This window comes from Benincasa hispida, chromosome 12 (genome assembly GCF_027475165.1).
Source record: "Benincasa hispida cultivar pf3 chromosome 12, pf3_genome.v1.1, whole genome shotgun sequence".
NCBI classification, from domain to species: Eukaryota; Viridiplantae; Streptophyta; class Magnoliopsida; order Cucurbitales; family Cucurbitaceae; genus Benincasa; species Benincasa hispida.
The window spans coordinates 70,061,184-70,133,272 of record NC_143489.1 but is presented as its reverse complement, the minus strand read 5'-3'; the positions used below and the strand labels follow the sequence as shown (position 1 = coordinate 70,133,272).

At 32.3% G+C, this 72,089-nt stretch overlaps 2 protein-coding genes and 1 pseudogene across 4 annotated transcripts; 1 reads left to right on the top strand and 2 right to left on the bottom strand.

Annotated features, from left to right (window-relative positions):
- Positions 1 to 7,125: 7,125 nt before the first annotated feature.
- On the bottom strand, positions 7,126 to 11,331 carry EMB2799 (NAD(P)-binding Rossmann-fold superfamily protein). The gene is made up of 8 exons (XM_039019958.2): positions 10,902 to 11,331; positions 10,706 to 10,818; positions 10,374 to 10,546; positions 9,532 to 9,625; positions 9,221 to 9,421; positions 8,188 to 8,273; positions 7,998 to 8,062; positions 7,126 to 7,521 (listed from the first exon to the last, which is right to left on the bottom strand). Exons 1-8 carry the CDS (start codon positions 11,092 to 11,094, stop codon positions 7,415 to 7,417), a joined length of 1,032 nt encoding a protein of 343 aa, XP_038875886.1. The 5' UTR covers positions 11,095 to 11,331; the 3' UTR covers positions 7,126 to 7,414.
- A 34,288-nt stretch (positions 11,332 to 45,619) lies between these two features.
- On the top strand, positions 45,620 to 53,591 carry LOC120067300 (ISWI chromatin-remodeling complex ATPase CHR17). 2 transcript variants are annotated; one of them, XM_039018841.2, is made up of 25 exons: positions 45,620 to 46,019; positions 46,321 to 46,461; positions 46,554 to 46,660; positions 47,144 to 47,256; positions 47,349 to 47,446; positions 47,638 to 47,817; positions 47,910 to 48,131; positions 48,583 to 48,717; positions 48,815 to 49,097; positions 49,178 to 49,251; positions 49,507 to 49,727; positions 49,808 to 49,895; positions 49,978 to 50,071; positions 50,221 to 50,409; positions 50,527 to 50,558; positions 50,658 to 50,734; positions 50,834 to 50,923; positions 51,078 to 51,147; positions 51,274 to 51,328; positions 51,413 to 51,471; positions 51,539 to 51,704; positions 52,429 to 52,607; positions 52,702 to 52,917; positions 53,012 to 53,110; positions 53,203 to 53,591. In XM_039018841.2, the coding sequence occupies exons 1-25, from the start codon at positions 45,687 to 45,689 to the stop codon at positions 53,218 to 53,220; spliced, it is 3,339 nt and encodes a 1,112-aa protein (XP_038874769.2). In that variant the 5' UTR covers positions 45,620 to 45,686; the 3' UTR covers positions 53,221 to 53,591. The 2 variants fall into 2 exon arrangements, with proteins under 2 accessions (XP_038874769.2, XP_038874770.1); XM_039018842.2 differs by having other exon boundaries at positions 45,713 to 46,019; positions 51,416 to 51,471.
- An 8,799-nt stretch (positions 53,592 to 62,390) lies between these two features.
- Positions 62,391 to 62,941, bottom strand: LOC120068186 (monothiol glutaredoxin-S10 pseudogene; annotated as a pseudogene). Its single transcript, XR_016525373.1, has one exon. The product of XR_016525373.1 is annotated as a monothiol glutaredoxin-S10 pseudogene (transcript).
- Positions 62,942 to 72,089: the final 9,148 nt, after the last annotated feature.

The following is a 72,089-nucleotide window of genomic DNA, read 5'->3' as shown; positions in this document are numbered from 1 at the left end:
GCCATGCTTAAGTCGATTAGAAAACTCTCATCCATTGCCACCTTTTATGACTATGAAATTTGGCAGATGGATGTCAAGACAGCCTTTCTAAACGGTGATCTTAAGGAGAGTATCTATATGGCTCAGCCAGAGGTTTATTGCACAGGGTCAAGAACAAAAGGTTTGTAAGCTTCAAAAATCTATTTATGGGTTGAAACAAGCTTCTATATCTTGGAATATAAGATTTGATACTGCGAACAAATCTTATGGCTTTGTACAGAATGTTGACGAGCCTTGTGTTTACAAGAAGATCGTCAATTCTACTATAGCGTTCTTAGTTTTATATGTTGACAATATTCTATTCATTGGGAATGAAGTAGGTTACCTAACTGACATCAAGAAATGGCTAGCAATGCATTCCAAATGAAAGATTTGGGAAATGCGCAGTATGTTCTCGGGATTTAGATTATTCGGAACTGCAAGAACGAAACACTGGCCATGTCTCAAGCAACTTATATAGACAAAATGTTGTCTAGGTATAAGATGCAGAATTCCAAAAGAGGTATGTTACCTTACAGATATGGAATTCATTTGTCAAAGGATCAATGTCTTAAGACACCTCAAGAGGTTGATGATATGAGACGCATTCCCTATGCTTCCGCAGTAAGGAGCCTGATGTATGCAATGTTATGTACTAGACCTGACATATGCTACGCAATAGGGATAGTCAGTAGGTATCAGTCCAATCCTGGATATGATCATTGGACTGTCGTTAAGAATATCCTCAAGTATCTTAGGAGAACGAGGAACTACATGCTCGTGTATGGTACTTAGGATTTGATCCTTAATGGATACATTGACTCTGATTTTCAAACTGATAAAGATGCTAGAAAGTCTACATCTAGATCAGTGTTCACTCTTAATGGAGGAGCAGTAGTGTGGAGAAGCATAAAACAAACCTGTATAGCTGACTCCACAATGGAAGCTAAATACGTAGCTGCTTGCGAAGCAGCAAAGGAAGCAGTATGGTTGAGGAAATTCTTGACAGATTTGGAAGTCATTCCAAATATGCATCTGCCTATCACCCTATATTGTTATAATAGTAATGTAGTTGCAAATTCAAGAGAACCAAGAAGCCACAAGCGCGGCAAGCATATTGAGTGCAAATACCATCTGATTCGAGAGATTGTACATCGTGGAGACGTTATAGTAACCCAAATATCTTCTGAGCAAAACATTGTTGATCCTTTTACAAAGGCCCTCACGGTTAAAGTGTTTGAAGGTCATCTACAGAGTCTAGGTCTACGAAGTTTGTAAACTAGGACAAGTGGGAGAACTTTTGGGTATATGCTCTAGTTTGTTATATTCATATGTTTATTGTACTCATATGTTTCTCATTTAAATTCAACATTGTGATACTCCACTAGGAGTTTTAGTCCAAGTGGGAGTTTGTTAGATTTTATGTCCTAAAATTCGTAGTTTGTAAATTAATAAACATATTCTGTTTTGTTTTTCGATAAAGTTGTTATTAAAATTGTAATCTTGAATCCAGTAAACTAAGGTCCTGAGGCTATTTAATGTAGTTTGAACTTTATGTAGTGACATAAATGTGGATCAAGTTCAAATATATAGCCAAAATGGTCTATAGTATATGAATAAGGTTGGGAGTCTTATTCTGGGGACACTATGGATGCGACCCACTTTGTAGTTAGTATAAACAATGTGATCCTAAATCGTTCATATAGAGATATGTGAGTGGGGGCATCCTATGCAATGAGTTTGCATAAGACTGAACTATGAAACAGTCACTTTTTATGTATATGACTGACATTTCACCTAGATGACCTTGGTAACTCGATCTTAATCCTGAGCTAACTATGAATTCCTATTTATTCAGGATTGCCCTTAGATTTGCATAGGTAAGGGTTGACTCAACAGCGTCGCTCAATAAGACTCCCATTTCAGGGGTAAGACCGGATAGATGGCTGGGGATATAGGGTGCAAGACGGAGTTCACGCCAACAGATATTTAACCCAACCATTATTATGAACAACCTTAGAAGAGTTGACTTGCTAATTATGGTTAAATCATGTGGACATAATATATCTACAGTGAGGGGAGTGCAACTATGGGCTTTAGTGGAATGACCCATTAGTTAACGAATGGGAATTAATCTGGTTTAATGAGTTTAACCAATTAATCTCGGATCGTTAGAGCACATGATCTGTAGGTCCGCGAGGTTCCCCTACTAGCTCGTAACGGACTAGCTCTAGAATAGCGTGATAAGTTAATTTGAATCATTCAAATTGGAATTAAGGAAATTAATAATTATATGAGATATAATCACATGTTTAACTTGAGAATTAAACAAAATAGGAGAATTTATATATTTAAATATGATTTAAATATATAAAGATGGATATGTGTTAAAATTAATTTAATATTTGATATTAAATTAATTAAGTTTTATTTAATAATTAATTTATGAAATTAATTAAATTTTTTTCATTTTTAAAATCAAAATATATTTAATAAAATCAAAATTTGATTTTTGAGATAAAATTGAAAAGGAAAAAACAAAACACACAAAATGGAAAAACAAGATTTTCTATTATCCATCTCCTTAGTTGCTCACTCAAAATGCATCTTCTTTGCCTTGTCTTCTCCAAGCATGAGCTGCAACTCATGCAAGTCTCTCCTTTGCATGTTGATCTGCAATATAATGAAGAGATTGGAGTAAAAATTGTGCATGCAATCTATAGAAAATTTGAGAGAAAATTCAGTTTGAAGAAAGAGTTCTTCAACTAGATTTTTGTAGTGAGCATTTCTCCTTCATCTTGATTCAAGCTTTTTTTTAGTCCCAAAACTCAATCTAGAGCACCAAGAGAATAGTGGGGAAGATCTTGAGGTGGTCTGCAATAAGATTTGGAGAAGATAGCAGCTGGAGAAGGAGCTTTGAAGAAGTTCTACAAGAAGTGTGTCTTGAAACTTGTTTATAGCAAGAGCATGCTTTATATTTTGCCAAAATTAGTGAATTTGAGTGCTTAGATGATCCTTGTGCTTCTGCTATTGCTGATACAATCCTACATGGAGTAAGGCAGTAAATGTATTAAAGTGCGTCAAGGATCAACACGCTGACCACGATGTACCTTGGAGCAATGTTGATGTTGTGTATATGCCTTTCAACCTTTCTAGGATTCACTGGATGCTTGCTTTGTGTGGATTTCTAGGTTAGAGAATTAATCATGTTCGACTAATTGATTACAATACATTTGAATACAAACTTGGAACGTGAAATGAGATTAGTGTGTAAATATTTTCTTCGTTTGCTCCTTGCTAGTGCAGTAATGGACTTAATCTTTTAGTGGATCGATAGAGTGTACGTCAAGATGCTTTCATGCCTCAACAGCAAGAGAGTGATGATTGTGGTATGTTCGCATGTAAATTTTTCGAATACAATGTAATCTGATCCAAAATGGACACCATAACACAAGATAGGATGGCATATTTTCATAGACAATATGCCATTCAAATTTGGGCAAATATAGCATTGTTTTAGAAGTTTGTAAACTTTTATGTAATTAATGGTTCAAGTGATGAAACTCTATAGTTGGTTTGATATGTTTGTTTTGTTAAGTAGTTTGTGTTATGTAAAGTATGCAAAATACACTCAATTCCCAGTCGAGTTCACGTATATAGGCGTCAATCCTAGCTGGGTTCATGCAAAACATAAAAAAAAATGCACACAATTTCTAGTTGGGTTCATGCATGTAGACACCAATTCTCGGTCATGTTCATGCATGCATGTAGCATGTGGTGCCAAATCCCGTACCTCAGTTGGGTCTAGGGTTATCTCTACCAGGCCTCAAACTAGGCTATGTTCCCAACACATGGCCCGGTCGGGTCGCCCCATACCCTCATAACCCAGGCTAGGCCCATACTATGTCCCTTCTCTAACCCAGTCAAATAGCACCCCCATTTTTTTACCCGGTTCTTATCCCATGAAACCCGTCTGAGTAATTTCAACTCATTTCCATTGTACCCAGTGAAGACCCGTGAAGCTTGGCTAGGTATCTTAAAAAAAAGTTAAGTTTTTCTGTCTTTTCTTTTTTCACCTTTTTTTTTAATTTCTAAATACACTTCTTTGAAATTAAACAAAAAAAAAATTAAATGGTCGACCCATATCTCCATACCCCTATACCCCCAGCCGGGCCCACACCATGTCCCTCCTCTAATCAATCAAACAACAACTTCATTCATCTACCTAGTACCTATCCCATGAAGCCTGTCCTGGGAATTAGAAAGAAGAAACAAGCAAGCAAGCATCAATACAAGCAAATGAATTCTAATATGAAAGAAATGATCAAACTATTCAATACAAAATGAAATACATACTTTCTTACAGAGTATACAAAATCACAACTTCGTGAAGTACAAGATTTGGTTGAAGAGAAACTTTTGGTTTTCGAGATAATTTAGTGAAGATAATTTTTTGTGAATATAATTTGTTAGTTGTGTGTTGTAAAACAATTAATTTGGTAGAAAATTTTTGTGAATAAAATCTTTTTGTTGTGGGTTGTATAACAATTAATTTGGTAGGTTGGTTGTTGAATTTAAAAGTGAAAATTTAATGAATGAGGGTATAAGAGTAATTGTACAATAAAAGAATTTCATCATCAAGGGGTAAAAAAAACTTGTTTTTTTAAAAAAGGTAAATACAAAGTCAAGCCCCCACATGGTCGTTTTTTTCAATTTTCCATAAATTAAAAATAGTTTTTAAAAATATAATGACAAATACAGTAGAACACCACTATTGAGTTTGTGTTTTAGTACTCCAGTTTTTTCTAGTTCTGGTAGGATCGGTATGGCAACCCTAAACAGTGGGTGAATAGGATTTATTAAATTTAATGAAAACTTTTTCCTAAGTGGTCCAATTGAACAAATTAATACATTTTTGTTAATTAGTAATTTAAACAAGAATTTTTATGCAAATACCTTCACTTAAAAAAGATCAACAAATTGGCATAAATTGTAGCAATTAATTATATGCAATGAAATCTATTAATAAATTAATTGCAAAATTTAATAAAAGGAGGATATAGAAATTGACATCGGTAATTTTATAGTGGTTCGGCGCAACCGGCCTATATCCATTTTTATAGTGGTTCCATCAAACTTGATCTATATCCACTTCCCAAGCTTCTTTGGTTACTTCACTAGAAGTCTTTGACTCTTTCCATCGAACTGTTATAACATTATTTTTTGCGGGCGCAAGAACAAACTCGATCATTTTCACAGTTGAAGATCAAACCGTTACAATGATTACTTTTTCGGAATCAAGAGTAACTCTTACAATAGTTTGAAAAAATAAGAAGCGTACTTAACAAACTCTCTACAATAATGGATTTACAAATTTTAGCTCACAACCAATTAATCCTCACAATACATAAAATATCTTTCAAGAATTAGATGAAAAGAAAAAATTGAAGCTTAGAGAGAAAATAACAAGGGTGGTTTTGGAGTTACGGAGGACTGAAAAATAATGTAAATTTGTTGTTAAAATTTAGGAAAGAAGATGGGTTGAAATAGCCTTTAAGTTTAGCCATTGGATCTTGTAAATAAAAAATTAAACGGTTGAGATTTGAAAAGAAATCAAATAAAAAAATTAAAATATATGTGTGCGAGGCTGCTACAACGGTCATTGCACACTGCCAGATTTTTTTTTTTTTTCTTTACCGCTACTGCGCATACACACACATATATAACAATTTTTTTTTTGGGAAAAATACCTTTTTAGTCCCTATGTTTTGCGTCTAGTTTCTATTTGGTCCTTAAGTTTCAAAATATTATACATTTATTCTTTAAATTTTGAATTTGATTTCAATTTAATCTTTAGATTTCAAAATGTTACAATTTTACCTTTGATATTTGAGTTTTGCTTCAATTTGGTCCATAGATTTTAAGACTTTCACTTTCAACCTCGATTTTTTACTAAATATTTACTTTTTGTCTTTAATGTTAATGTATGTTAATAAATTTTAAATAATTAATATGATTCTAAATTTTTTGTCTTTAGTGTTAATGTACAAATTTAAAATAACTAATATGATAATAATTAATTAAGTTTCACTATTTTCCATCACGTTTAAAACTAAATTTAAAATTTCACCTTATAATTATTTTAAATTAACTAATAACCATTGATATTCATGAGTATTTAATGAAAAATTGGAGTTTAAAATGTAAAATCTTGAAACTTAAGAATCAAATTAAATAAAATTCAAATCTCGAGGGATGGTAAGATTTTGAAACTTAGGGACTAAATTTAAACCAAACTCAAAACTTAATGACTAAATGCGTAACATTTTGAAACTTAAATACCAAATAAAAACTAGATCCAAAATCTAGAGATAAAAAAATAATTTTCCTTTTTTTCTTTTTAGATTCATTTTCATTTTCTCAAATTAAAACAAACCAAAACTAAATTCATTTTGTTTTCTATTTCTTTTCCTTTAAAAAAAATATAACCAAACAAAATCAAAATTCATTTTCTTGTCAAATTCAACAAAAAAAAAAAAAAAAAATCACCATTTGTCACTTCTCCATTGCTCCACATATCATTCATAAATTGAGTCCATTTTGATAAATAAACTTGTCATGTCATCACCCGAGTATTTTTTCGTTAACCTTATTTTGGCTATAACTTTTTTATTTGAACTTCTATATGGACGATTTTGGATGAATTCGAGCTCTACACAATGAACTCATCCAAACACTAAAATTGTTAGTAAATAAAATCGGATTTATTACCATCAAAATATTAATTAATTAATTAATTAAAATGAATTAATTTGAGATTAAGGACCAAAAAATCAACCATTTAAGTAATGAGAAATTCGAACTCCTGGTTTCTTGGTGGATAAATATGATTCATGTAGTCCTCCCGAGTTTATTTGCTAAAGAAATTAAGATAATATGTCAAATGCATTTTCTAAGCAAGAGGACGAACTTTGTAAGTCATCTTTTTTCTTTAAAAGATGTTGATCACATCTGGCCAGTGCTCACAAGTAATTGAAAAGGATTGATGGCAATATTGTTTAGTTGTTCGCACAAAAGAAGAAAATGAGGAAGTAGAAGCGTACACCATAACAAAATAACTTCAGGTTGAGCTTTATCCGCCAGAATGCATGCTCTTCAGTGATCAATTCTCTTTACAAATACTCAATATACTCTATCAAATGTCTAAATACAGTCATCAGAAGCTTCAATCAACTCATATTTACGAATATAACCGATCCGTTTGCAACTTCGATAATAAGTTACGGAGGTCAGGAAGATGCAGAAACTCGAGGCTAGATGTGTTGTCTTCCTCTACTGGATTCTTAAGCTAGTCTTTTAGTTCATAGCTGTCAATCAAAGCACAAACAGCATTTGGTTAAATGGTTTCAAGGAACTGACCAAAACTCGGATACTTTGGTTCCCAGCCTATTTCTGCTCGAGTTTTCAAGTTGTTCAATCTCTTTCCTAAAGGATCCTTGGTTCCTGCAAATACATGCCATTCATCTAAATTAGTAATCATGGATTTCAGAGCATCACAAGATGAAGTGCAGCTACGGTGCAAAGAAATGACCATAAACCATATGAATATTATTGGTTGCAACATTAAATAAGTTGTTAGATCGCTGATTGAGTCAAAAGCTTAATCTGATGGGTGAAAGAAAATCTAATATTATATCATCCAACACTCCCCCTCACTTGTGGGCTTCAAATATGAAAGACTCTACAAGTGAAAATGAATACTAATTGGGGAGGAAATAACATTGCAAGGGTTTGAATGCAGACCTTCCTGGACCACCTGCTCTGATACTATGTTAATCACCGGTTGACCCAAAAGATTAAGCTGATGGGTGAAGTTAAATTTAATATTATATCATCCAACATACATGAAGGGTAAATAATGGATAAGATAAGTAGTCTTTTTTCTGAGACATATAAGCATTTGACCCAGAAAGGATTACCAGTAAAGCCTTCGAACTTTTTACTGAATTTCCCACTCTTCATCATCAAGTCCATGATTTCTTGCCTGGAATCAAGAGGCAGTTCTAATCAAATTTCTATGATTCCACTGCTTTCACTTTAAGTCTAAAGTTTGTACGTATTAGGAATAGGGATATTTATCTTCAACTAGCAGGAGAAGAAGGCATTAACCTGGACAAAGGATGATTATCACAACCCAAGAAAATCCGTCCACGAAGATTTTTCTTTAGAATAGCCACCGAGAGGGAAGCAGCATCCTGTTTATAAAGGCACAAGCAAGAGGTGCATGATGAATAAGAGAATCAGCTATTTCCATTTCTTAAATTACGACTGATCCAACTGCACAAACTGCATAAGAATAGTGACAGAGCAACATAAATTTCATCATCCCTCATGGAGATGGACTGGAACCAAAAGTGGCAACAGGAATAAAGAATAAATTCGGTTATTGAAATAAATGACTAGCGCATTAACGAATTGATTACTTTGTTTGGTCTAAATGAGGAATGAATGGCACAATTTCAGGTGAATTGAATTTACCATCAAGAGAAAATAATAACAATGGCGAACAGGAAGTTCCCAGACATTTCAGAATCATTTGTAAGACCATCAATATATACAGAATATTTCTGTATGTGGAACATGGATAAATCATATTAAATACCAATGTTATATACAATAAACTTTTCAGATCATATATTAAAAATACAGTATGGTGCAAATGTAATTGATCAGCACGTGAATGTTCACTAAAATTCACACATAATACAAACTTTTGAAATAGTGGAGAACTCTTTACAGGCAAGGTAAAACATATTCATAACACTGGCGCTCAAACAGAAGTAGGTTAGAAACGTCATTAGATTAATTAGGAATAATATTACGATAGTAACTAATATCATCAGTAATTAGCCAAGAAGTTGGCTCTTAATAGAGGGGGTGGGAGGAGATGGAGGTGCGCAAGAATTTAGTTGGTTTAGAATCCGAGTGAGAATACTTGGAGGTTCCAAATAACTCAAATACTTAGGGAGCCATTCTTTCTCCTTTCACCTTTCTATGTAATCTTAATTTTTTGGTTTCTATCTGAATATTGAATTTAATCATAAACGCAGAGAGAGCCAAAAGGAAATGAGGGAAGGAAAACTCTATATTACCTTATGTCTACAAAGCAGAATATTTAGAAATAAAATGACCATTTCCGGACCTCATAATGAATAAGATTCAGGATGTGATCAGGACGCACATCAACTGTCCCCTTCTGTAACCAATAAGAATGTGCCCCTCTATCTGCTTTGTAGAGTCCAGCCAATCGAAGTACACAGCCACCAAACTCGATTACTATCTTTTCTGATTTTAGGAGGACATCTGTCCTAGGGCTCCTACCAGTTGGTACGACTGGACTGTCCTGTATCCATGAACAAAAGAAAACTTCTGTTGAACATCATTCCAATATAAAGGAAAAGCCGGTGACTGCAAATCTGGGTTGATTGTAACCTGTAAGTAAGTGAAACCCACCTCATCACATGGTCCATTGTCATTGCAATCATATGGTGCGGAACTTGAAGTAAAAAGAAAGGAACCCTCTCCATTCCAACTTGATCCAGCTAGCCTGATTGATCAAAAAGACAAAATGCTTTTTACGATGAACACAAGGTAAACACTAAACAGAGATTTTTGGGAAGTACAAGTAGAACTTGTGTCCCTGCTGTGGTTCAAGAACAGGCATTACCTTGTAAAGCAAAATTAAATAAAAGTTAAACTACAAATTTAGTCATTAGCTTTGAGAGTTATATCTCATAGGTTTCGATACTTTTGATTTTGTGTCTACTAGGTTCCTAAAGTTTAAGAGTGAAGAAATAGTTTTAATTCCTCTCATAATATATTCTGATACTGATACATCCCTCAAGTGTATAAAGACAGCTCACAGATAAAAAAACTAACGGCTGCCTAACTAATCTATGCAAACTGATTGACAGACTTCAACTAATTAACACTTTAATCAATACATTAGCTAAATAAGTGTGTAATGAGTCTTTAAATTGTATCTAATAATTCCAGCTCTGTTCAACATTTTTTAAAAATCAAAACTATTAGACACAAAATTGGAAACTTTTATGCACACTGACTTAAATAAAAGGCTTAGGGACACAAAATGATGTCGTATTCAGCAAACTTTAGAGTTGGCATGGAGAATCAGTTCGAGTCAATTGCTGAGAATAAAGCTATTCCTCCTTCCAGAAAATAAGAGAAAACTCATAAAATTTGAGAGAGAAATCAAATTAAACATCATTCGTGTCAAGCATTTCCAACGAATTACACAAAGAAGTACCCTCAAATTTTCCATTTTTCTTAATCACCTGACATCACCGGGATAATCCGATGATCGAGAAGGAGGAGCACAGAAAATGACATAAGGAAAACGACGAGTCGCATCACCTCCCTTCAAAGAAGGTTGAATCCCTAACTGAATCAACTCGTCATGGTGATCCACTGTGAAAGTCTGCCCATGAACTTCACATCCCGGATGTTCCTGCTCAATTCACACAAGCAACAATCTTCTGTTACGATACGTTCATGTAATCTGCTATATCATCAATTAGACATCACGAATGTAACAGTAAAACAAATACGCCGAAAGCAACAATCCACCAATATCTCAAATAACAAATTGTTAATTAACAATTAATACCTCCCGCCATTTTTGCGCCACTAAGCGGCCAAGAACTCCTGGTCCGATTATCAGCAAATCATGCGCTCCGGTCATACCCGAAGAGGAAGTCTCCAATCTCTCCTCAGACGCACCTTCATTGCGAAAACCAAAGATCAATCGCAATGTTCGTATAAAAGTATAATGAAATTACCAGTTCAAAAGCAGTGAGAGGGACCAATGGTGGAGAATGCAGAAACTTGAAGAGGAGCAGCCATTTTAGGCGGGGAGAATCTGTAATTGAGGTGTCTAGAATAGAAATTAGAGCGTTTGCTGGAAGTGAGGTGGTGGGAGAAGTAGGAAGATGGGTTGAAGAAGCGGGGAAGTTGAGTGTGAGGTCCGCAAGAAGAGAAGCAGGTAATGGCTTCCATACGAATTCAGGCGTGCTCCTCGAGGTAGAAGATAATTGCGGTACTGTCGATCCTGAGAGAGAAGAAGAAGAAGAAGAAGAAGAAGAAGGAAAAGGGGAAAATATAAATGGTGGAGATGTGAGGCTAAGACAGTGGGAGAGAGAAGCAACAAAACTGTGGGGGCCAACTGCCAAGAGAGATTTTTTTTTTCATTTTTTTTTAATTTAATGTAATATAAAAAATAAACGCATCCCCCATGGGAAAATAAAGAGAAGGCCACTCCTAGTTATTGGATGGAATATTTGCCTACCATGAAGCTTCAAAAGTTTGTAAAATGACTAGATTCATAAATACAATTCAAGCTTAAAATAATAAAAAAAATATATGTCTAATCATTATTTTGCTCATTTCTTCTCAGTTTTCTCAAATTAAAAGCTATCATTGACAGCAGCTATCAGTGGCTATCACTGATAGCTGCTATCAACGATAGTTTTCAATTTGAGAAAAATTAATACAATCTTGAAATATTAGCTTTTAATTTGCTATCAATTATCAATAGCTATCATTGATTCACTTTTATCAATTGGAATCAACCTTGAATATCAATACTTAAGGCTATCAGTGGTTATCAGCTGCTATCAATGATAGATTTATAAATAGTGATCAAATTTGAAAGAAGACCAACAACTTTGATTACCACAGTAGCTATCACTAATAATCTTTTATCATGACTGTTATTAATAGCATTTATCAGTCGCTATCACTGATAGACTTTCATCAATTAGAATCAACCTTGAAATATTAACACTTAATGTTATCAATGATAGACTTCTATGATTGATTATCATCTTTGAAAGAAACTCGATATATAGATATTACCTAAGTTTTATCAATATCACTAATATCACTCATATTGTGGTTATCAGTGATAGTTTTTTTCACTGATAACATCATTGATAAGATGCTATTAATGATCTCACTGATAGCATGCTATCAATGATAATGATAGTTCTCTATCATTGATAGCATGCTATCAGTAATAGCTTTTATCACCAATAACGTGCTATCGGGTAGCTTCTATCACCGATAATGTGCTATCAGATAGCTTCTATCATCAATAACATGCTATTAGTATTAGCTTCTATTACTAGTAATATGCTATCAGTAGTAGCTTCTATCAATCATAGCTACTGTACACTTTTTGGTCCCTTTCTTATCCTTCCCAAACATTTATAAGTCCATTTTCTTTTCGATGATAGTTTCTATCACTGATAAACATGCTATTAGTGATAACTTCTAGGAATTCCACTTACATTTTAGTTTGAGATTCAACTTTATTAATCAAATTCACTAAGTTGGCTATTAATGATAGATTTCTACAAGTGGCTATTGACTATAAAAATGTAATCAAAGATTAAGCTATCAATGATAGAAAATATTAGTGGTTATCACTGATAGACTTTCATTTTCTTTTTATATTTATTATTTGTTATAATAATCAACTTGATGATTGATTTGTTGGTGTTAAGTCACTTAAGAATTGAGTACTTTCAAGTCTTGGTATGAAACTCAGCCTCATAATTCTAGTGAAAAAAAGGGGAAGGAGAAAAAATTCAAATAAAGGAAAGAAAAATTTTAAAAATAAGAGAAATAGAAAAGGCAAAAACTGAAGAAATGAAAGAAAATTAAATAGAAAAAAGGGAAGCAAAAACCAGAGAAATGAAAGAAAAATTAGAAAGAGAAAGAGAAGAAGCAGAAAATCAGAGAAAGAAAATAAAAAAAAATAATAAAAAAAAAGGAAGAAGCAAAAATCTAAGAATGGAAAGAAAATAAAAATTAAAAAAAGAAATGAGCAAAAACCGAAGAAAGAAAAGAAAATTAAAAAAAAGAAAAAAAAGGAAATGAAAGAAAATGAAAGAAAATAAAAAATAAAGGAAAGAAAAAGAAAGGGAAAAGAAGGAAATGAAAGAAAATAAAAAATAAAGAAAAGAAGCAAAATTCGGATAAAGAAAAGAATAAAGTAAAAAAAAAGGGAAGAAGAAAAACGAGAGAAAGAAAAGAAATTGGAAACTAAAAAAAATCAAAGATTAACTAGTCAACTCATCCATATTTGCAAATATTTTATAGATCTAATATATTTTTAGATTTTTTTTCTATTATTATACTATCTATTACAAATATCCTTTGTAAAAATATCTTTAGCTCTTTACTATAAATATATGAATACCAACCGTTAATCATTATTTCAAATATAATTTCAAATTTTTAAAAGTTTCATCTGTACTATTAATCTTATAAAAAGAGGTTAAAGTATTGTTAGTATAATGATCAATTTATTTGAAGTTCTCTTGAATTCGAAAAAAACCAAATTTTAAACAAAGTATATAAATATCATTTTTTTTTCATATAGATACTCTCATTTTTCTCCTCTTTGTGTAATTCTACCAATTTTCTCACAAAAAAAAAATATACACTAAAACTTCAAGTCAAAGCATAAAGTCTCACAAAATCTCACAAAATTCCAAAATTGAAATTGTTCGTTGAAACTTACGAAAATATAAATAGCCAAGTAGAAGAATAACTTGTTGGTTATTGATACACACTCAATTACTAAAGTACTGTTGGAATTGGTGTCCTAATTCTCCCGAAGTCTCGTTGTTTATAATCTATAAACATTGTTATTAATAAAATAAGAGTTATTTCATTCTGACATTTACTCATATCCAATAAATAAGCTCCATGGTTATTGTATGTAAACTTAAGCATGTATATGAGATATACAAGTGAATCATGCCTTAAGTGATAACCTAAATAGGTCTGTAGTATAAGGATTAAGGTGGGATACCTGATCCTGGTGACACTACGGACACGACCCGCTTTGTAGAGGATTACAGTGTTGTAAACTACTACAGATGGTAGATCCTGACCATTCATGTGGAGATATGCGAGCACGGGTGTCCTATACAAAGAGTTTGTATAAGACCGGACCACAAGATGATTCGTCTCTATATATAATGTCGTTGTTACTGGAGACTTACATATCACCTAAACGGCCATAAGTGATATGACCTCAATCCTGAGTGTTTTGGGAACTCGTGCCTTTGAAGGTGGTTCTTTGATTAGTATGGGTGAGAGTGGCCAGATTGCCAACTCAACATGCCTACCTTTTTGGGGACTTGTCTGATTTGGGAGCTGGGAACTCAATTACACAAGATGGAATTCACTCATTCCCCGAAGTAGGGGTAAGTAGATAGATTGTTTCCTTAAGGGCTGATTATGGGGCTTGAACATAGTGGCCACAGCTTCTCTTTGGAAGAGAGACTCAGTCATAGTAGGACTATGACTTGTGTTCATTAGAGGGATCAATGGTACTTAAGGAGTTAGATGTAACTACAAGGGCATAACGGTTATTGGCCTAGCTGTACTTACAAGCGACCTGTGAAGGGTTATCACATTGTTGATTGGTTAAGATGGACACATAATATATCTGTAGTAAGGAGAATTCAGTTGTCGGTCTTTTATGGAGTGCTTGGCAATTAATGGATAGTGGATCCCGTGAATAAAGAGTTTAATCAGTTATTCACGTACAGTTGAAGCTTCAAGCTACAGGTCCATAAGATCCCCTTGGTAGCTCAATGGATTCAAGTTGAGGATCAGTTCTTGGTGTTGATTTGAAATGTTCAAATTGACAAGAGATAGTTCAATTATATGTGATATGATCGGTATGGTGTATGAGATACATCAAGTGGAGGATTAATGTAAATGAGAGTTACATTAAGTGCCATGAAATAGAAAAAGAGCTATGGTTTATATGTTTCATGAGATGAAATATTAAAATTATAGATTATAAATATAGTATGTTAAGTTGGTTATCATATGTATTTATAATAATATCAATTATTGGATAATTATCTCTTTTTCTCTAATAACCAATTGAGTGGGAGGTTATTGATGGTTTCATGGTAACCGTGAGATAAAGGGAAAAATGTTTTCCAAAATCTAGGAGTTTTTTTTTTTTTTTTAATTGAGATTTCCATTATTGGAAAGTTACTCACGGAAAGACTGTCAAGTAAATACGATTTACTAAACGATAGCTTGAAGAGACTAGACGATCGTGGAGCGTTTCTATACGATAGACACTCAGCTGGCTGATTAGCTAAACGATCGTGCAGCTTTTGCTAAACTATCACATAGCTTTTGTTAAACAATTGGGCATCGTTTATACGATAGACTTCTGTCATTTCCCACTTGTCACTACCTCCAACCAAGTCCACACAGAGCCCACACTTCTGGATTCTCACACCGAGAATACCAAGGTCGCCATTGTGGTGGTGTCATACTCAATTCGACATTGTCAAGGTTTTTGGAGGCCGTTCGTGGTGTTCATGTGGAATCCGCTGTGTTCGTGATCTTGGAGATCACGGTGTTTGAGTTCTTTGTTGATCGTGTTGTGTTGCGATCGTGGTGGACGAGTGTTCGTGGGTTGCAATCTTGGAGTCTATTCGAGCGTTCGTGATCAAGGGTGTTGAAGATGAGTCTTCAAATGTATGTTTGTTCTTTCCCTTAATCGTTTAGTAAAGCAAAAAGTTATGAAGACAATAGGACGCACAAAATTGAAAACAATACCAACAGAGCCAAAATTGAAATTAAATGTATGCTACAATAGGTATGGATAACCTATTGGGGAAATATCTGTTGGATTGGTTTCGTTTTTGGGTTCACTTGTTAGAGAAGTAGTGCCAGTAAATGTGGACACTTGGAAGAAGGTTTCAACAAGAAAAAAAGAAGTACTATGGTATTCTATTAAGATGTGTAAGCATTCTGTTATGGTTTAGTATGTAAATGATTTTACTATTACCATTAAGTTTCTTCCTTTTTTGTTTTTTTTAGGCACGATAAATGTTGATCAAGAGTGGCAGAAAAGATACTACTTTAAGAAGTTATGTGGGTTGTGGAGAGCAAGCAAGTCTTGTTTGGTGAACCAAATTTGAAATGCTTCAAATGATGAGGAGTTGGCTAAACTTAAGCCAGACAATATTTCTTCATTACATGATTGGATGGATTTTTTCAAGGAAAAAACAACTGCAAAATTTAAGGTATGGAGATATTTGTTGGGTAAAATGATAGTGTTTTATATTACTTAATGTTTAAGGTCTGGGAAAAACTTCAAACTTCACACATTTATTTGAATATTTTGTTGGGCATAATTTCTTAGGCAAAAGGTGAGAAATTTAAAGAAATGAAAAAATGACAACTTCCTCACTTGTAGTCGGAGAGGTTATGCTCGACTAATGGAGGATATGGTATAATTCTTCATAATAATATTGTTATGATTTAACTCTTAATAAATGATATGCTAACTTGTTATTGCTTAACCATGTAGAAGCATAATTCTTATCCTTCAACTACAATTACACGAGTAATAGTTTGGAAAAATGCACGCCTGAAGAAAGATGGACAACCCACTAACTAACAAGTAGCCGACACTTTGGTATGTACATGTTATGTATTGTTTAGTATAGCTTTACCATTATGTTTTATCTAGAATATATGAGCATAATTGTATAGTGTTAAAATTAGTTGGGTTTATGAATCTTACCCCCCCATTATTGAATATTTTATATTCGGAATTATTTTGATTCTAGGATGTAGACTCTCGGATTGTTAGCTCTCTTGACTTTAAGTTGTGCACAATGTTGGACTTCTTGTCTCACCCTCCTCGTTTTAGGAGTAAGATTCTTGGTTATATCATATTATGTTTGTTGTGACTCTCTTAACTTTGTAGGAGCGTATTGAACAAAATACTACTCACGAAAAAGTAACTTCTGATTTGATTAATGTGGTTAATGATGCACTTAATAAAGTTTTGGGTCCTGATCGTGGTGATATAAGAGGATTAGGATTTAAGGTGACTAGGTCAATATGACTACTGTCTCTTGAAAACAAGTGCGGTCGGTTAGAGTCCAATGTGGTTGAGTTGAAGATGGTGGTATCTTCTTTACTAAAGGAGAAGGTAATGTTATTATTAACTCTTTTTTAGTCATTTAAAATTGTTGTTTTAAACTCTAAGTGTTAATGCTCTCTCTATATATAAGAGATAAAGTTGGACGAACAAAATTTTAATCATGCCATTGGTGCAACAACTCCAACACATGTTTCGAATCCATTTACCAATTCTCCACCTGTAAATTATCTTCCATACTATATTTAATATTTCTACTAATATTGTATTCAAAATTTTTATTGATTGATATTTTGCTTTTTTATATTGGGAAAGAGTGTTACAACCAATTCTCCCCATAAGTGCGTGCTTCTAGATTGGTCTGGCTCTAGAGAAGTAATTGCCTAAGGAAGATGGTCTTCATGTGATCCAAAAACATTGGTTCACCATATCCCTCTTAGTTCAAATGTAGTGCGCATTGAGTTGATACAGTAAGGAAGTTTGATTCCTTTTTTGAAGGCCTACTTTTGACATACTTGTCATTAATGATGCATTAGGAACTACTATTGCTTGGCCGATTGAAAAAGTCTAAATATGTAAGTAATTTTTTTTTCAACTTGGTTGAAGTATTTTATGTGAATAATACTATTAATAAGATTTATTAGTTGATGTATCATGAGACAAAAAAAATGATATTTTTGTTTTTTTAGGTGAATGAAGTGGCAGCACCTGCAAGAGCTACAAAAATGGGAAACATAATTGTATTGAATGCTTTTCAAAATATGAAAACTAGGATATACTTTTGACGGTGGGAACTTTTGGTCATGTGAATGTTTTTCTTTTATACATATATGTATTCCATTTCTATGGGATTGTGTAAATTTGGAGCTAACTCATATATATATATTAACCAATAAAATGATGATTAGATTAGCTTTTGGGATTAATATATAGTATTTCATTTTCATATGATAAAACTTTGAAGATTCTATGTATATTTAAATGGAAATTAACTCTGGATCATATACGGGAAAAGAGCTATAAATGTGAACAAAATATAATATTTAAAACATATATTATTGCATCTCTCTCAATGCTATAGAAAAGTATAACGTATAGCACTTTTGCCAACGCTATAAAATATATTAAATAAAAATTGTAATTGATAATGGAATTTCATATTGCTTTCTATAATGTTGAAAAAATGCTAAAATAAGTTTTTTTTTCTTTCAATAAAATCACCTATGACAACATGGAGAAAAATGCTATAAAAGAGTTACAATACCCTTTTTTCAGATGCTACGAAACATACTATAAAAACGTTTTAATTACATTTTTTCATGCTATTAAAAACGCTATAATATGGTTATCTTAGCATTTCTTTTCATGCTATTAAAAACACTATAGGATAGTTTTGACAACATTTTTCTTATGTTATGAAAAACGCTATGAAAAAGAAATAGCGTTCCTAGCTAATGCTATAAAATATTTCCATAGCACAATAATTCTGCAATAAAAAATATACTTTTTATAGCATATGTTATAACAGGCAAAAAATGCTATCAAAAGTATTGGACTTTCTATAACATTGCCTATGACAGCGTCTCAAAAAATGCTATCAAAAGTCTACAATAACGTTTTTTGACCTGCTATCGTATGTGATATTTATTGTACTGATTCCCTCTTTCAAAGTGCTAGAACCCACACATCTAGCTCCTTGGAATCCTAGAGCATAATAAGGAAGCTCTTGCGTTGATGTCTTTGTTCGTTGAGAGGTTCGAATTTGTTTGTGTGCAAAGGAGAGGAAATCTTAAAGAAAGAAAAATCTTCAAGGGTGAGTTTTCTTCTTCCTTTTTTTTCTCTTCTTCTTCATTAGGAGCATGCTTAGGTTTATTTAATGTCTGTCATATTTTTGTGTGAATTAGTTCCCTGTTCTTATGTTTTATAAAATCAATTTTCAAATTGCACGACGATCACACGCTTCCGCGACAATCTGATTCCCTTCAATCCTTTGTTGCGTCAAACGTCGTTCCTAAGGTTCCACCAACTTCAGATGATGTACAAAATTTTGTCCAACTTCAGCTTGAGCACAACAACCTTAAACAATCCCAGTAATCCATAGAAGACCAGCAACCCCTACCACAATCAAACAAAGTAATATAAGAGGTAAGGAACAAACTCCAAACATTTTTTGAAAACTTGCACTCCCACAACACATGACTCGTAGTCTCAACTGAGACGTGCACAAATAACAAAAAGAGCTAGCGTGAATCCCTTTAGATAGAAGGTTTTGGGAGGTGGGTATCAGGTCTTGAAAGATTCTCCATCAAGAGATTTTAGCTTTTGGGAGCACCCTTGCCCTCCAGAGATCTTCCCAACAATTACATACCTCCTTTTTCTATTGGAACGTTAAAAAAAAATTAATTAATTAAAAAAAAACGCTAGGATTTAGTTAATGTGTAAACTCTTTGAATTTTTCAAATGTCAGATAGTTTTCAATTAAATTAAATATATTGTTTTTTTCTTAAAGAATATATTTTTTCTCATATGTGATTGGTGGAGATGAATGTGTACATGAATACCAAGTATTACTCATTTAATATCAACTACTAACTTTAAAGATATTTGGTTATTTCATTTCTCACCCACATTAGAAACATCATTTCATCTATATCTTAAAATAAATAAATCACAGCGATTATTCATTTAATAACATCAAGTATAATTTTATTTAAACTTCAAACAAAAACAAAGTCCATAAAGCATACAGGAAGCACACTTAAAACCCCTCTGACTTACAATCAAGAAATAAATAAATAAAATTGGAACCAAGTTAGGATTTCCAATTCATTTAAAGAACATAATTTATTTCAAACATCAGGATTTAAAAAAATAAAAAAGCCACTAAACAATCAGACCAACCCCCCATTTAATCAAGAAATAAAAACAATAATCCCATATATCATTTTCTAAAAAAATTTAATCGGTGAATCGAGCGCAACCGGTGATGGCGGTACAGCCACGACGATAAGGGTTAGCCTTCTGATGCTGATTACAGTCATAGTAAGATCTACCACGATGGCCGCATGGGACATTGTTCTTCCTGAGTGCCTCGTAGCTCAAATACCTGTTTCTTGGGTATTTATAAGCAAATCCATATTGAAAAAGTAGCCGTCGGTTGTCTTCGATCGTTGCCGTAGGTGTGGATGAGCCCCAGAAAGCATATTCGGGGGCACCATAAGCGTGAGTCCAGTCGGAATAGGCAAAGGAAAGAGGGGAGACGGCGGCGACGAGGAGGAGAAATAGGCAGAGCTTCATGGTTCCCATTGTGGAGTGGTGGTGGTGGTGCCGAGGGGGAAAATGGGGCCTTTTTAGTTGTTATTTGTTTTTCTTGCCTTGTTTCCCTAATAGAGATGGAAATGAAGGGGGTTATAAATGGGAGAGGAAGGAAGGATTTGTGGAGATTAAGGTTGTTGAGTGTTTGGTTGTCTAACTGAATTAACTGATTTTGTGTTAATTTCGAGGACCCATAACTGATTTTGTGTTAATTTCGAGGACCCATAACTGATTTTGTTGAGTGTTTGGACTTTTATACATTGCCAAATTTATATTTTTTTATTTATTAATTAATAAATTAGTTTTTGGGCACCCACACGTGGATTGCTTACGGATTGAATGGTTGGAATTAAATTTAAGAAAAAAAAATTGGTATTGTTTAAACTTTAAATCTATTTTGACGTATAAATATATTAGAAAGCTCACAAAATCAATTGATTGGATCTTTGAAGTCCACAAAAGAAAAAATCAAAGTTAATTACATCCACCCACTACAAAGGAAAAATAAAATCCCAAAAGACATGGGACTCTTCAAAGGAAGAGGAGCGGTTTTGATAAACAAAAACATCTAAAATATTTCACGAGGAATATGATGAACGACGAGGTTGTTCAACCTTCGACAATGGGTGAACGAGATAACACCCAATCCCGAGCAAGTCTTCTGGTTTCGAACTACATTAGAAATTTCCATAAGATCAATTGACTCCTTTGTTAAGCAGAGAAACAACTTCAGAAACGTCCGACTCCACAAGCAATGGAGAATGAGAATTTTAATGTTTGGATCTTTTTGTTTCATAGGGTATCACATGAATTTTAATGTTGTTAGTTGTAAGGAGGAAGAAAGGGTGGTTAAATGATCGTTGTCAAAGACTAAACGATCATTGAGAGGTGAAGGCTAAACTATCGTTGGGAAAAAGACTAGACAATCATTGTCAAATATCTAGGCGATCGTTGGGAAAAAAGTAAATGATAGGACAAGCATCTACACGATAGAGGTAAACGTGTAGACGATGGGGTAGAAGACTACACGATTGGATTGAGCATGTAGGCGACAGAAAGTACACGATAGGATGTAGACGATAGAGGAAATTTATTATACGATTGGTAGAGAGCATAAACGATAGAGAGAATTGATTAAGACGATCGGCCTTCACGACCAGTATCACTTGTCGTGTAGCGCTATTTATTAGCATAAGAAAAGCCACATGGCAAAATATCAATGGTCTACAATAACAACCATTAAAGAGAAAATACATAATTAACCACTAAATAGTGGAACCTGAAGCTGAAGGAGAAAATGCAGAAAAATGAATGAAAATTTTGTTATTTTCTTCAGTAACGTTGCACTAATTTATCATCCCCTGCAAGCGAACGAGGAGCTGCCACGATTGTAAGCTTGGTTTTCAAACTAAGAAAATAAGGATTCGGTAAGCTTTTGTCATGATGTCGGCTAGCTGATCCTTAGAGGGAAGGAATCAAACTGAAAGCTATTTGGAGGCAACCTTTTCTCTAAGTAAAGATCAATCTCAAGATGTTTTGTCCGGTTGTGAAGCACAGAATTGGCGGCCATGTAGGTGGCGCTGAGATTGTCACAAAGCAGTAGAGGGGTGGAGATGTTATTGACACCAAGTTTAGTGAAAACTGATTGGATCCATAAAACCTCAGCGACAGCATTGGACAAACCATGATATTCTGATTCGGCACTGGATCGAAAGATGACCTTTTGCTTAGACGAGCTCCATGAAATGAGGCTTGAACCAAGGAAGACATAAAATCCACTCGTGCTTCGTCTGTCATCCAGGCAGCTGGCTCAATCGGCATCTGTGTAGCAAGTTAAAGCCAAAACAGGGGACTTTGTTAGAAGAATACCATGATTGGTTGTGCCTTTGAGATATCGAAGGAGCCGTTTTGCTGCTTGAAGATGTGAAGTGGTTGGGGCGTGCATGAACTGACAGAGCTTATTGACACTGAAGTTGATGTCTAGTCTGGTCAACGTACAATATTGGAGAACACCAACTAGGCTTCTATATTCAGAGGGGTTGTCCAGTGATTGTCCATCGGTGAAGGACAGTGAGCCGTCAACAACCATTGGAGAGTGAATTGGCTTGCAGTCAGTGAGTTGTGCACGCTCAAGAAGACTATGAATGTACTTAGTCCGAGACAAATGTAGGTGGTCTGAAGAGCAAAGCACTTGAATGCCAAGGAAAAAATATAGATCACCGAGATCTTTAAGTGCAAACTGAGTATTCAAGCAAGTGATGAAGTGTTGAATAGTTGCAGGGCTATTTCCAATAACAATAATATCATCAACATAGATAAGGAAAAAATTAAAGTATGTGAGTTGCGAAAAATGAACATGGATATATCAGACTTTGCATTAAGAAACCCCATTGTGTCAGACAAGTGCTGAGCTTGGAGAACCATGCGCGAGGACTTTGCTTGAGGCCATATAGCGCCTTGTGTAGCAGTAATACGTGATCGGGGTGTTTATCACTGATGAAACCAGGTGGTTGCTTGATGTATACTTCCTCAGATAGATCACCATTGAGGAAGGTATTGTGTACGTCAAATTGTCGAATGATCCAGTCTTGAGACAGAGCAATTGAAAAAACAAGTCGAATGGTAGTAGGCTTGACTATTGAACTGAAGGTTTCAAAGTAATCGATGCCATAGTCTTGGTTGAAGCCTTGAGCAACCAAACGAGCCTTGTAACGAGCAATCTCACCAAATGGAGTTTGTTTGAGTCTAAACACTCATTTGCTGCCAATAACTTTGCGATCCTGGGGTAGAGCTGTGAAAGACCATGTATTATTTATAATGAGTGCTTAATATTCCTCAAGCATTGCTTGTTTCCAGCTTGGATGAAGGAGAGCTTCCTTGTAGGATCGTGGTTCTGTTTTATCCAAGTTAGTAACCTCGGACAACCAAGCCTTTGGTTTGAAAATGCCCATCTTGGACCATGTAATCATGGGGTGGTTATTGGTTGTGAGGGGTAGGGATGGTGTTGGTTCTAAGATGGCAGGGGGAGTTAGGAGAGGAAGGGCTAGAAGCTATATGGAATAGAGGAGTGAGCAAGCATGGCTAGACCAACTTTAACGACATTGTGAACCCCGAATCCTAATTTCTCTACTTGAGTATATTCCCTATTGAGACAGTGTGATGAGTAGGTTGATATGGAAACTAGTGTGAATGGTAGAGAAAATAGTGGAAAATTAGAAGAAAAAAGGAAATTTGGAAGTTTAACTTTTGGGGAAAATTTGGCCAAGTATAGAATTTTGTGTGTTGATGCGTTGGAAGGGTGGTGTTGATGCGTTGGAAGGGTTGTTGGTGAAGGCATGCGGCTGAAGAAGGAAAATGGAGATGACGCCTTGGAAGGCACAAGGGTAGGCAAGGCATGTGTTGGAAGGCAGCCATGCGTCGAGCAGTCTCGGCCAGCGCCCTTGCCCAATGCGTCGAGCAGCCAGCCAAGCGCCCCAGTCATACGTCGAGCGGCCTCGGTCAGACGCCCTGCCCATGCATCGAGCAGCCTCGGCCAGACGCCCTGCCATGCGTCGATTGGCCACGCATATACGTTGAGTGCCCTACCGAGCAGCCATGCCCGTGCGTCGAGGTGCCCTGCCATGTAGCCAAGCACGCCCATGCGGCTGAGTGAGTGAGCGATGGCCAGCATACACCGCACGCTCATGCATTGAAGCAGGACGCCCATGCGTCGAGCGGCTAGCCTGTGCAGAAAATGCAGAAAAATGGTGGGTTTACAATAACAACCATGAAAGAAAAAATACATAATTAACCACTAAACAGTGGAACCTGAAGCTGAAGGAGAAAATACAGAAAAATGAATGAAAAATCTGTTATTTTCTTCGGTAACGTTGCACTCATTTATTATTAGTAACAGGAAAGAATGAGAAATTGTTGGCTCTTGATTTTTATTTTTATTTTTCTGGTTAAAATATAAATTTTCATTGAATTTGATGTTTGTTTAAATTCTAGTATCAATAATATCCGGCATCAAATTTTAGTCATATGGACTTCCCATAAATCTCCCTATAAATCATGGTGTTTTTAACATCTATTATCATGTTCACTATAATTTTTTAAAAGATATTTACCTATTATATTTACTTGTATAAACATTATTACTGTGGAATCAATTTCGATAAAATTTAAACTAAATTTAATGGAAGTATAATAATTTAAGGAATCTTTTTAAATATAAAAAAAATATTTAAAAATATTTACATTTAATAGTAAAAAATTTTAAGAGTATAAGTACTATTAGAATTTTTTGCTATAAAATGTAAATATTCTTAAGATATTTCTATTTATAAGAATTTTCCCTAACTAAAATTGAACTATCAAATTTTAACAAATTTTAAAGTATATAGACTAAAATGATAGTTTAGTTTTTTTTTTTTTTTTCTAACATTTACTCAACAAGGTTGTTAAAATTATTAAAGCTCTATTTTAGCCATACAACCGTTTGTTTTGTTTGTAAGCAGGGTTAAATTTTTGTTACTCTACGGAACATTCGAGTCAAATTGTATATAAAGGGATTGTTGATACAGCTAACTTTATCTCGCACACAGTCATGTTATTATTATTAATTAGATGGTTGGTGAACTTCATGAAAAGTCTTATCAAATTTATGCTTGGATTTTGATGAAATTTGATGTTAGGAATTCGTAGTTAGGTCAAACCGTTTGAATGATAAAATTTTATTTCCAAATATATATATATAGAATTCAAATGTAGTTTAAAGGAAATTGAAAAACTCAAAAAAAAAAAAAAAAAAAAAAAGGAAAAAAACCGAGAAAAATAGTATAATTAAAAGATATATATAATAAATTAGTTATCATGGTCTAAACTTATTTTTATTCGACTATTTTTATTAATTCACCGAACACCAAAACCTACTTTACCTATACTATTTTCGATTGTCTTTTTACTTTACACTTAAAAAAAATATCCATAACGTAGAAGTTATAAGGATTTACAATCTCTCGGAAGCTGTTTAAGGTGCTAAGTTGAGATATGATGTTTGAAATTCATATGTCTTTAGAGTTCATATGTCTGTGTTTGGGTGCAGAGTTACATGGTCTAAGTTCACGTGTCTATGCCTACGGTTTATATGTTTAAAGTAGCTGATGCAGTTTTTTTAACTCTAAAGTCCTATTTGGTAACCATTTTGGTTTTGATTTTTTGTTTTTGAAAATTAAATCTATAGACACTACTTGCACCTCCAAATTTCTTCTTTTGCTATCTACTTTTTACCAATGGTTTCAAAAACCAAACCAATTTTTTAAAACTAAAAAAAAAAAGGTAGCTTTTAAAAATCTGATTTTATTTTTGGAATTTGACTAACTATTACTATAAGAAATGTTACCTTTAGTGATTTTTTTTAGTGACAAAGTAAAATTGTATCACTAATAGTTGGCTTTTAGCAACATTAAAGAAAATCGTCGTTAAAAGTTGCTGCGCAGTTTACGAATACGTCGATGAATGTTTTAGCAACGTTGCAAACCAAGTAGCCAAAAATAACTAACCTTTTGTGATGTGTTGCACGTTACTAAAAGTTCTAAAAATTAGAAAAATAACATTTCATTCAAATAAACCCTAGACCAGAAAAGAAAAAAAAATTGTACTCCCTCTTTGGATTCCCACCCCTCTTTGCGTGTCCACTGTTGTCCTCTTCGTTTATTCGTCGCCATTGTCTTCTTCAATCTTTCGATCAGCCATTGTCGTTTCTTCGTCTGGCCATTGTCTTGTTCATCTTTGTTCTTTTGACCTACTACAGTCATCATCTTCTTCGATCTCCGTCGCTTCCCATCTACTGGTTTTAAGAGCTAAGAAAAGGTAACTGTTTCTATGCTCTTTTCCAAACCCCCAATATTTGGTCAAACTATGTCAAATAGTGCAATAATGTTTTTTTTCCCTTTTGGAATTCACAATTGTATACTTGACAAATACCATAATGTTGTAAAATTATATGCGATAATGTTATACTTACTTTATGAGACATTTGGATCTTGATAATCTCCAAACATTTTAAGAATATATGTTCCAAACTATGTCCTAATACGATTATTATGATCATGATTATTAATTTTTAAAAATAACTATGGGTTTCAGTGGCCTTTGTTGGCGTGCCACTATACTACTCACTTTCAGTGGCACATTATTGTGTCACTAAAAGTTTCTTTTAGCAACATGCGTGTCACTAAATGATAAGTTTTAGTGACACGCGCAACTTTTGTTACTAAAACTTTCGACTACATGGATACCATGACGTTTACAATGATGGATTTTTGTACGTTTCTAAAAGTGACCTTTTTGACTTTTAGCGCTATTTTTTCGTGTCACTAAAAGTGAATTTTCTTGTAGTATTTATACTTAAGAAATATGCAAATCATTGTAAGAAATGGGGAGGGAACATGCTAAATTTTTTAAAATAGGAAATGATTCCCAAATGAAGTCTCAATATTGTGCTTTTTTATGACTATTTTTGTTTTAAAACTTTTTTATTCACTAATTCTACCTATCTTTATGTTGAATAAAATATGGATTGCAATATTTGTTCTTCTAATTTTCTTTAAAGTTTTTCTTTTTTTCTTTCTTATTTATTTATTTTTTTTGTGTAATGAACAACAATTAACCCACTATATTTCTTACAGGAATATAGTTAAATAAAATGAGAAACCAAAGAGAAATAAAAAAATTTGAAACCTAATTTGTATCCATGAATTTCATCATCATCTTCTTCTTTTTATTTTTCTTTTTGTTGTCGCTCCGTATATTTACTTTGTCATTAATTTTTTTAATTGAATCTCCCTTATCATCTTAATAGTCAATAGAATGTCACCACATTTCTTCAACAATTTCAATTTCAATATCAATTCCTCTAAATTTGGAGGACCACTAGAGAAAAATCTCCATTTTTCACTATTTCTTGCCAGAAAGTTTTCCAAAAAAATATCTGTTTTATGTTTTTTTTTTTTTTAATGTGTTACATACTATTCAAATGCATTCATACTTTTTCAAATGTTGTTATAACTAATTTGATATGTGAATACAATTAAATAAAAATATATTTTAAATTAATGCATAAATATTGCACTTACTATTATTTATATAATCGACAATCCTACAACATATTTAATAGTCATCGATCTTATAAAAATCGAAAATAGTTGTAGAAATTGATTCTCAAAGATGATTTTCGTTAGAGTTTGTAGTTAGAGGTGGTTGTCGAATCCTGAAGTTGGTCGCATGAATAGGGTTGGCAAAAATCTCCATGGGATCAAGTCCCCGCGATATCCGCCCCGATCAGGGCAGGAAATCCCCGGATTGACCGAGGATTGGGTCGAACTGGGGATCCAAAACGTGTCCCCGAACCGAGGATGGGATAAGGATGGAGAGGGTATCCTTGTCCCATCCCCGTCCCCGACCCCGTTCTGAATAATTGTTTAATATATATATTTATTTATATGTGTATATGTATATATTTACTTATATATATATATATATATATATATATATATATATAACAGTAGCTCTAAAGCTACTGTTTTTGTTTTACTTTTTTTTTTTCATTTCATAATATAATCGATGATGTGTAGAATTATGATGTGATGGTGTGAGTATGCGATGGTATGCGATGGCCATGCAAGTTTTCCTAACAAAGCCCAAGTATAAGCTTTCTTAGGTTCCTGGTAAGTCCAGGGTCGAACACAGGGACTACTAAATAGATATGCGACAGACTCTTTAATTCTATTGCGGTGGTGAAAAAGAAGTGGATGGTGTTTTTATTTAGATTTTCCTATGCGACGGAGTTGAACGCGGAGCGATGAAAGCATAGAGTTACAATAAGTATGCGATGAAGGGGTTGAGAAGGGGTTTAGCTAATATTTTCCAAGATTGTGCACAAGTTATGTGATCATGCTATACACAAATATCAGTACTACATTTCTCAATGTAGAATGCCATAATTTCTATTTCTAGGACGCATGCGATGTATATGCAAAACAATCGATAGAACTTATGTCTAAGTTTCTACTCTTGCCTATGCGATCTAGTTCGACTCTCTCAAGCCTAGATTTTATCTTTAGACTACTCTCTCAAGTATATCCAAATGATGAATGACGCACACATAAGACAAGGTGACCGCATACCACCATTCCTATTTCTAGGACGCATGTGATGTGTAAATAGCAGATAGAACTTATTTCTATGTTTCTACTCTTGCTTATGCGATTCTAATCCGACTCTCTCAAGCCTAGATTCTATCTTTAGACTACTCTCTCGAGTATGTCCAAAAGGTGAATGATGCATACATAAGACAAGATGATCGCATAAAATGCATATCTTAAGTCATGCTAGCTAAGTACTTCTCAACCCATTCAGAAATTTAGCTACTCATGCATGGTGTGGAGAGATTGAACATAAATCGAAATGAAGTTTCCATTTTCTGAAAATAAAGTATTAAATACAAAATAACAAATGGATTTGAGATATAACAAGCTCGGTAAGCAATGTCTTGCTTCCTGTGGCCTTTTACACTACTCTTTTATCACTTCAACTCTACTCTAGTTGTGGATTCATACACTCACAAGGGTTGGCCTTCTCTTCTTTGTATTGCTTTCTGGTAGTCTCTCGATCTGTCCGGGAGCGATTTCTTGCAGCTTTGCCTTGTCTTCTTGCTCTCTCCGTCCTCTATGTATATGTATGTACATGTGTCGATCTCTCACTAGTGGCATTCGGTATTTATATATTTTAAGGTGAAGCAGCTTTTCTTACTAATGATTACAATGATGGGCGACATTAATTTCCCTACTCTATTGCGTCGTTTAAAAGTCATCGAAAGTTCAATGTAGTTGCTACAGTGTGGCTTTTAACGGCTTGTCAACTAAATTCAGAATCGATCGTTATCAGCTTTACGTCCCATCATGATTTATTATGCTATCGCCTTGATGCGAGGTCTTTATGCGATCACCTTTTTAAGAAACTTCTCACGATCGCATGACTTGCGATCACAACTTCAAGCGTGTTGTCACATTGTGCCCTTAGATCGCAGTTTTATATGCGCCATCGCATTGTGCCTTTGGATCGCAATTTTATATGCGTCATCGCATTGTACCTGCACAAAATAGGTAAATTAATTGCTTTTATGCGATAAGCATTAACGATCGCAATTCCTTTCAGTTTGGCGCTTTCAGACATGATATTGCCTATTTTACCATCGCTTTCTCTCATTGTTTTACTAATTTGAGCTGTAATAACTTGTATTTCTATCAGTTATCAATTAACTTTTAACTTTTTACTAAATTTTAAAATAAAGAAATGTTAAAATTGCTTTTATTATTAATTTAAACAAATAAAACAATAATAACACCAACTTGTTCCTAAAAAGTGTACCATTTCAATATAAATATAAAAATTTATTAGTTTTAAATAAAATAATATACGGGGAATTTTTCTCTGTGGGGACCCAATCCCTGAACAATGATTTTCTGAACCCAACCCCAACTCCTCAAAACTAGGAATGAGGCGGGGACAAGGATTAAAAATTCCTACGGGGACGGGGATGGGGAGTGCATCCTCGGCCCCGTCCTGCCCCGTTGCCAACACTACGCATGAAGGTGGTATTGGAGTTGGTAGTCGGAGTTTGTTGTCGGAAGTGGTATCGAATATGATTTTTGTCATAGCTTGTAGTCAGAGGTGGTTGTCGGAGCTCAAAGTTGATCGCACGAAGGTGGTATTGGAATTGGTTGATGGAGTTTTGTTGTTGAACAACTTGTTACCTAAAAAGTGTACCATTTCACTATAAATATAAAAATATAATGATTTTAAATAAAAAATAATAGACAAAAAAAAATTCCTGCAGGGATCCGATGCCTGAACAATGATTCCCCGAACCCACCCCAACTCCTCAAAACTGGGAATGGGGCAGGGACAAGGATTAAAAATCCCTACGGGGACGGGGATGGGGAGTGCTTCCCCGACCCCGTCCCATTCCATTGCCAACCCTACGCATGAAGGTGGTATTGCAGTTGGTAGTCGGAGTTTGTTGTCGAAAGTGGTATCAAATATGATTTTCGTTGTAGTTTATAGTCGGAGGTGGTTGTCAGAGCTCGAAATTGATCGTATGAAGGTGGTATTGGAATTGGTTGATGGAGTTTTGTCATTGAAGGTGATTGTCAAAGCCCAAAGTTGCTCATCGAAATTTCTCGCTCGAAGGTGGTCATCAAAGGTGATTTTTATTGGAGTTTGTAATTGGAGGTGGTTGTTGGAGCCTATGAAGGTGATTTCCAAAGTTGGTCATGAAGTTTTGTTATTGGAGGTGGTTGTTGGAGCCCAAAATTGGTCGTTGGAGTTGGTCGTGCAAAGGTAGTTGTCGGAGGTGGGTCACTGATGTTGCTATCGAAGGTGGTTGCCAGAGCCCGAAATTGGTCGTTGGAGTTTTTATCGAAGGTAGTTGTCAGAGCTTGGAGTTGATTCCCGGAGTCTGGCGGCGATAGTCGCTGATAGTGACAAATGGGTGGAATCATTGAAAAGATTGGATGAAGGGAGAGTTGGTGTTATACCAACTAAACTCCACTAACATTTAAAGTTGGTGGGTCAAACATTGAGTTGGTATATTATACCAACTCAACTTAATTCATGTTGGTGAATCAAACATCCCCTCAATGTATTGTGTTGGTTGATGATGAGTAAATTAAATAATTTTAATCAGAAATGTCATGTCAATTATCGTTTGATTTAAACTTATTTTGGTTAAATTTGGCTATATTTGTGTTAACATATATATTATTTATATCCATTGAATTTTCACGCCATTATATATTTGATTTGATTTTTATATTTTTTTCAATTGATTTCAATTACCATTTGAGCTAAGCTTACTTTTGATATATAATTGATTCGACAAAGCGATGATAGGATCAAGCGAACTTGAGAGAGGATTTTTAGCAGTACACGGATGGAGAAGTTGAGAAACTATGTATTTTAGTTTGATTTTTTTTCTATGTATTAACTTATTTAAATGTGTTAATCATGTAAACTTTTTGGTTATGATTTAATCATGCTATTTTATTAAATTTATTGATATTTATTTTTATATGTTATAATTAAAAAAAATACTTAAGTACATTCCATCTTTATGCATCTAACCAAATTGTCTAATCACAATTTGCCACATGGTAATTTTCTTTTCCTTTTAATAAATATCATACCAATCAAAGCATATATTTGAAGGATTGAATGGCGGCTATATGTTACAAAGAGAGAAGGGGAAGACAACATGAAGAAGAAGCCCTAAAGGGAGAACAAGTAAAGTTGCATATATACCCTTAATACTCCCTCTCAAGATGGAGAGTGAATATCAATCACACCCATCTTTGATAAGAAAGGAAGAAAAACCTTGGAAGGCAAAGCCCTTGTGAACACATCGGCAAGTTGTTGTTGAGTTCAAACTAGAAGAAGTTTGACAGTGCCATTGACAACCTTCTCACGAATAAAATGACAATCTAGCTCATACTCAATGAGTTTTGTACACTCATGAAACATCATGTTAGATGCAATACGAAGAGAATCATCGTTATCACAAAATATGAAAGCAAGAGAAGTTATAGGCACATGTAATTCCTGAAGTAACTAAGGTATCCAAATAAGCTCATAAGTGATAGTAGCTAGAGCACGATATTCAGCTTCAGCAGACAAACGAGAAACAATTGTTTGCTTTTTAGCCTTCCAAGAAATAAGGGTATCATCCATAAAAACACATAACCATTAGTAAATTTCCGAGAGTCCAAACAAAAAACTCAATCAGAAATTGAGTAGGCCTTAAACTAAAAAATTAGTACATGGGTGCAAAAGACTACCTTGAATAGGAGAACTCTTCAAATACCTGAAAAGATGATAAGCTACATCAAGATGACATTGACGAGGCTGAGACACATACTGACTAAGTTTGTGAACTGCAAGCACTATATCAGACATAGATACAGTAAGATATAGAAGCTTGCCAATCAAACACCAATAAGCAGTAGGATCTTGTAACAAGCTCCCTTCACCATCAAATAAACAAATATTGGGGACCACAGGGGAGTGCAAAGGCTTACAAGCCAACAAATCAACATCTTCAAGTAACTGAAGGACATAATAGGATTGAGAAAGAAAAATACCTTGAGATGAATGAGCAAGTTCAAGGCCCAAGAAGTACCGGAGATTACCAGGATCCTTTAGCTTGAAAACATCATTTAGATGAGATTTAAGACTATGAATAATCTAAAGAGAAGCACCTGTAGTAATAATATCATCAACATACACCAATAAAGCAACAAAACTTGCACCAGAGCCCCTAATGAAAATAGTATAACCAGACTTGGATTGTTTGCAACCAAGAAGAAGAAGAGCATAAGTAAATTTGTCAAACCACTGCCGAGATGCCAGTTTGAGTCCATACATTGACTTATGCAAATGACAAACCAGACGTTCCCCCTTAGGTACAACAACATTATGCCATATCCAGGAGATAAATCTATATAAACTTCCTCTAAAAGGTCACCATGTAAAAAGCATTGCTTGCATCAAGTTGTATCAAGGGCTAGTTATACAAGGCAGCAAGAGTGAGTAAAACCTTGACACTAAGCATCTTAGAAACTGGTGAAAAAGTTTCAATCTAAGCAAGACCTTTTTGCTGAGTATATCCTTTGGCAATTAAACGAGCTTTATAATGCTCATTGGAACCATTAGAGTTATGTTTTACCTTATAAATCCATTTGCATCCAATAGAATGATGCCCTTTGAGGAGAGGAACAATAGACCAAGTTTGATTAGATGCCATAGTCGTCAATTCACAATCCTTAGCTTGTTGCCAATGAGGAAATTTAATAGCTTGATAATGTAGTGATAAAAGCCCTAAAGAAGTGATCAAGACCTAACTCAAAATCGATTAAGAAATTAAAGTACCAACACACTAAGAAAAAACATAATATCAAGGAGACCTAAAAAAAACCTCAACCTACTGTAGAATTTTTAGGTTAAGCATGCATTACAATAAGGAATTCAATCCTATAAAGAAAGGTAAGAACACTTACTTTCGTTGATGATTTGAATGAAAGAACTCTAATTCTCCTTGGGATTGAAAGCATGAACACCATCAATTCGGAAACCTCCATATTCTCTGAGAATTTAGGTATTGGTTTGTGGGAACCAATCTCTTAATGAGAAGAAAATGAGAGAATTTTTTTTTTCACAAAAGCCTTCTGTAAATAGAACCACCCCCTGCAAAACAGAGATAGGAAATGTGGAGAAAGAGAGAATTCCCAATTGTTTGAAGCCTGATAATGTCATTAGATTGATAATGGCTCCCAAATCACATAGGCTTGCCCTATGTAGACTTCTCCAATTGAACACGGAATAGTAAAACTTCCTGGATCTTTCATTTTAGGTGGAACAGTTTCTTATATGATAGCACTACACTCTTGCGTCAGTGCTACTGTTTCATAGCTTCCCATCATTCATTTCTTTGAGAGAATATCCTTCAAAAATTTCGTATAAGATGGCATTTGTTCCAACGCCTCAATTAAAGGAATGTTAGTATGCAACTGTTTTAACACTATAAGGAAGCGTTGCCCTTCACCATTCTTTCTCCTCAACCGTTGCAGATAAGGAGGGTGTTGTAATGCAACTGTTTTAACACTATAAGGAAGCGTTGCCCTTCACCATTCTTTCTCCTCAACTGTTGCAGATAAGGAGGGTGTCGTACCTCTGTTGACGCATTCGAGGTTGATGCTACTGCAGAAGAATCTCTGTGTTCTTTTTTACTTTCATGTGATGGTGTTTGTGAAGGAAATCGAACACGAGATTTCCATGAGCAGCGGAAAATAGATCATTCCAAATTACAATCATGAATGAACATTACAAACTTCAGTTGTATACAGAAACAAATGGTATGCAATCAATACAGAAATTACAGCATGAAAACTAAAAATAAACAAGGAGAAATCTCTATGAACATTTGTAGACTCATCTCCATGTTCCTTACTCATGAACGCTCTAACACAACAACCTCGAACGCTCGAACAACACGACCGCTCTACTGCACGAACACCGCACACTCGTCCTCTGCGATCACCTCGGTTACGAACACCCCAGCAACACGAACAACCTCCACAAAACCTCGACGGTGTCGAGTTGAGTATGACACCACCAAGAAGGCTACCTTGGTATTCTCGGTGTGGGAATCCAGAGGGTAGGCTCTATTTGGACTTGGTATAAGGCAGAAGAAAGAGGAAACAATAATCGTGTACACGATTGAGCAAGTGGGAGAAGGTTGAACCTATCATATAGGTCGATGCCCAATCGTTTAGCTAAAGCTAAGTGATCGTTTAGCTCATCGTTTAGCTATTTGTCTGTCGCTTAAAAACACTACACGATCATTTACCTTTTGTCAAGCTGTCGTTTAATAAATCTGTATTTACTTGACAAGCTCCATGAGATGTTTTTTCAAGAGAGAATATCTCAAGTCAATTTTGAAAAAAAAAAATTACTAAACTTAGGAAAACAATTTTCCTTTTATCTCACGGTTACCATGAAACCACAAATAACCTCCCACTCAATTGGTTATTAGAGAAAAATATTTAATTATCCAATAATTAATATTATTATAAATATAAATGATAACCAACTTACCATACTATATTTATAACCTATAGTTTTAATATTTCATCTCATGAAAAATATAAATCATAACTCTTTTTCTATTTCACGGTACTTAACGTAAATTTTATTTACATTAATCATCCACTAGATGTATCTCATACATCATACTGATCATATCATATATAATCAAAATACCTCTTGTCAATTTGAACATTTCAAATCAACACCAAGAACTAACCCTCAACTGAATTCATTGAGCTACCAAGGGGACCTTATGGACCTGTAGCTTGAAGCTCCAACGGTACGTGAATAACTTACTAAACTCTTTAGTCATGGGTTCCAACATCCGTTAATTGCCAGGCACTCCATTAGAGACCAGCTGAATTTTCCTTACCATAGATATATTATGTGTCCATCGTAACCAATCAGAAAGGCGACAACCCTTCATAGATCGCTCGTAAGTACAACTGGGCCAATAATAGTTATGCCTATAGGGCATACATCTAACTCCTTAAGTACCACTGATCCCTCTAATGAACATAAGTCATAGTCCTACTATGACTCAGTCCTCTCTTCCAAAGAGAAGCTGTGGCCACTATGTTCAAGCCCCGGAAACAGCCCTTAAGGAACTAATCTCTCTATTTATCCCTACTTCGGGAAAGAAGTGAATTCCATCTTGTGGATTGAGTTCCCAGCTCCCAGATCAGAAAAGTCCCCAAAAAGGTAAGCATGTTGAGTTGGCAATCTAGCCATTCTCACCCATACTAATCAAATGACCGCCCTCAAAGGCAAGAGTTTCCAAAACTTAGGATTGGGGTCGTGTCACCTATGGTCGTTTAGGTAAGATATAAGTCTCTAGTATGAACGGCGTTATATACAGTCCAAGTCTTATACAAACTCTTTGTATAGGACACCCCCGCTCACAGGTCTCTACATGAATGGTCAGGATCTATCATCTGTAGTAATTTACAACTCTTGTAAACCTTTACAAAGTGGGTCGTATCCGTAGTGTCACCAAGATCAGGTATCCCACCTTAATCATTATACTACAGACCTATTTAGGTTATCATTTAAGGCATGATCCACTTGTATATCATGATCATTCATGTGGAGACATGTGAACAAGTGTATCTTATATAAAGAGTTTGTATAAGACCGGACCACGAAATGATTAGTCTCTTTATATAACATCGTTGACAATAAAGACTTACATTTCACTAGGATGACCATAGGTGACATGACCTGAATCTTGAGTGAGTTGTGAATTCATGCTCATGAAGGCGGTCCTTTGATTTGTATGGTTGAGAGTGGCCATATTGTCAACTCAACAAGTCAACCATTTTAAGGATTCATCTGATTGGGGAGTTGGGAACTCAGTTACACAAGACGAAATTCACTTCTTCCCCGATGCAGGGGTAAGTAGATAAATTGCTCGTTTAAGGGTTGATTACGGGTCTTGAACATAGTGGTCACACCCTCTCTTGGGAAGATAATTCTCAGTCATAGTGGACTATGACTTATTGTTCATTAAAGGAACCAGTGGTACTTAAGGAGTTAGATGTAATTATAGAGGCAAAATGGTAAATTGGTCCAGTTGTTCTTATGTGCAATTTGTGAAGAGTCATCACATTGTTGATTGGTTATATCCAATAAACAAAGAAATATATCTGTAGTGCGAAGAGTGCAACTGTCGGTCTTTAGTGGAGTGTCCGACAGTTAATGGATGGGGGATATCGTGATTAAAAAGTTTAGTCAGTTATTCACGCACCGTTGGAGCTTCATGCTACAAGTCCATAAGGTCCCCTTGGTAGCTCAATTGATTCAAGTTGAAAATCAGATTTTGGGTTAGTTTGAAGTGTTCAAATTAACAAGAAGGAATTTGATTATATATGATATAATTCAATTAATTCAATTATATATGATATAATTGATATAATGTATTTGATACATTATTTGATTGGAGAAATTAATATAAATATGATTTATATTAAATGTCATAAAATAGAAAAAGAACTATGGTTTATATGTTGCATATGATGCAATATTAAAACTATAGGTTATAAATATAATATGATAAGTTAGTTATTGTATTTGTTTATAATTTATTAATTATATGATAATTAATATTTCTTTTTCTAAATGACTACCTTGAGTGGGTGGTTATACACGGTTTTATGGTAACTGTGAGATAAAAGGAAAAATAGTTTTCCAAATCAGTCATTCGAATCGTCTCACAAAGAATTCACTATCGAGTAAAAATGTTTTACTGCACGATAGTTTAACAAAGACTAAACGATCAAGCATCGAGTTACTATACGATAGTACTCATTACTACACGATCGAGTATCATGTCTATACGTTAGGCTTCTTCTTCTACACGATCGTTTGATCGTATACTCGATCGTTTACCTCCTCCTTCCCTCTATCCAAAAGCATACAGAGCCCATAACTCCTGGATTCTCACACCGAGAATACTAAGATAATCTTGTGGTGGTGTTAAATTTTATTCGAGGATCGAGGATCAAGTTTCACGTGCTAGTGATCGAGGATCTTTTAGTTGATCATTGTGTTCGTGCTGTTTGGACGCGTTCAAGTTCAATCGAGGAAAATACGTGAAGAAAGAGTTCTTCAAAGGTATTATACTCGATCCCTTGTATTTCATTAAGAAGCATGCTATAATTTATTCTTTATGCATAATCTCTTCTGAATGACTATCTCAATGGAGTCTGGAACAATCCGTTTCTGCTCACTGGTTCTCTAGTTTTAGAGTTCCTTCACATATTACATGCATTTCATGACTCTAATATAACAATTATATTAAACTATGGATATATCATGCTCAATACAAATTGATTTTCAACTATATTAATATAACACTTATATTACACAATTCATGAAAATCAGCCAAGCATACACAAAACAATGAGAGATATAACCCTTTATACTTACCTAAGTAATGTCATGCATAGTGCTTTTTTAATTTCACATATTTAACATATCAAAATATATTAAATAACTCGTGAAATTATATATATCATGCATTAGTACCATAAATTATAACCCTTATAATATATTAAAATGCATGGACATGCTTAACTTATGGTGAGATTTATCTAAATGACATCCACAAGCATTTAAATAGCAAATAAACAAGTGGCCTCTAGGATAAAATAAAGCAATAAATTACAATAATTTTGCAAATTTTATCATAAAATAGCTTCTACCGCTCCAGAACTGGACCAGACCAACCAAACCGTTTCGAATCTGCGAAACACATGTCATAGCATTACGATGCCGCAACATCAAAAAGTGATTCTGGACAGATCGTCGATTGTTCTTCCGTTTTGGCCAAAAAAGGTCCCGATCTTCATCGTAAATAGCTTTAATTCTAGACACGGATTTACAGAAAACTCGAATTTCATGATAAAATGTCCAAAAACACATGGGCCTTTACAAATTGATTGAATCAAACATGTAAATCTAAGGCCAATATTTACTGTAAACATTCATTCGCAAACCACATAATGCAATTCAACCCATCTAACCAGTGCAAATTTCAAAATTTCTAAACCAATTCTACGAGTTGACTTTGATACCAATTGTAGGGATAAAAGGCCCATGTGTTTCGCAGAGACATTTTTTTAAAAAAAAACTCAGCCTACTATAAAATTTTTAGGTTGAGCATGCATTACAATTAGGAATTCAATCTTACAGAGAAAGGTAAGAACACTTACTTTCGTTGATGACTCGGATGGAAGAACGTCAATTCTCCTTGGCATTGAAAACACGAACACTACCAATTCAGAAACCTCCCTATTCTCTGAAGATTTAGGTATTAGTTTGTGGGAACCAATCTCTTAATGGGAAAAAAATGAAATATTTTTTTTTCACAGGAGCCTTCTATAAAGAGAATCACCTCCTGCAAAATGCAACCAATGGAGAGAGGAAACGTGGTGGCTATCCCACATTTTTTAGGGAGTTATTATTTGATTTAATAAAAATCAAATAAACAATTAATTGAATTAATTAATTTAAAATAATTATTAAGTAATTGAACTAATAATTAACTAAATCTAATTTAATTAATGATTTCATTTAAATCATATTTACATGGAACATCTTTCACATAACCTATAGTTTTAATTCAGTTAATTAAATTAAATTAAATTAATAGTTAATTAATCTTCAAATTAATTAATTACCAAATTAAATACCACATATTTAATTTAACCTACATGTGAGTCATATTCATTTTTATTTCTCTCATAACCTATAGTTTTAACGTGCATTTAATACGCATTAATTTTAACCTATAGTTTTAATATGAATCCAATTCATATTAGTTCAATATCTCAACTCCTTCAAATATTTAATTCTCTCAATAAATTAGTTTTAAATCATATCCAAAAATAAATTTATATTATAGAGTTTAATTAAAATATAAACTTTATATTATAATGTATCATTGTACATTATGTTATTTCCCTAAGTGAATTTGAATATTTCAAACTCTATTCAAGACATGATTATCTCAATTCCCTTTACGAGCTAGAAAGGGACTTTATGAACCTACATATCAGAAGCTCCAATGATATGAGATTAATTGGCTAAACTAACCTCGGTAATCAATATCCATTATCTATAGGTACATTCCACTAAAGACCCATAGCTGCACTTTTCTCACAGTAGATATATTTTTGTGTCCAGGTATATAGACCAGTAACAATAAGTTAGTCATTCACGAGTGTTCGTAACACCAATAGAGTCAAAATTATCGTTTTATCCTTAGGTTACTTATTTATCCTTAAGTATCACTGCTTCTCTAATGAACAACTTGTTTATGGTCCAACCATTAAACAGAAAACCCTCTCAGGCCAGTGAGATGGTAGGGTCCATTGTTCAAGTTTCGACGACACTAGTTAAGGAAACAATCATCTACTTACCCTATTAACGAGAAGGAGAGAATCTATCTTGTATTATTATGTTATCAACTCTCCACTCAGTCTTGCCCCAAAAATGGTAGACATATTGAGTCGGTGAACTGACCACTCTCACCCATACACATCAAAGGACAAGCCCTCGTGGACAGGAGTTCATAATAGACTTAGGATTAAGATTGAGTTGTCTAGGTCATCATATTGAAATAGAAACCTAACTAGTCAACGGAGTTACATCTAATGGTTATTATTTCGTGGTTTGGTCTTATGCAAACTCATTGCATAGGATACCTCCACTCGCATATCACCTACACGAATGCATTGGATCATTATGTTGTATCAAATACAGAGTAGGTCGTATCCATGAAAAATGAAAATCTGGTACACAGCTGTTAAAAAAAAAACCTCCCTTGGCTTTTCACCTTAGTAGTCCTATGCATAGACAGTACTATAGCCTCAATCATGGCTACTAATAAAATCAGACTGTGTCACCAAGATAAGGTACCTAACCTTATCCCTATACAATAGACCCTTTAGGGTGTATCTTGAAATTGATCCATGTATGTCTCTACATACACTTCAAGACTTATAAGACAGTCTGGGATGTTAGTTGACTGGGTTTAGGGTTATTTAGACAAAACGACACAATCAATAACACTTATTGAAATAACATCGATTACTATTTATTGATGATAGTCAATTATTTACATTTTCTATCTACGAGTTTTAGGACATAAAACCCAACAAACTCCTACTTGAACTAAAACTCAAGTTAATGGGATGTATAATATCAAAGTTGTGGGAATGGTAAATAAATACAATAAATTAAGACATCCACATACCTATTACATATGTCCTGTTTGCCCTAGATTATACAGAACTGAGGCTTGTAGAATGCAGAAAGTTGTTGAACAAAACCACTGTAATTATCAGACAAATGAGCATAGGATAAACAAGTCTATAGAGGGTACTTGATAGAAGTACTTGATGCCACGTAACCATTTGAGAACAAAAAATTACAATGATAATCTCTCAAATAAGAAGGAGGTTTGAAAACCCGAGAAGAACAGTGAGAATTCAAAACTCTTTCTGTATCACGGTCATGCAAGGAAGAATCAAAAGAAGGCAACCTAATATCATTTACAGTGATAACATCATTAATCCGAGAGTTATCATGCACAATAGAGACATTATCATTCACAGTAACCATAATTTCATCATCATCATCTTGAGCTACCAATGGTACATTATTATGAGATACAATAGATAGAGTACCAACAAAACCAAAGGACTTTGGTATGCCAATATCATTAAAGGGTTATGCCAGATCAATATCATTAACAACTAGACGAAGAGGAAATATATGCTCATGAAAGATAACATCCCGAGAAACAAAAAATCATCAATGTTCAATGTCACAAAGTCTGTATCCTTTCGTACCAGAGGGGTATCCCACAAATACTACAGGTATGGCTTGAGGGTCAAACTTGGATCTATGAGAGGGCAAGATGAAGGTAAAACACAGACATCTAAAAGACTTTAGCATAAAATAATCAGTTGGTTTACCATATAATCAAGCATACAGAGTTTGCCATTTTAAGAGAGAGGAAGGTGTATGATTGCTAAAAAAAATAGCAGTAAACACACAATCAGACCAAAATTTTATAGGTATTCGAGATTGAAATCTCAAAGCTCAAGCAACATTCAACAAATGTTTATGCTCTCTACAACAAAATTCTGCTCAGGCTTGCCAACACACGAAAATTGATGGACAACATCCTTAGAACTAAAAAAATATGTGAAAGCAAGTTCTGGGGCATTATCAGACCTAAACCACTTGATAGGCATACCAAACTTAGCTTCAACCATAGCAAAAAAATTGAGGAACTATAACAAAAGCCTCACTCTTCGCTTTCATCATAAATGTGTAGGGATCGATCCCAAGCGAAAGCGTGAGAACACCTTGCATTCAATTTTTTTTTCATTTTAAAGAAACAAAAGACAACAAAATAAAATAGAATAGAAGAGGATTAACACCATACTAAGCATGCATTATTAATGAGAATCAAAAGGGATGAATGATTCTTACTTTTGTAGATTCTCAAACTTCTTGAAAATCCTCTTGTTCTTCACATGAATGTCTTCTCAACAATCACCAAACAAACTACTTATACTAACCGATAGTACAAGCGGTAAGTCCGAGGTCAAATCTCAGGGAAGCACAAAAGATTAGTTCCTCGGAGCACATTTTTAGTTAAAGTGGTAAAAGGAGGGAGGGAGAGGTTGGTGTGGATTAGATAAGTCGAATTGCAAGAAAATATGCAAGAAAATAAAAGATAGAAATGCAATTAACAGAGATACTCTAGCTTAAAGAACGAATATTGGAATGACTCAATGTAATCTTGTTTATTGAATTATTCGAATGCAATCTTGTGATTCTTAATTATGCCTAGTCCAATTGATTGGACATCCAATCAATGGTCCTAATTACCTAATTAGTTAAACATGCTAGATGAATCCATACTAAACACATTTACCTAATCGCATTACGCTCTAGGGCTTACGCTAGGATGCATATTTAGTTTCCATCATCTAACGAAACATTCAATAAGGTTTTCCTTAGGTCAATAGGAACAACACTATTCGTTATAGACAACTAATCGCAGGCCTATCTAACCTTTTGCTTCTTATGGATTCACTAACAATTTCATGCATATATTGCTAGATAATCCCAAACATTCAATCATAAATCCTCAAGTAGTTTGTTAGACAATCAAGAGAAAATATGATTATAAAGCGATTCAATCAGAAAAGAAACCCATGGTCAAGATATATAAAAATGCATTCAAATAAACCTCTCGGAATTACAAAGAGTTCAATCCAAAATCTTCTAAACTAGAGAAAACCCTAGAACTTACCTTCTCATGGGAGGAAGAAGACAAATTCAGGCTCTATCTGAACTAATTACATGAGAAGAAGGAAGAAAATAGAGAAAAATATAAGTTGAGAGGTGAGAAGAGGATAAAATCGACTTCAAAGCTGATTGGGAGGTTGATTATTTGATGATTTTCCACCTTAAAACAAAGAAGAAACGTTTTATACAGTAGTCGCAATGTCGTGACACTGCAACGTAGCATTGCAATGCTACGAGGCCTTGCGCGTGCCTCTATCAAAATTCGGAGTGTTGCAACACTATCTTTTTTTTTAGCATTATGGAGGCTACTGTCTTGTAGCGTTGCGCAATGCTTCATCCAAGGGCATTTCATTATTTCACATCCTTTTAAAGCTAGGTTGCTCAGTTTAGCTCCTAACTACTCCAAATTAACCCCAAACAACTTGTAACGACTAATTTTACCTCCAAGATACTCGATGCCTATAAAATCATTAAATAAACACATTAAACGTAGTAACGACCTAGAATTAAGAATAGGAAAATAGCACATTTTCAATGCCATCAACACTCCACTTACTGATGAGTGCACGAACGAATGTTGATCGACGATGAAGAGGACAATAGTCGGCAAAATGTGATTGGCGACGAGATCTAAATTCAGTGTCAATGGTAGGTTGGGACTCCACAAGGAAATTGGGTGTAGAAGCTTCAAGATTGCTCTAATGCCATATTGAACCAATCAAAGTGTATATTCAAAGAGATGGAGCAGTGAAATATTTTAGTTCATTTTATGTACGCGTGTGATGAGAGTGAGATGCACATAAATAGTACATCTTGAGATGGACCCATATACAACTCATGATAAAACTATAATTTTCACTATACTTTGCAAAGCATAAACTATAATTTAGTGTCTTTATTTATTTAATTGATTTTGTGTTTTGAATAAAACTACAAAATGTACTCTCCATCTCCGAAGGGGCAGAAAACCCATCGTTGTCTTGATTGTGCTACCAGAAGCTCTAGGGAAGTCAGAATAGGAGAGTGCCACCCCTCTAACCATGCCTAACCACCCTTACTTCAACCCAGTAAGTTGTATTCGGTAGTAGATAGATCCAAGTAAATCGAATTTTAAGTTAAACATTAGCCTAGAAAGTCAAGAGAAAAATGGGTACCGACTTGATTGGTATAGTTAAGCATGTGGGTTTATTGTGGAATTTTTCCCCCTTCTTTTGCCTTCTTTAAAAATAAGTTAAATGATAGATATTTTAGTTGGAGAAATGGTAGGACAATGTTTTATTCCGTTCATCAACTAAAATGCTAAAACGAGATAGAAGGGGAGTGTGAATCTTCTCAAATGAAAGAGTATGAAATGCACTACAACACAAAGAATATAAACAACAATCAAGAGTTAATATTATATTTGTTGAATAATGTATGAGAGTGGAAGGTTCAAATCCTTGATATATTGGTCAAAAGTATGTATACCAAGTTGTACTCAAATTGATGTATATGACAATCAATGATGAAAAATATGTCAATATGTCGATATATATCCATAAATCGAAGGGTTTGATATTGATAGTAAATATCTATGGATATCTGTAATATATTTTATAATACTTGTAAAGTATACAAATACAATCTAGTTACTCGAACATGAACAAAAATACCGATAATAATATTTATAACTAAGTTTGAGAGTAAATATAACTTAATTATTAATCTAAATAAATTTTCTATGTTTTTTGACTCACATAAATATCCATTGATATACCATAAAATTGAAATCTTGATATCGACATTGACGTCAATATTTTAATCATCGATGACAATATAGTGTCTTGATACTATTGGATACAATAAAAGGACATATTAACCATGTAATTTAGATTATAATTTAGTTTTTAAACTTCACGAAGCACAAGACAACATAAACATTGCGACACACAAGTAGATGAAGGATACATAAATGAACCGATGCCATATCGAATGAAAGAGATTGTGAAGACATGCAAATATGATTAATAAATACTTAAAGAAAACAGATAACTATTACACCTATATCACAAAGTTGCACTTTTATTTTTCGGTAACTTAATTATATAAATCTAAAAATTAAGCACAATTTAGTCGAAGTAATTATTTGTGTTAAAGTGTTCTATGTATTCATTAAGGACAATTGGTTGGAGGACTCAACACCAATGAAGGTAGGTAGAAATGAGAGGTTGCATCATTTCAAAGGAGATGTGACCTAGCTCTGATGCCATAAAAAAAGTATAAAACCCTAGAAGAAGGAAACATACATAAATATATCTTATATTCTCATTAAAGTCTAAAAGGCAACGGCTGAAATATATTGGCAACTTTAGTAAATGATACATGTCAAAACATAAAAAGAGAGAGATTGTAAAAAGGCCAAAGAAGACAAGACAAAATAAACTAACGATTACATAAACACAAACACCATCAATCAATATGTTTCACTCCAGTCGACATCTCAAACCAAATAAGGTGACGTGACTAGGTTACTAGAGATGTAAAAGAATGTCAAAGATGTGTACCAAAATGCAAATTCAAAAATTAAGCTTAGGACGTTAAAGTGCAACTAGATTTAAGGTAGTTGCTGTTGACCAGGAGGGCATTTATGAAATTTCAATCATCCCAATGGGCTAGGTGGGCCGGCCATGTTAGGTCCATCAGAAAGACCCATTAAAGGCCCAACCCAGCAATAGGCGGGAACTCCCAATTTCTTTTTATTGGCGGGAAAATTATGTTACCAAGTAACAAAACGTTCCGAACCGCACATCTCCGTTGATTTCAATCCAACGGCTATAAAACATCGATGTTGTCAATTTCTCGTTTTATTTGGTCAGTGGCTCGAGAATTAGAAGTTGGTTCACTTCTTTTTCACAGAGGATCCTCCTTTTCGAAACCCACCCCCGGCGTCCGAGAAAAAGCTATGGCGAAACCCTCGAAGCGACAGGCGTCTTCCGATGAAGCCATGTCCAATGGCTCGAGCTCGTCGGAGGAAGAGGAGCAAACTAACGAGCAGATCAATGAGGAGGAAGACGAGGAGGAGCTCGAAGCGGTCGCTCGGTCGGCAGGCTCTGACGAGGATGAAGCTGCCGACGATTCTGATAACGATACATCACCGGTCGAAAATGGCGATGAAGAGGTAAATTTCGAATTGCGGTCCTCAATATAGGTTTTCATTTGTGTTAATTTTACTCGGATCTCGGTAGGGTTTTTTATTTTTAATTTTCCCGCACCTTCTCTGGATTACTTCATACGAAGGTTAGATTGACTAGGTTTTGACAAATTTTTGGTCTGTAATTTTGTTCATTCGTAAATTTGGAGGAAAAAGAGACTGGAGAGCTGAACATATGGTGGCGTATCTTAAGTATTGGCTTATGCTTCTATTTCTGGAACTGTTTTCTTTTTTCGATGCTGTACATTATTGTTATCTTTTTGAACAGGATGGAAGTAACGACGGCCAAGATGATAAAACTGATATTAGCCGGCGTGAAAAGGCCAGACTAAGAGAAATGCAACAAATAAAGAAGCAGAAGATTCAGGATATGTTAGATGCACAAAATGCTGCCATTGATGCTGATATGGTTTGTGAAATCAAGGATACCCTTGAAATTTGACGTCGTTCCTAGTTTTGTGATAAATAACATAACATTTAGTTAATGTTCTGGACTGGCAGAATAATAAAGGGAAGGGACGCTTGAAGTATCTTCTGCAACAAACCGAGATATTTGCTCATTTTGCTAAAGGCGATCATTCTTCTTCCCAGAAGAAAACGAAGGGAAGGTATGAATTATCATTTGAAGAGCCTTACAAATGTTGGTTTGCTTCTTAGTAGCTTAAATAGTTAAAATGGTCGTTTTTTGGTTGCAAAGCAGTTGTAAATAGGAGTATTGTATCCATGAAAGTTGGTCTTCTATATAAAAAAAGCTCCTTATCTGGCAATCACTTAAACTGTTATTTTATTGAAGAAACTTTAATCTCAACCACCATCGTTATTTAGTTTCTTTACAGATTTGATCATGTCTTCTTCTCATAAATGTTGAGGGTCTAGGGACACTAATGCTGTGTTTGAAAGTGTGCCATTTGGGCACGATCACATTTCCTGTTTTGTTTTTGCACATAAGCACGTTTTGCATTTTCATCTTGATTATAAATTGCTTGGAAATGAATAAACACATATTATTATGATGATTCATTTTTTTAGAACTAATGAGATACTTATTGTGAGCATGTTTAGTAATAGCTATTGCTTTGGTAATAATTCAGGGGTCGCCATGCATCAAAACTAACTGAAGAAGAAGAAGATGAAGAATACCTTAAAGAGGAAGAAGATGGTCTATCTGGGACTGGGAACACTCGTTTAGTTTCACAACCATCTTGTTAGTTTTCAACATATTCCTTGGGTTTTACATTTCCTTCAAAGTTTGGGACATTTAGAAAAAAAATTATTGAGGCTGACGTTTTATTGCAGGTATCCAAGGGAAAATGAGGGATTATCAACTAGCTGGATTAAATTGGCTCATTCGACTATATGAAAATGGCATAAATGGAATCCTTGCTGATGAGATGGTAATAAACAGATCCATGGATTCAACATTTCTCGTCTTTATTTAACTTTGAATATGCTACTATATTTATTTTCTTATGATATTAAAGATCTCTTACAAGTTACCTATAGTTAACTACTTTTGACTAAATATTTTAATTCAGACAGTATGATACATTAATCAGTGTGCTAATAAATGGTGCTTTTCAATTAGGGGCTTGGCAAGACATTACAAACCATCTCCTTGTTGGGCTATCTCCATGAGTACAGAGGCATAACAGGCCCCCATATGGTAGTTGCACCAAAATCTACTCTGGGAAATTGGATGAATGAGATTCGTCGATTTTGCCCTGTCTTGCGTGCTGTAAAGTTTCTTGGAAATCCTGATGAAAGGGTATTTTTCTCCATTCTTTAAAATATGGGAATTTTAGTGATGTTAGATTGTGATTTGTGCTGAAGACTATGTCAATCATGCACTTTCTGCAGAGGGATATACGGGAAAATTTACTGGTTGCTGGGAAATTTGATGTCTGTGTTACCAGTTTTGAAATGGCCATTAAGGAGAAGTCTTGCTTGCGTCGTTTTAGCTGGCGCTACATTATTATTGATGAAGCTCATAGAATTAAGAATGAGAATTCCCTCCTGTCAAAGACAATGAGGCTTTATAACACCAACTACCGTCTTCTAATCACTGGCACACCGCTTCAGGTATCTAAAATTCTTTTTCCCATTGTGGAAGTATGCTGCCTGCTTTGGATATAACTATGTAAAATTTTATATTCTGAGGTCAGTTGTTGGTCGCGTATATTCCATTGTTAGATATCCAAAATTATTTTGATTTTTTTAATGTAATTGTTTTAAATGGTAAAATTGTTGGAAATATTTTCAAATGTAGTAAAATGTCATGTGATAGACAATGATAGACATCTATCACTAACACTGATAAATGTCTATCAGTGCATTTTGCTAATAAGTTGACTCATTTTCTTATATTACATATTTTAAATAACAATATCTGCTTGGATATCTTCTTTGGAAGAGAAGTGAAATTGTTACACTTTGTTCTTTCTCAGTCTATTTATGTCATTCCCTTTCTATCTTTCTTACTGGATTGTAATTATGTACAATTACATAATGGTTTTTTTATCCTATTTTTCAGAACAATCTTCATGAACTATGGTCTCTCCTCAATTTCCTTTTGCCTGAAATATTTAGTTCAGCTGAGACCTTTGATGAATGGTTTCAAATTTCTGGGGAAAATGATCAACAGGAGGTGGTTCAACAACTTCACAAGGTACACCTAAATTCATTCTGTGCATTCATCTATAGTTTAATATTTCAACATCTTTTATCTCACATTCCTTTTTCTCTCCTATTTTGCACCTTGGTAGGTCCTTCGGCCATTTCTTCTTCGGAGGTTGAAATCAGATGTAGAGAAAGGTTTACCTCCAAAAAAGGAAACAATACTCAAAGTAGGCATGTCACAGATGCAAAAACAATACTATCGTGCTTTGCTGCAGAAGGATCTTGAAGTTGTTAATGCTGGTGGTGAGCGTAAACGGCTACTTAATATAGCAATGCAACTCCGGAAATGCTGTAATCACCCATATTTGTTTCAAGGTGCTGAACCTGGGCCTCCTTACACAACAGGGGACCATCTTATTACTAGTGCTGGTAAGCTTTGTGTTCAAGGATGCATGATGATGATCTTGTTTTAGTCACATTCATTAACACTGAGCATATTTCATTCATAGGTAAAATGGTTCTTTTGGACAAGTTGCTTCCAAAACTGAAAGAGCGCGATTCTAGAGTCCTAATATTTTCACAGGTAAATATTTTCTCTAACATTACATGTCACAAGTGAATATTTTCTTTAACATTACATGTCCAAAACTGAAAGAGCGCGATTCTAGAGTCCTAATATTTTCGCAGGTAAATATTTTCTCTTACATTACATGTCACAAGTGAATATGTTTTCCATGAATAGAATCACTTTAGCACTGTGGATTTACCGTTTGTTCTGTTTGGTTTTAGTATTATTATTTAAAATTTTGGCTAAGCTTGACACTTGCGTGAATTTCAGATGACAAGGCTGTTGGACATTCTTGAAGATTATTTAATGTTTCGTGGATACTATTACTGTCGAATTGATGGTAACACTGGTGGTGAAGATCGTGATGCATCCATTGAGGCCTTCAACAGGCCAGGAAGTGAAAAATTTGTTTTCTTACTATCAACCAGAGCTGGAGGTCTTGGTATTAATCTTGCTACTGCAGATGTAGTTATTCTTTATGACAGTGACTGGTACATCTCTTTGATCAAAATTATTGCTGCTGCCGCTGTCACTCCCTCAATATGCTTCTGATGGTCAACATTTATTTCAGGAACCCTCAAGTTGATCTGCAAGCACAAGATCGTGCTCACAGGATTGGTCAGAAGAAGGAAGTTCAAGTGTTCCGGTTTTGCACTGAGGTAAACAAAGTAACTTAAGTTATATCATAGAGAGCTCAAACTTACTGCAGCATTAAATGTAATTTATTCTTTAATGGAACAGTATACCATTGAGGAAAAAGTCATAGAAAGGGCTTACAAGAAACTTGCCCTCGATGCTTTGGTGATTCAACAAGGACGTTTAGCAGAGCAGAAAAGTAAGTGCTATTTTCATGTGTACTTCACTGCATCATTGAATGCTTAGCATATATTTTATTTGGTTCCTTGTATCTTTTATCACGTATCATTAACACATTGTTCATCTCTTTTATTTATTTATTTACTTATTATTATTTTTTTACAACAGCTGTCAACAAGGATGAGCTACTTCAAATGGTGAGGTTTGGTGCTGAGATGGTTTTCAGTTCCAAAGATAGCACCATCACAGATGAGGACATTGACAGAATCATTGCAAAGGGAGAAGCAGCAACAGCAGAGCTTGATGCAAAGATGAAGAAGTTTACAGAAGATGCCATTAAATTTAAAATGGATGAAAGTGTGTAACATCCTGACATAAACTGACTATTAGCCTCTTTCTGTTTGATCATTTTCTGCTTTCTTTCAAATATTCAAGTAACGAGTTTTAATTATTGTTTATGTGTGGTCTTGGCAGCTGCTGAATTGTATGATTTTGATGATGAAAAGGTAAATGCCATTATATCAGATTCTTGTAAATCACTTCCAATATTATTCAAAGGCTATTAAAGATAATTTTCTTATTGTTTTCCTTGTGTCTTGATGAAGGACGAGAACAAATTTGACTTCAAGAAAATTGTTAGTGAAAATTGGATTGAGCCACCTAAAAGGGAGCGGAAGCGCAAGTAATGACTTCAAATTCTCTCTTTTACTACATTACATGAACTTCATACTTAATTTTATAATCTTTGGAAAGCCTGACTTTGTTTTCTCCCTCCTAATAGTTACTCAGAATCAGAATACTTTAAGCAAACAATGCGGCAGGGTGGTCCAACAAAACCAAAAGAGCCTAGGATACCTCGCATGCCTCAGTTGTAAGGCTCTTGAATTGGTGGTTGATTTATTTTGGAGCTCTAGTTTTTTGTTTTATTTCTTATTTTTATATACTTACCTGTCTATCTTTTTCCAGATTTATATACTCATTCTATTTATGTCTTTCACATGGGTATACGATACTTTTGTTTATAGGCACGATTTCCAGTTTTTTAACACACAAAGGTTGAGTGAACTCTATGAAAAAGAAGTGCGGTATCTCATGGTGAGTGTAGAATTCTTCAGTATTCCTTTCCGTTTTACATTAACTACTTGTGTTTATTATTCAGCAGTTTTACTTGCTTTATTTATTTCTTCCTTTTTAATAATCATCCCTGTTTTGAATGCTCAGCAAACACATCAAAAGAATCAGTTGAAAGACACAATAGATGTTGAGGAGCCGGAAGGTATGTTACTACTATATATGTTTCATCTCCCCTGTCCATATTTTTCTTTTATGGTATGGCTAATCTTGGAAATGATAATTTTAGAAGTGGGCGATCCTTTGACTGCTGAAGAGCTGGAAGAGAAGGAGCGACTTTTAGAGGAAGTAAGTGGATTTATGTTTTAATAGTTTGTCTCAGAATCACTTTACTGAACTTGATTTTTGGTTTTAGGGATTTTCTTCATGGAGTCGCAGAGACTTCAATACGTTTATTAGGGCTTGTGAGAAATATGGACGAAATGATATAAAAAGTATTGCTTCAGAGATGGAAGGAAAAACGGAAGAAGAAGTTGAGAGATATGCGAAGGTCTTTAAGGAGAGATACAAAGAGTTAAATGGTAAATAGATCCATCTTATGATATCTTTGTGCATGTGATAGGACAATGTTAGTTCTTGATGTTTATCATAATTGGACATAGGAAGCAGGATATATATTTTTTTTTACTATTTTCTGAAACTAACTTTAGATAACTTATCCTGAAATGTGGCATGAGACATTTTCTGCATGTAAATTTACTCCGTGTCATCTCCCATGAAGATAGACATGGTGGCCATCATGGTTTCAAAGCTTTGTTAATGTCGCTCTCGAACTATTTTGGTTGTTTTTCTTATAATTTTAACGAGCTGTGGGTTTTTGTTTAGATCTTTGGATTTGAGGTGCAGCTCAAAGCATTTCATTATAATTTAACAATTGACGACTTGATTAGTATAAATCAAGGAAAGTGCTTCAACTACTTTTGAGAAAATCTAAAACTAGATCAACATATACTTGGACCTCTTTGTTATTGCGACACTTGATTTATTTTTTAGCACAGCTAACTTGATGTTCAAATTGCTTTAGCAATATAAAGTCAGCCTTCAATCAGCTAGTTAGTTTTTGTTTGGGCTTATTAGTATTCTTTATATTTTCATGGCTGATGTATTATCTATAAGTTTGCCTAACGCTGAGTTGGGTTTGTTTATTTCTCACAAGAATTAAAAAACAAATTTGTTTAGTTTTTTTATAGGTTATAATCTGCTACTATTCGAAAAGTTGCTAAGCCTTTTACATGAAATTTGTAGATTATGATAGAATCATCAAGAACATAGAAAGAGGGGAAGCAAGGATTTCCCGTAAAGACGAAATAATGAAAGCCATTGGCAAGAAACTGGATCGCTACAAAAATCCATGGCTAGAGCTCAAGATCCAGTATGGCCAGAATAAAGGGAAGTTGTATAATGAAGAATGTGATCGTTTCATGGTGGGTATTGGGATGTTCTGAATTCTCGTCTGGAATTTGCCAATATGTTCTTTTGGATATTGAATTTCCAAGGTGCTATCTTAATGTTCAACAGATATGCATGGTTCACAAGCTTGGTTATGGAAACTGGGACGAACTGAAGGCAGCATTTCGCACATCACCCTTGTTTCGCTTTGATTGGTTTATCAAATCGCGAACGACGCAAGAACTTGCAAGGAGGTGTGATACTTTAATTCGATTAGTGGAGAAAGAAAACCAGGAACATGACGAAAGGGAGAGACAGGCCCGTAAAGAAAAGAAACTTGCTAAGGTTCAATTTGCAACCATCATTTTGATCCAACTCGTTTCTTTGATTGTCTTGCGTATCATGATGTTTGCTGAATCTGAATTCTATTTTGTTTCAGAGTATGACGCCATCAAAGCGTTCCTTGGCGAGGCAGACTGAGAGTCCAACTAACCTAAAGAAGCGGAAGCAATTATCAATGGATGATTATGTAAACTCCGTAAGTCTCTAGATGATACCATTTCAAAGTATTGTCCCATTTTGCCTAAAACTAATAAAATAGTTCTAACTTAACTGTGTTCTTTTGCACAGGGAAAACGGAGGAAGTAACCTCTTTTTTAATTCTTCTTTTTGGATGGGTTGGGTAAGATCCATCATTTATCTTTTTGTTGAGGCAAAACAACTGTCTTCCACATCTTTTGTTATAGCCTCAGGTGATTACTATCTAGAAGTTCACGACCTTGAACAGGATCTGTTCTATAGTTGTACGTGTTCTTGAGTTCTATTGTCTAGAAGTTCACATCGGTAGCTAAAAAGCTTTAGAGATCCCTCCCCATATTTTTGGGATAACTTCTCGGGGATTGATAGGTGTAACTGGAAGGTCTTGTATAAAATTATTAGAGAGAACAGAACTTGGTTCTGCTAATATCTTGTATGCCATAGTTGATTTTTAGTTCGAAAACATTATATTCTTTTTGACAGATGATGTGAATGCATCAAAACATTGAGAGAAAAGGTTGCATCGTCGGCCATGGGAAAGTCTTATGACGAACAAATTAGAGAAAAAGCTGTCGCCAAACTGACGAACGTGTAAGGGATGTCTGATAATAACCATTTCTAACTTTATATCCTAATTGAAGATTTTCAGGCTGCTAACACTAGACTGTTTGAAAATTTTCTTGATTCTCTTAGCTTTACTTGAATCCTCTCACAGACTCGTTTGGCAGCTCTTGAATTGAATCTGAGCTCACACTGCTTATTTTTTATGCATGGAATAGTAAATGTGGTTACACTTTGTTTTGTTTTTGTTTTTGATGTCCATTCATCTAATTTGATGATTAATCATATGGGTTCTGTTTGGTAATGATTTAGTTTTTCTTTTCTTTTTTTGAAAATTAAACTTATTTTATTAACATTTTTTACAATGATTTACATCTTTTTTTAATTATAATTGAATTCTTAGTCAAACTTCAAAGACATGATTTTTTGAAAGTTGTCTTTTTTATTAGTTCTCAAAATTTGGCTTGGTTTTTTAAACTATTAGTGAAAAGTAGATAAGAAAGAAATTTGAGATTAAAATAGTATTTATAAGTTTAAATTTTTGAAAATGAAAACAAAATTGGTATCATGAGGTCTTAGTTTTTTGAAAATAATTTTATGTACTCATGGGTGTGTTTCAAATATTTCGAAGTTTTGAATACTAAGGAGTTTTTATAAAATTGTTGTGTTTAGAATTGGTTTTTGTTTTTTCAAGATTGGATTGGTAGTTTTGCTTTTTTTTTTTTTTTTTCGTCCCTAGAAGAATAGAGCTCATGTACAAAGAATGTAATGATGCTGTTCAAGCCTAGCAAAAAATGTTCAAAATTCTCTTCTTTTTCTGTTTTTTCCTTCTTTCAAATGTCATTCAAAATCAATTTGTTTTTAATGTATGATTTTTACATTTCATTGATTTTGAACAATTAAAGATATGGAGAGAGAGGAGGTCAAATACCTACTAGGTATTGAAAATGTATTTCAAATATTTAGATGATTTTTGTAAATCATCTATCTCAAGAAGTATTTGTGAAGTAGTAGTTGATTTAATCTCTTCCAGAAAAAAGTAGTTAATTTAACATTTAAGTATTGAAAGACTCAATATTGTCATAAATCATGTTCGTAACTCAAATAACATAAAACATGTGTATTCAAAATAAATTGATGTTAATGATGGTTATAACTGATTTTTTAAATCAATTCAAGAATAATTATATTATTATCATATAGAACTTTTTAATCACTAAGAAACCAACGTTATATTTGATTTTCTTTTTCTTTTTGTAATTACATTTTTTTAATTGAAAGCAACGAGTATTCATTAGTTTTCATGCATATCTTGAAAAAGGTCTCCAAAAGTAGGGTGCATACCTTCTCCGCTCTGATTAGCCCCCTAGCCTTTTCAATCATATTTTTGTAATACAAATATGCCACAAATAGATGGATCGAATCAAATGTTTATTTATATTTTATTTAAAGGTCAAAATTACAAGTTTAGTTTATGAAGTTTATATTTGTATTAAATACGTACTTGAGCTTTAAAATGTTTTCAATAAGTCTATGAAACTCTTATAAATCTATAATTGTGTTTAATAAATACTTGAACTTCAAAAGTTGTCAAGCCTTTGAATTTTTTGTGTCTAATAGGTCTATCGTCTTACACATTTGAAAATTTTAAAACTAATTACATTTGATATGAAATTGAATTTTATGCCTTAAAGGATACGTTAGAAAGTGAATTTTATGCCTTAAAGGATATGTTAGAATGGGGCTAGTTGCATAAATGTAATTCAAGCCCAAATAATAGAATATGTAATACAAGAATAAAATAATTGCATATATAGAACAAAAAAGGGTAAAAGACAAAAAATCACATCCAGCGACCATTTTGTGCGTTGTTTCCCGATTTTTTCAAATTGAAAGCTATAACTGATAGTTGCTATCAGTGAATCAGTAATAGCTTTCAATTTGAGAAGTGTGCTATCAGTGGCTATCACTGATAGTTACTATTAGTTGTAGCTTACGATTTGAGAAGTGTGCTATTAGTTAATATTAATGGTAGCTTTCAATTTGAGACTATTAGATGTTATCGCTGATAGATGCAATCAGTGATACTACTATGAGTGAAAAGTTTCAATTTAAGAAGTGTGCTATTAGTTGCTATGATTAATAGTTGCTATCAGTTGTTATCAGTGATGTTGTATAAGTGAATATCACTGATAGAAATGTGTTATTAGTTGCTATCATTGATAGTTGTTATTAGTGATGTTGCTATTAGTTATAGCCTTCAATTTGAGAAATGGGCTATCGGTTGCTATCACGGATATGTTACTATCAATGATAGTGGAATAGTAGCTATTGCTGATATGTTTCTATCAATGGTAATATTTTGATACTTTTTGTTGTTTGAATTTGATATCATGTTATACTTGTTTGTAAATAATCGGGGTCTTTTGATAAATTTGTTGATACATGTAATGTGTTTCTATGTTGTTATTGATGCATATAAGTATAGAATGATATTCTTCTACACTGATAGTCATAAAAGATATCATTGATAACTATTGTGAGTAATATCTTTCTATTACTATCAATGTAAAGGATATCACTAATAGTATTTATGTATTATGTAATGTAGTATTTGAGATGAAATGGCTCATCGAGATTGTTTGATTGTGCATAAAATTTTTTATTGATAGCATTATATCATAGTATCCATGATAACATTATTATCGATGATACTACTAATAGACTTCATACTCTTAAAGTCCTATAAAAAGAAAAAAAAAATTATTGGTATGTTTGACAACGTTCTCATTTCTCATTTTTTGAGAAATGAACTCATTTAATAACTATTATCGTTTCTTATTTCATACTAAATGTTTTTAAAAATGATGCAAACTTGAGGACTAAAAAAAGTAATTTCTTTCAAATTCATTTTCATTTGCTATTTATATTTGACGTTTGGCTATAATAATCAAACTTGATGATTTGGCTTGTTCGTGTTAAGTCACTTATGAATTAGGCACTTTCAAGTCTTGAGTTTGAAACTCAATCTCGTAATAGCAAAAACTAGAGAAATGAAAGAAAATTTAAAAAATTTAAAAAAATCGAAGAAAGAGAAATTTAAAAAAATCGGAGAAAATAAAGAAAAAAAAAAAAAGAAAAGAAAGAAAAATAAAATAAAATAAAATAAAGAAGAAGAAGACATGCAACAAGACTATTACAAATATCTTAGAAAGTACCGGATATGCGTTAAGTAAGAAAAAGAAAAACAAAAAGGAAAAAAATGAGACATGTGCATGCATTTTAAAAAAAAGGGATATATATATATATATATATATATATGCACAAATGTAGTAATGTGTCTTTTCTTTTGTCATTCCAATTACGATGAAAAGTAGTATCAATACTTCTAATCATACATAATATTATATTCTTTTTTAGATTTTTTTAAAAAAATTTATTCCACAAATAGATTTGAATTAAATCTTGGTTGATATATACATTTTATGTCAAGTTGAACTAAATTATAATTTCCACATTTTTTTTTAATTTGTGAAAAATGTTTTAGCATTATATAACTAGGTAATTTATCATTTTATAAACATGTATATTAAATGAGAATTCACGTGGGGGAGAAAAAGACAAACCACGCCGTGGAAACGATTTAAAGGAAAGATTGTTTAAAATTGTCTTCCCCACCTTCGCAGGTTAAGCAATCAAGTCAATATGTACTACGGAAAATAATAATATAGATAGGAATGGAGAAATGTCACTAGAGTTATTTGTTCGGTTAGATAATCATTTAGTTTTTTGTTTTGGTTTTTGAAAATCAAATATATTTCATTTACATTTTTTAAGTACCATGATTGAATTCTTAGCCAAATTTAAAAACAGACAACTTTTTGAAAGCTATTTTTTTTATTTCTCAAAATCTCGCTTGATTTTTTAAATAATTGGTGAAAAATGGATAACAAAGAAAGAAATTTGGATGTAGAACTACTGCCCATAAGCTTAATTTTTAAAAACAAAAACTAAAAAAAAAATAGTTAACAAACGGGCCATAATAATTCGTTCAAATTATAAAACTACATCAAATGCTCATGTAAATGTGAAAAATTGGTAACATTGTGTCCTCTGCTGAAATGTGGTGGTTGATAATCATTTCTTGGAATGACTTAAATAGTGGTTTTGAAGTAATGACTGATACAAAGACAGAAGTTTCAAGTCCTATTGATATCACGATGATATAAGCAACTTTGAGGATGAAGCTAATAGTGACACAGAAATAGCACAAATGTACCATCGATTTTGAATTCAAAACTTCGATTCCTTCACCCTACATATCGTAAATTAATAGATGAACAAATAATCAAACCTTTCCATAATTTAGCATGATTTAAAAACCCAAAGCAAATTTGATACAAAATTATATCTTGGCCTTGGGGTTGAACATATAAGCATTTGTTCTGTTATTATTTTATTTAACTTTTCTGAACTAATGAAAATTTCATCCATCCATCTTGAATAAATGAAGTTGACATTTGTCACACTTTCTATCATTCCATAAAAAGTGAAATTAATGAAAATAATAATTCTTTTAAATTTTTTTAAAGCTTTTGTTGGGTTTTATAATATGAAGTTATGTTCTATCTTTTATATATTATATATAGTCTTTATGTGTGTATTTGCCACAATTTCCATGGAAACCCAAACCCCATAATGGAAGAATCAAACAACCCATTTAAAACGCTATGGAGAATAGAATACTTTCATGCATTTTCACATGAAATGACAATTATTTCCAATATAATAATAATTAATAATAATAATAATAATGTTGTCTCTTCAGCCCACAAATTCCGAGTGGAGCTGATTTATTCATGCTAAATGTTATAAATAAACGATGCTTTAGGTCTAGCCTAATTTAGGTAAAATAGGACAACTTGATCATAGTTTTTGAGAAGCAAAAAGAAAGAAAAAAAAAAAAAGGACTATGAGTAAACCTTTAGAATCGAAGAAAAACGACAAATTATTAGAAATAAACTTCAAAGTATGAAAAATTATTACAATCATACATAAATGTCACTTCGATCATTTGATCATAATTATATATACTACTCTCACACAACTGAAATTGGTATATATTACGCTTGAAAGCGTTCGTAGTCTTTCTCCCCTTCCTAATAATGCTTAAAGCTCTTTCCCTCATGAAATAGTATTTTGTCAAAATCTTATCTATAATTTAACTAAGACATATATTTTTAATTATCAAAATGAATAAAAAAAAAAATCACAAACTTAGTTTATGAACTTTCAATTTTGTATTTTGATAGATCATTGAACTTAAAAGATTTAATAGATCTCTAAATTTTTAATTTCATGTTTAATATACATCTTTAGCATATACTATTTTTTTTTTTTAATTAACTAATCCATTAGATATAAAATTGAAGGGCCTAAAACATCTTACTACTACGCCAGATAGTCATTTTGGTAACTAAATTAGATTTGTTTTATACTTATATAAAAACACATTAAAGTTGAGGGACTCGAACCGGTGAATTCACCCCTATCAAAAATTCAAAAGTTTCAAATATTTCCTATTCTATATGTTTGTTGTATTAAAAAAATAGAAAATAAAATGGAAAGAAAAATAATAAAGAAAATTTTTAAAAATAGAATAAGGGAAATTATTTACACAAAATAGTAAAATTTATTATTATTTTTTTTTTATATAAAATCTATCCATGTCTTTCATTAATATAATGTGATAGATGCTGATAAAAGTGTTTCATATTTGTTGATATTTTTTTACTATTCCTGTAAATAAATTAGCATTTCTTTTACCTGTAAAAAATTCTTAATAATAAATTTATGTAAATCATGCGGCGTTTTAGCCATGCTTTTTCGAGATTCGGGCCGGTGGGCATTTGAAGGCACTCAAATTATGCTTTAGCTAACAAAAATAGAAATTAAAAAAAAAAAAAAACATTCTTTATAAAGTTATACTTAGCTTACACATTCGTTTATGTGTGATAGAGCTTCTCTTAGCCTATTATTCTACTCTTTTTACAATCTCTAATTCTCCTTTTTACGAAAGTTTATATTATTAAATCACTGAGTAATTTAAAAGTTTAAGTTGATAGATTATGATAAAATTTAATTATATGATCATATCAGGCAAAAAATCTATATTAATTTGAAAAGAAATGAAATTTTACCGAGATTTAAATACGGAACTTCCTACCATGTTAGATCATAAATTGACCAAAAATCTTAAACAGATAAATTGTGGTAAATTTAATTATATTACTAGTTTATACATATCTCTATTATGATATATTTAACCGATTAGAATCAAACATGTCATATTTTATAAATGTAAATCCTCACAACCCATTAAATAGAAGTGTTGGCTTTTTCCATTTTAATTATGAAAGTTGGGTTAAGCTTTCCACTTTTGTCACCACACCAATCACTTCAGCATTGAAATTGCTAGCCAAAATGTAGTATATGTATGTATGTTGGGTAATAAAGGAAAAAAAAAGGATTTTATTTTAGTCTTAAAATTTATGAGGTTTTTATTATTTTAATGTCAAATAATCCTCGACATATTTTCTCAAGATATATTATTTTTTTGAGTTTGTCATTTTTGAGTTAGATTTTAATTTTGGACCAAATATGTTTTGATACTATATTAGATAAATATGATGTTTTACTTCAAAATTAATTGACAATTAGAGAAGTAACTATGTTTCTTAAAAAGATTATGAGGCCGATTCATTTTTCAATGTCTTTTCAAGGTAAAATCTTCAACATTCAACTAATAGATTAGAGGTTTGATTATGTAGAATTCGTTTAGAAAATTATAAGCAAAAATTTTATAGGAAAAGTTTATTTCAAAATATCAAAAATATCTTTATTTCAAAATCTGTACTAAACAAGACTCAATAGAATATTAAAATATCAAGGGACAATTGCAAATGTAGCAACCATGCCTAAAGTATTAACAAATATAGCATAATGTAAAAAAATTACAAATATGACAAAATTTAGATAGTCCATAAATGATAGACTATATCGATTGTTATTGCCGAAGACTTTACTATATTTACAACTTTTTTAAAATGTTGTTATACATTTAGTAGTTATCCCTAAAAATGATATCTATTGCAATTACCCAAATATTTAAATATGCAATTTTTTAAAAGGAAGTTCTTTAAATCCAGGACTCAAGAGGGCAAAGGAAGAACAAAGTCATTGTTAATAACATCCAAACACCAACTAGGGAAACAAGAGTCTCAACACCTTTAATCAACTTTCTAAGTGGAAGAGACAAAAGGATCAAAGCCAAATAAAAACCCATTAGCAACAAGCAACATAAGGAGTAGGTCGATTCCGAGCACGAGGACAGAAAGAGAAAGAAATATTTCCTAACTGCCCAGTCAAAAACACAATCTCATCAACGACATATTCTTCACCTCAATGAAATCTGACGAGCTGTTGTAATCAGATTAACAACCTCCTAAGAGTTAGATTTGAAAATTAAGGTGATCCATCAGGTAGAACACAAATGTTCCAATGAAAGCTCTAACAATCACATAATACAAACAACAAATTAAGTGAATAACACAGAGTTTGGTAATCCAGTCCAGTGATATACTACCTACATTTGGAGGGCAACATGCCCAAGAAAGATAAATTCACTAATATGACAAAGTTAAGCGTGAGACTCCAAAAGAAATAGAATCATAGAATATTTCATATAATTTTTTTTTTTTTTTTTTTTTTTTGGAGAATGAACATTCTAAGAGACAATCGGTGAGAAAAATCTCTGAGAACAACCAACAAACCAGAGCGACAACAACTCCAAGCATCCTTAAACAAATATAGCCAATTCAAAACTCCAACAAGATTCAACCTCAATAGCACAATTGAGGAGAGAAAGAAAAGAAAAGAGGTGATTTTGACTCTCAATGATAGCTTGAACCTCCAACACCTTGATCATCCATTCTCGAGAAATCTTTCCGAAACCAATACAAATAGAAGATCCAAAAGAAATCACCTATTCGACTGCAGGATAAAGCCCACAAATTTGGGAAGTAACGAAGCCAAATTTCTTTTGAAAACTCACATACATACAGAAAATGTTAATTATATTGTAAAAATATATATTATGTCCTAATAATGAGGAAAAGAGAATTTTGTCGCTAGTGAATTTCTACCTCGTGGGTTAATGTTCAATCTTTTTTCATTACGCAATTAGTAGATGAACTTTTTAATTATTTTTTTATTTTTTAGAAAGTGCCAAATGTAGTTGGACATAATTACGAAAAGTTTAAAAAAAAAAAAAAAAAAAAAAACCACCTATTTGTAAAATTTTGGCAAAAGGGTAGAAATGTAAAAGTGAAGCTATTGACATAACCTTATTCTCTAAAGATCGAAGGTTTGATTTCCCATAATCACATTTGTTTTACTAAAAAGAAAAACAAAAAAGACAAATCACAAAAACCACCTCTAGAATATGGTGGATAGTTGCAATTATATCCTCAAACTTTAAACTGTAAATTTTTGTCATTTAGGGTCTAATTTCTACATATATTATAAGTTTGATAGTCCATAAATTGTACTAATTTGAGGGCTCAACTTTTATAATTGAAAGTTTGAGGGTTTAACTACAACTACCACCATATTTTAAAGGTAGTTTTTGGCATTTACCTAAAATAATAATAGAAATAAAAAAAAAAAAAGGGGCAAATGGGAATATATTAAACTTGAGGGATGAAACTGAAAAATTGGCAAATTACATAAGTTATCAGCTTCATCAACTTGTTACTTATTAGTTATTTCAACCATTATACCTTGCATATTTTTACACACAAAAGGAGACAAAAAAAGACCTTTTGGTTAACTAATTAAGTTATGAAAACATCAAAGCCATATGGCTCCAGCTTCCTTTAGCAATTTTTTTAGGGAGCCATTGAGATGAAGAGTCATGACAGTGTTGGCGGAGCCAATGAGCTTTCCACCGATGAACACAACCGGCACGGCGGGGCTGCAACCCAATGTCTTCGAGAGAGCTGACTCCATTTCCTTCCCTCTCGATTCCCGATCGAGCTCGTGAATCTGTGGACTCGCTCCTTGATCATAAAACAATCTCTCGATTGCATGACACATGCAACACGTACTCTTACTAAAGATCACTACAGCTTTCTTCGCTGCCATTTTTGCAACCAAGTCCATTATTTTATATAATTTAGAGAGAAAATTTGAAGAGAGAGATTAGATGTGGGCTAGGGTTTGTAGTAGTTGAAAAGGATTGGTGTGTATTTATATAGGAAAGGAGGGGCATGACATAGAAAACGGCATTATTTAAAGTTAAATAGTAAAAAGGTAGTGTGAATTGATAATTAATGGATATAATTTAAAAAATTGAAGATATTTTTATTGAGATATTTGCATCCATACCCTTTCTGTGTTTTCCTTTTCTTTTTTAGGGAATCGTTTTATACCATTTTACATTAAGCGTGTGGCTGCCGAAAGTCTATACAATAATTTAACGAAATTAAAACCCTACTGAGGAAGATGCTAATAAACAACCTTTATAGCCGGATGCATATGAGAGGTAATATAATATTTTGTAATAATGTATTTAATATGGTTACAGAGCGACATTCTTTTAATATAACTTTTCGGGAATATATATATAGTATTTTAAAGTTTTGAGTTTAGTTTTTATTTGGTCCTAGGTTTCGAAAAAGTATATCCCGATATGATAATCGTTTTTGGTTTTTGAATTTTTTTATTTTAAAAAATAAGTTTGTATAAACAATTTTCCCTCGTAAGTTTTCGTATTTTGTTAACCACTCTGTTATACTAATTTAAAAAACCAACAAAATTTTGAAAAGTAGCTTTTGTTTTCTGAATTTAACTAGGAATTCAAATATTTCTTCAATGAATATAAAAATCATGATAGAAAATACACATATATTTAAAAATGAAATGATTGTCAAACTGGGCTTATAATTTTAGTTTTCAGTTTAGATGCTCACTTTTCTAGTTATTGGAATGAACTTTTAGTCAATTAATTTTCTTAAATCATCAATTAATCCAAAAGCTTAAACTCGTGGGTGAAGGCAAATTTTATTATAATATCTAACATTTCTTACTTGTGGGCTTAAAATATGTAGAAGAGAAAAAACAACGTCGTAGGGACTTGAACCAATCTACTCTAATACCATCTAAAATCACCAATTGACTAAAAAACTTAAGCTCATGATGAAAACAAATTTAATATAATATCTAACAGATTTTAATAACGAAGAAAATTTGTGAAAAATGACTTCATATAATTCTCTTAAATTAATTAATAGAAAATCCTCAACAAAGGATTAATATTGAACATTAATGAAAATTAAGGAGTAAAAGTATAAAATTCTAAAATTTAGAACCAAATGGAAACTAAACTCAAAACTCTAAAAAAAAAAAAATTAAAAATGTAACACTATAAGAATTTAGGAATCAAATAGAAACCATATTCAATAAGATAAAATTTCGAACAACCTACAATTTCTTGGAGAAATTTACAGTTCTCTTTAGAGAAAATAAGAATATCTCAATTTTTGAGCTATGCGACTGTTGACGGTAATGGTTATCCTAAGTTGGCAATGATGACATTATGCGAGGAATCGAGTAACAATAATTTCCAACATAATCAAATCTTTAGTGTGATATATACATATTTGACAATTGGATATAGGAATTAAAAAGAAGATCATATGATAGCAAGGAATGTCAAAATTTTGGATGGAATATATCATAAGGTGGAATTATCAAATTGTGACAATTCATCAGCCACCCAAAGATTTGCATCATAAAGCTGATGATCACTAACTCACAAACTATGCCAATGTTGTTATAGATAGAGTTGAGGGGGGGAAAAGGATTAAGGAATAAAACTTTTTAAAGTTCCCTAAAACAAATTTGATATTAATTACAAATTAAATTTCTATGATTTGCTTAAATCTAGAGGAAAAGGAAAAATAATTGTTGGGAATAATCAAAACACACCATATTAAACTAAATTTGGTTAAATATTATGAGTTTATAAATAATTGGTCGAAGTATTTTTTTTTTCTTAATTTCAAATTTATTTCTATACTTTTCATATTTAGGGATTTGGAAGATTATATATTTTTAGCAAAATAACATATATTTATAGTAAAGGAAATTAAAAGAAAGTGGCAAATATTTACAACTATTTTTGTAATATTCTTACAAAGGGTAAAGACCCCACATTTTAGTGCATATATATTAGTTGTTGATATATTTATGGATTAGGGAGGCGATTCCAACAAGAGATTATCATTAGAAGATGCGCACTATAATGAATTTTTTATTCTCCTAATAAAGTAGAAATCAATAAAATATAATTTATTATATGATCTTTTAACTACAAAATATTAATGAATGAATATTGTATCGAAAATATTGATCATCGGTCAAAATATAATAATATTAGCCTTTATACTTTTTTAACTTCTTGATTTTCATATGATTTAGTTTCTTTACTTTTACAAATATAAGCATATCAAATTTCTAACGTTATATGTTTTCTTAAGAATAAGATAATTAGGGTAAAATTGGTGGGTTTTTTTAAACATAAAAACATAGAATAATATCAAAATTATACATATTATTTTTTTAAAAAAATAGTTGTTTTCAAATAAAGTAAAATGAACCAACATATTTACAAATATAGGAAAATGTCATTATCTATCCGTGATAAAAATCTATCGCGATTTATTACTGATATACAGTGACATTTTGTTATATTGAAAATATTTTTAGCAGTTTTAACATTTAAAAAATTATCAAAAAAAAAATTGGATAATTTTTTTTTTTTAAAAAAAAAAAACTAGACTCTTAAGAGATTTCATTTTTTGATAAATAAAATAAAAGTTGTAAACTGTATGACCTTATTTAAGGAAAAAAAATGGGTAGGATATATAATTTGTAATGATAGAAAATAATGGTAAGAAAACAAAAGAAAGTGGTTTATTGATGTGTAAAAGATGGAGAATAAAGGAGAAAACCAAGAAAAACAAAAAAAACAAAAAAGAATTATATAGAGAGAGCAAAATAAATAAATAAATAAATAAATCATGCGATGCAACGATCCGGCCTTGCATATTTTACATTCTTTTCCCTTTTTGCATGTTTTTTGATCTTGCTTAAAAAAGTTGACATTCCCATGGGGAGTTCTTTTCAAAAACGTTTTCCTATAAAATGAAAGATTAACATAAAAAATACAGTAATATGTGTTTTTTCAAATAAAAAGAAAGAAAGAGTTTAAGTTATTGGGTGTTTCGTCATCTCATTCGAAGTTATTCTTGAAATGGTTAGGTCGTTTGATAATGTTCGGATCAATTGACCTAATGAGTACGGTTTATTTTTCCATGAACCTTTTAAATCTATTTTTAAAAATTTGAGGCTATATAAACACATATATTCTTTAAAATTCAGAGACTAAAAAAGTAATTTTTTCAAAATTATATATTAGATAAACATGAAATTTCATGCCTTTTATAAAGATGGTGAAGTTTCCTCATTTTTTCATTGTGAAATCCTCGAAAAAATAATTTTTAAAAAGAATTAAATATTCAAACTTTTATGTTATAATTATTTTTAGATATTTTTATTTTGTATTTTATGAATCCAAAATGATAAAATAATATTTTTATTTATATTTTGTAAAAACTAGAAACAACAAACTTGTATGTGTTGTTTCTAAAATTGTGTATACAACTTGATCGTATAATTATAGAATTATGGAGATAAAAATTAATCTTATTTTTTATCTTTCAAGAACATGTTCTTTTATATTGTCTATTGATATGACTAGTTTCTTTTAATATTGATTATGCTCATAGGTTCTCCATAATCATTGAGCTCGTAGATAATTATTTATTTATTCTTACATAATAACACATTATAATTAAACTTGTTAATACTACTTCTACTTTAAATTTTTTTATTTTTTTTTTATTTTTTTGTCTACTTCTTAAGAATGTATCAAAATCTAAGTCAAATTTTAAAAACTAAAAAAAAAAAATCGTTGGATAACTATTTAGGCTCATTTTGTTAATGATTTAGTTTTGAGTTTCGTGTCTTTGAAATTTACACGTGTTTTCTCTCACTTCTCTAATTATAGTTTTTACGTTTCCTTAAAGAAACACTTGACTTAGTTTTTAAAAACATTTTGTTAAAAAAGAAAACAAAACGACGTAGAAATTAAACTTATGGGTGGAAGTAATGTCCAAATTTAAATTTTTAAAACCAAAAAATAAAAAACAAAATGGTTATCAAATGCAACTTTGGTTTTTGATTTTTAAGGAATATTGTCTACTTGTTTTCACTCTCTTTTTTTCATTATTTTTCTAAGTAATTAAATATTTGAATTCTAAAAACAAAACATTTTTTAAAAACTATTTTTTTTACTTTTCAAAATTTAATTTGAATTTCAAAAGCACTTTTCAAAAGTAGACAATAAAGCAAATAAATTAGGTGGAGAAGTATTTAAAACGTTACTTTTTTATTTTAAAAAATTGATTATCAAATGAGGTAATTCTTAAAAAATTTGTTTTTATTTTTGGAATTTAACTATATTGTATTCAAATATTTTTAAGGAAAAATGAAAATCACTATATAGAATTGTGAGAAAACAAACCCAAATTTTAAATATTGGAAACCAAATTGTTATCGATAAGATTATTCTTTTTTGAGCGTTCAATGTGTGGAGGTAGAATTCAACCTCTCATCTCTTTGGTATGAACCGTCTAAAGTATCAAATTATTATTTATCTTTTATTTAATAATTTTGATGTAACTTTTGTATTTCAATTTTATCCTTTTGAAAAAATTACATTTTTGGTCTTCAAAAATAGGTGTATTTGATCACTAATATTTTAAATTTATCATTTTATCCTACCATCTTCTCTCTCCTCTGAATCCTCCCTTTTCATTCCCATTGTTAAATGATGAAGTGGCATGTGACTTAATTGGAAAAAATAAATATTTCTAATTTCTTCCTCTTCTTCTATCTTCTTTTCCTCCTCTTTCTTCTCTCCTCTCAATCCTCCCTTCCCATTCCAGCTGGTATATCATTTTTTTTTTATGATGTGGCATTGGGGCTTTCATTGGGATGCTATCTAAAGTCTTGTCTTCGAGTTTTTTTGGACAAATAACGATGAATTCTTTCTCTTTCGAGCTTAGCTAAGAAAACTTCTTGAACTTTACAATTCATGTATTAAGTTGTTTTCCTAGAACATTTAAGTGGAATTGATCCTTCTCTATATCTTGTGGAGTGTTCAAATCTTGGGCCAAAGAACTGGTCCTTTGCCTCAAGAGCTTTGATCTTAGGCAATTTGTATCTAACCCAATCTTTAGGGTTGAAATCAAATTGACTTAGAGGTTTTAATGTTTGAAAATTAGGGTTCACATATTAAAAGGGTCTTAATTCCATTTCGTTAGAGATTTCGTATCACTCTTAATCAAGGGTTATCTACCTTTAACCAATGAAATTTATGTTGATTAGATTGGTCATAACTCCTTTTTTGTTTGCATAAATTAAAGAATGGACTCTATGTTGTATGTGTACAAACCCTAAGTTTTAAAAAAATTATGTATAAGCTAATGTTGTTGATTTGGCTTGCTGTTTATGATTAGTAAGAAATTAGTATGCAAATTTAGTATAAAATATGAGATTCATATATTTTTCTCAATATATATCAGAATACATGTAGAATATAGATCTAAACTCTCGGTTTCTCAACTTTAGGTTATTCAAGCTTAATCAACGTGAGAACCACTTAACAAATTAGAAGTACTGATAGTTTAACCTTCATCCCTTAGAGTTGAAAATGTTTTCAAATCTCCATATATCCCAAATTTATAATGTTGTATTCTTAGAGAATAAGTTTGTAACGATCTAACTCGTAAGTTAAACGCTCTATAAATTCTCATATACCTATAAAACTAGGTATTTTTAGTACACACCTAGCGATATGCATGCATGAAAAGTATGTTACCTTTTATTGAAAGAGGCGTATTGAAGTATGGAACTAAAAAATAACCCTTTCACAGAAAAATGGCTCTTGGCCTACGTCTTGAGCCACTTTAATATTATTATTATTATTATTTGTAAATAAATAAATAATATTCAAAATATTCCCAAACATGTAAAAAGTATATAGGTATAAATAAAAAATATACGTACGTAGTTGGAAAGTTGCATTCAGGATCACCAACTTATCAAAGATTCGAAAAGGAAAAAAAAAAATTGAAAAATAAATAAATAAAGGGAAATCGATGCCATTTTATTAATATATTTGTATTTATATGATATATTGATATCAGCAACATATCCTTAAGAATAATATATTTTTTTTCCTTTTTAAAAAGATCGGATTATATTAGAACATATGGTTTTTGGTGAAATATGTAAATTAGCTACGTTTTTTTTTTTTAAAAAAAAAAAAAAGATCTGTTTTTATATGTATATTTGATTTATATTTTACCTCGTTCTAGAAAAATAAATAAATAAATAAAGACTGCTAATATTAATAATTTTTTATTTTTTTTATTTTTTTTTACATTATGACAAGTTCAGTAACTTAATATTAATGATCTGCTCCCATAGATGAAGGTGATTTTGGAGGGGCTCTGATTCCAACACTTGGTGGATCATAATAAGCTTTTTTTTTTCTTTTTTTTAATATATTTTTCTTTGACAGTAATTTTTTTTTTTTTTAATTTTGATCGATAAAAAAATGTAAACTATTTACAAAAATAGCAAAAAAAAAAAATTGATAAATACTGATAGACTTTTATCAGCATTTATTAATGATAGATTTCTATTAGTTTTTATACCTAATAGACATTGATAGACTTCTATCAACCTTAATCAAAGAAGATTAAAATTTTATTATTTTCTATAAATAGTTTCTCTTATTTTTCTATTTTTAATATTTTTTAAATAATAATAATAAATATGTGTAATGGATATATCAAATTTTAAAAATATTTAATTAGATTTTCAAACATTCACTTTTGTATAACAAGTTCTTGAATGTTAAAATATTAAATTAGTCTATAATTTTTTCTTATTTGTGTCTGATATACCTTTAACACATTATTTTAAAATTGATGATCCTAATATATATAAAATTAATTTTTGTGTTTTAACATTTTTTTAGTTCGTAGTGAGTTCAACCATCAACTTTTAGAATGGTAATTTGACGTATGTCTTATCTACTAAACTATGTTCGAATTAGTTGAATTTAAGGGTTAAATTATAATTTTATTTATTTATTTTTTTCACTTGTCAAGCTTTAGAAAAAGAGATGAAGTAAGAATGAATTATAAGGACTTATTTAAAGTTACCACAAAAAGATTAAAGGTGGTCCAAAATTACAAAATTAGGTCTAGATTCTACTCTACCATCCCACATTTCTCTGTTGCATTGAAACTTACATTTCTATATCATATATATATAGAAGTTGTTGTATAGAACATTGAAAATTCTTGTTTTGATTTTAAAAATGAATGCAAGAATAAATAATAATAATAATATTAAAAATAAAAATGTGGCTCTAAATAAAAATATATTTTGAATTTTTTTATATAAATTTGAAAAACTTTGTCACAAAGAGATTATATTTGAAAATTTTTATGTAACTCTTTATACATTATTCAGTCATATAGAACTTTTATGAGTCAACAACAATTATTATTATTATTTTAAGTAGAGGAATTAAACAATTTAAAACAGTATAAATGGAAATATATTAAAATTAAATATGTCAAATAAAACAATTTTTTTTTTAAAAAAAAGATATATTGTTGATAATGTTGGGGACCTCAAAATATTTAAAAATAAATATTACAGCATCTTTCTAAACTTCAATTGTCTTCTTTTTCTTTTTCTTTTTCTTTTTTTTTTTCCATGTACGGCTTTTTAAATTATTTCTTTTTTCATTTTTTAAATTTATTTTCTTTTGCTTTTTGGTGGCAGCATTGGACATGCAGAGATTTGAAAGCGAAATAAGAGACTTAGGACTTAGCTCACTTATCCTTCATTTTCTATTCTTTAATCTAAAAAGATAAAGTCAACTTTTTCTTGATTAAATCCCTCGTAATCAAATTGCATTCGAAAAGTCAACCTGAACATAACTTAATAATAATAATAAGTAAGAAAAATCATTAAGCACAAATTCCAACTTCAATTATATATAAATAAAATCCTTTCATAACGAAGTAAGACACAGAGCAAAACCCTAAAATTAAAGTTATGTCCTTTCAAATGGAAAAACAGAGTGTATTTATATATATATATATATATATATATATAATATATATATATATTATTATATTTCAACTCAACCAATATCTAGGGTGAAAATTCGAACATCGAACCTTTTGGTAGGAGTATATGTTTTGGTTGGTCATTACATATCTAATTCTCACATCGAGTTAAAAGAAATCATATTTAATAAAAAAAAAAAGTTACTTTGGAGAAAAAAGGTTATTAGATGGAGATTAATGAGTAGAGGAATTGAGATAAAATTAGATTTGAAATTTATGCTAATTTGATGTGTCGTTAATCACAATGATTATGAATTAAAGTCTCTTCCAAAATGAACATAGCTCAACCGCTGATATAAAGAACATATTATCAATTTTAAAATTAGAAGTTCGATTTTCTAGTTATGTAGTGTAAGAAAAAGATTTGAAGCCTCTGGAGAATTCTTTTGAGGGCAAAATAAAGAAAGGAAAAAAAAAGTAGGAGTTTGTTCTTGAATTTCTTTGTTTTTGAATTGGATGCGAATCCAAAAAAAATAAAGGGATATTTTTCATATGGATAAATCCAAATACTTTCTACAGCTCAATAGATGCCTCCAAGATAGGTACAGCACCAAAATCCTTCCCTCTATATATTTATTTGCTATTTTAATCGTTCTATTTTGATGTAAGTTTAATTTTAGTTATCGTATTTTTAAATCTTTTATTTTGATTATTATATATTCAATAAATCTTAAATTTAATTTTTATCATAACTTTTTTTAAATAATACTAATAATTTTCATGAAAAAAAATATATGAATATGTTTTTAAAATTTATAGTAAAAATGTTATACCTAATAAAAAGTTAAAAAAATCAATAATAAATTAGTATAGTAGGGACAAGATTTAATATTGGATACCTTTTTTAGCCTATGTATTTAGTGATTTTCTTTAAAAATAAAAATAAAAACAAAATGTCTATATATTGTTCAATTGACTTGTAAAGAAGGGGGAAAAAAAAAGAAAAATAAAACAATGTTCCGTTAATAATTAAATTGGATTCTTTTATTTTATTTTATTTTTTTATTTTCCCGCTCA

What these genes read in the sequence shown, in the direction of transcription:
- LOC120067300 (XM_039018841.2), top strand. Translation starts at nt 45,687, where the DNA reads ATGTTGTCAATTTCTCGTTTTATTTGGTCAGTGGCTCGAGAATTAGAA. An exon ending in TGTTCCGGTTTTGCACTGAG is followed by an intron (nt 49,896 to 49,977) that starts GTAAACAAAGTA and finishes TTAATGGAACAG; the next exon opens with TATACCATTGAGGAAAAAGT. An exon ending in ATACCTCGCATGCCTCAGTT is followed by an intron (nt 50,924 to 51,077) that starts GTAAGGCTCTTG and finishes TTTTGTTTATAG; the next exon opens with GCACGATTTCCAGTTTTTTA.
- EMB2799 (XM_039019958.2), bottom strand. Translation starts at nt 11,094, where the DNA reads ATGGAAGCCATTACCTGCTTCTCTTCTTGCGGACCTCACACTCAACTT. An exon ending in TGGCGCAAAAATGGCGGGAG is followed by an intron (nt 10,547 to 10,705) that starts GTATTAATTGTT and finishes TGAATTGAGCAG; the next exon opens with GAACATCCGGGATGTGAAGT. An exon ending in GATAATCATCCTTTGTCCAG is followed by an intron (nt 8,063 to 8,187) that starts GTTAATGCCTTC and finishes TCTTGATTCCAG; the next exon opens with GCAAGAAATCATGGACTTGA.